The 53,441-nt window shown below is 47.0% G+C and overlaps 1 protein-coding gene across 13 annotated transcripts; it reads right to left on the minus strand.

The window, feature by feature from the left end:
- Positions 1–3,321: 3,321 nt before the first annotated feature.
- ZNF532 (zinc finger protein 532) lies at positions 3,322–45,085 on the minus strand. Of its 13 annotated transcripts, none has more exons than XM_052670029.1 (10): positions 45,005–45,085; positions 43,074–43,183; positions 30,009–32,368; positions 24,475–24,656; positions 21,475–21,651; positions 16,791–16,953; positions 13,181–13,459; positions 6,602–6,714; positions 5,832–5,979; positions 3,322–5,577 (listed from the first exon to the last, which is right to left on the minus strand). In XM_052670029.1, the coding sequence occupies exons 3-10, from the start codon at positions 32,346–32,348 to the stop codon at positions 5,083–5,085; spliced, it is 3,897 nt and encodes a 1,298-aa protein (XP_052525989.1). In that variant the 5' UTR covers positions 32,349–32,368; positions 43,074–43,183; positions 45,005–45,085; the 3' UTR covers positions 3,322–5,082. The 13 variants fall into 13 exon arrangements, with proteins under 13 accessions (XP_052525989.1, XP_052525993.1, XP_052525994.1 ...); XM_052670033.1 differs by lacking the exon at positions 45,005–45,085 and adding an exon at positions 44,594–44,730; XM_052670034.1 differs by lacking the exon at positions 45,005–45,085 and adding an exon at positions 44,484–44,569.
- Between the last annotated feature and the right edge of the window lie 8,356 nt (positions 45,086–53,441).

Genomic DNA, 53,441 nt, shown 5'->3' on the forward strand with positions numbered 1-53,441 from the left:
ACACAACATCTTCAGCCTGCTGTGCCGCCTGATGTTGGGGCAGCTCATGTGCTGACAGCTCTGTGGATGTGTTTCAGGGAATTCTTTCTTTGTGACAATCCTTTTAGTTCTTGGTGTAAGGGAGGAGGAGAGGGATGGATTGGACGGTCTGCACGTCCTGCTTTCAGCAGCTGGTGTCCTCTTTTCCTTCTCATTCCTCCCAAGAACATGAAAAAAAAAAAAAAATCAGAAATAATTGATGAATGTTCAGATGTTTTCAATGCCTGAAACCGCCCAAGAGCAAAGAAGGAGGCAGTAAACATGTTTTCAAGAAGTCAAAGTAAAGATTTCACCCTTTCTGAGTGACAGTCCTTTGGTCGGCCTGAGATGCGCGCATGGGTTTCAGCGATGAGGCAGGGAGAGCACTGAGCTGAAAAGAATGGTCAGCAAGTTGTTAGCAATAAGGGTTGATGTTTCTGTGTTGCTGAGGCCGAGTGCACACGATGTTCCCCGGGTGGGGGATGTGATGGCCTTCTCTATTTCTCTTTCTTTGGATGTGGTGCTCAGGGACACGATGTCCCGTAACAACCCCAAGTGGAGGGTTGTTAGAGCTGGGGTAGGATGGTGAAGGTTGTGGTTGGACGCAGTGATCCTTTAGGTCTCTTCCAACCTGAGCAATTCTGTGATTCTGTTCTTGTTGTCACGTCTAGGAATAGTTGTAACTCTTCTATGCTCCTTTCTCCCTGCTGTAGCTTTTACCTGGGAAAATCAGCATTTCGTGCTGATCATGGCACCTGTTTGCTTTGCTTTTTGTTTCAAGAACTGAAGCCTAAAGCACCGTCCAACAAAACAAAAGATGAAATCAAACCTGCAACGGCGCTCAGAGCCTCGATCAGAGACGATCTGATCGGTGGCAGCTGAGTTCAGCGGAGACGAATTCAGCCTCTGGCCACAGCACGCTGCTGCCTTGGCTTTTATGAGCGTTTGCAAGTGCTTGACATTACAGGCCAGGAACACAGCACGTGTGGGCAGCATCTCGGCCAGGCAAACCATGCGAGGCCGCGTGGAGCTGCGTGATGTAGAGCCCTGCTGCGCACACCAGGAGCTCTGCTCGCTCTGCTCGCAGCGACGGTGCGTAAATGCAATGATGGAGGGGTGTTTTGAGAAAGCGGCTCCTGCAGTCGTGGCCTGATGGCAGCCATCAAGAGCTGCTCTGCATTTTAACTGGGAAGGCAGCAGTCACTTAGAGCAGAAATATTGCGGCGCGCGGCCGTGCTCGGAGGGCACTGCTCGCAGGGCAGCTCTGCTGTCTGATGACAGTCCGTGCGTACAGAACGGGAGAACTGGGGAATATAAACAAGCGGGACGGAGGCTTCTGCCACATCACGTTAGGGGACCCATCTGTGAGGGATACAAGGTTTGGATTGTTTTGCGGATGGTCGCATCGCTGTGCTGAATGCACTCTTTTCCCTTCAAGCCTTAAACTCTGGTGTTGGAGCAGAGAGCTGCAGTGCCTCCTCCAACTTCCAGCCGGAGCCGGGTGCCTGCTCTCCCAGCAGCAGAGGAGCAGAGAAGTGCTTTGGGACGGCCCTGCACTGCCCTGCCTGGTGCTGAGCTGGCAGACCAGCGTGCAGCCTGCAGTGTTGGTCAGATAGCATTAACGAAGCAGTTCAGTACGGTCACCAAGGTTCTCTTCCAACGAGAGGAGGGACCTGCGTGCTGCTCTTGCTGCCCTGTGCTCTGATTTCTCTTCTTGCTGTGTTACCCAACCGGCGTCCTCCTGGGAGACCAGGCGGATAACCTTTCTGCAATAAGCTGATATTCAAACACAAGGACTTCACTCCTGAACTGCCCCAATATTTGAGAAAGGGTTTTACAGTGAAATAGGTTGGTTTTTTTTTTTTCCTGCGTCTCGTTATTGGCCTGGCAGCTGCGCCGCGTATGGCCGGCGTGCTGAGAAAGGTAATGCCAACAGAATGAAAAGGTCGCAGTTATATAAAAATCCTTTCAAAACTAAACAGCCCCGGCACACTGAATTCCCCGTGGATGTTCAGTAGTTGAGAACCGAGAGAGTCAGGATGTTTGGGAGGTTGAATTCTGCATCTGCAAATGTCCGGTGGAAGCCAGGAGCAGTCGGCAGCTGTGCTCAGCCCACGCTGCCCCAGTCCATGGAAGAAGCAGGAGCCCCATGGAGCTCAAGGTGCAAGAAAAACATACAGCATGGACCAGAGAGAGACCACGGAGCCTGCCCAAAGCAGAGCAAAGGTCGGTCTTACTTGTGCTGCACCTCTGAGAAAGGCAAAACCACCGGATGAGCAGAGGCTTTGAGGTCAGGGACTCCCGAAGGCAGAGAAGCTGTCTTTGCGTTTGAGGGGTCCACTAATTTCGCTCTAATTATTTTTTGATTCATATTAACGTTCAGCATCTGCAGCATCCTGCTGCAGAGTCCCTTGTACGAGATGGAGAAGCACCTCGGAAACCTTTGCCCCCCTTTCTCATGAAAGGAGCGGGCATCCCTGTGACAGAATCACAGAATCACCGAGGTTGGAAAAGACCTTCAAGATCACCCAGTCCAACCATCCACCCATCACCAACAGCTCCCACTAAACCACGTCCCTCAACACAAAATCCAAACATTCCTTCAACGCCTCCAGGGTCAGTGACTCCACCAGCTCCCTGGGCAGCCCATTCCACTGCCTGACCACTCTTTCAGAACAGAAGTATTCCTAACGTCCAGCCTAAATCTCCCCTTCCATGCTCCCTCCCACCTTTCACCCTCTGAAATCATCCCTCACCCCTGAAAGCCCTTTTTATCACCCTACATTCCACACACTCCATCATCACGGCTTTACTGACCTTTGCTGTGTCTACCTTGCCCAACCCTTGTCCCATCCAATGACCCCATGCCAAGTTCATCTGCTGCCCACCCAGCCTTTCGTCTGCCCAGCTCTGCTCTGCCAGCTGTGCTGCTGGTGGGGAATCTGAGCTCCCTGAGGCATTTCCTGTGCAGGCACTCGTGGATGTTTTCAGGGGCACAGTTATGCTTTCCGTATGTTTCTGTGTTCCTGTCCTATTGACCTGTTAGCATTAATGGCAACTGAGTGAAAACTTCACAGCACCTGGGGAAGTGGTCTGGTGGTCCACGTTTGGTTGGACTCAGCAGTCTTAATGAGCCTGAATGATTCTGTCACCCTCCAAAGTTCTGTTCATTTTCTGTTCTCACTGCCCCGTGCAACTCCATCTCATCGGCATCCCTGGCACCCACAGCTACGGCTCGCAGCACTCCTTGCAGACGTGGGACCGGGAGGCGGTGAAATAAACCCAAAGTGTTTGTAACGGCTGTGAAAACTTAATTTTTATTATCTGTTCACTGTATACAAAACACCATTCTGCATAGTGATAACTCATTTGTTGTACAGTTGACAGTGCACATCAACAAACAAGTGTCGGAGGTATACACTCAATGAGGAGGGCAGTGGTGGCCGGGGCGATGCTGGGAGGGAGGAGCAGCTCACAACCACTCGTGTACGAGCAATAGGAATGCGACAGGAAGCATCTACCAACCAACCAAATCAGTATGAACGAGGACGAAGAGACAAAGCAAGAGTTCGTGGATCCAATGTACAACTCTGCGATCAAGGAAGGGTTGCGGAGGCGGCTGAGAAGGACCTGTATTTTTTTCCAAACACTTCCATCGTTAAAGTTGCTAAAATTTAATGATAAATAACAGAATCTCACAAATATTTCGGGGCAAAATGCTCCGCATTTATTTACATACGAAATGTGTTTAGTACAGTCGTAATGGACGTAGTGTATAGTAACATCTGACAGCAGCAAGACTTTTAAGGAACTGAACAATTACTACCATATATCATGCAGCTATCTATATGTACAGGATTTGTTTCTTTTTTTCTTTAAAAAGAAAGAAAGAAAGAAAGAAAAAAGTACAAAAAAAAAAAAAAAAAAAGTTTTCTAGGGATACATACGAGGTATAAAATGCAAAAAGAAAATAGAAATATAAACCTCACAGAGAATCACGTAGGAAAGGGACAGCGCGGTGCCTTGGTGCTCCTGGTGAAGGCTCACCAGTGATGCTGGATGCATCTGAAGCTCCGTGAGGCCCCTGCTGAAGGTGAAGTGCCAGTCGTACCCACAGGGGCTGTTTGTGGTGTTTGCTCCTCGACGGCTGCGGTGGAACACGGAGCCCTGGAACATTTGGCATTAGAGCTGGGAAACGCCAACCCCGGCAACAAGGGTTTCCATAACCAGAGATAGAAGGAAAATACTGAATGCTCTGTCATTGTTTCTATCTGTTTAATAAATTACGTGACAGAAAAAAAAAACAACAAAACCTCCAAACATTATCATGATAAACCTACGCCTCTAATTACACCTTACTTGTTTAATCCAGAGCAGCCCAGCCCTTTTATAACTATCAGAGCTTCGACCACAAGCACCTGATGGCTACAAATTACTTCATGATACATATATATATATATATATACTTGTGCAATTACACTTGTCAGAAGTACGTGATCGCCCTGGGGTGTCTGCACCTCAACCAGCACTGCGTTTTACCTGCGCAGAGAGACACTTATTTCGGAGAGAAAGTCTGAAAGCTGCCTGCCACGTGCAGAACCATCCAGAGTCCTGCAGGATGTGGCATATCCCCTTGGCTTCCTTACTTTTTCCCTCCAGGCACTGCCTTTCTGCTGTGCTCCCATCTGCTGAACTTCCTGCCAGAAGCGTTCACGTAAGAAACGGTTCAAGAGACCCCAGGAAACGGACCCAGCATTAAGAACTCTGTTTTAGAGAAACTTACTACAAAAAACAGGAACGAAACAAAAATTTCCACTAGATACCAATACAAACACGTAACAAAGAGTATAAAAGTTATTAGTTTAAATATATACAAACTCTTTTCAACTCAAATACTGCTTCAATGGTTTCGAGGGTACAGACGATGAGGCGAAGGGGGCATCGTTATGCAGAACATATTGCAACAGCCTGAACAGTACTGTTAACACTATTATACCTTGAACCTCCTGTAACAAAAATGCCATCGGGGTTCCGACGTGCGGAGAGATTGCCATGTCCCAGTGCTCACTTTTCAGCCGAGCTCATCCTTTTCGACTTGATGAAGGCCATGCCGTGCGTTCTCATGTGAGTGTTTAAGGCCGCTTCAGTTTCGAAAGTCTTTGCGCACACTTTGCACCTCCTGTCCGACGCCGCGCTGTTGGTCGGCTCGTCCTCGTGGTTGGGTTTGTTCTCCTGCTGGTTATCCTCCCCAGACCCGTTCTGCTTCGATACCGGCTGCGGCTCCTTCAGCTTGTGCACGATGAAGAGGTGCCTGGAGAGAGACACGTGGGACGTGTAGCAGAGCCCACACTCCCTGCACTGGTACGAAGAGCCGTCGGATTTATGCTGAGGAATATGTTCGTGAAACTGGAGGAGATTCTCTGTTGTGAAGCCGCAGACAGCACACTTGTGAACCTTAAAAACATTGATTTTTAGCTTCTTCAGTGGCTGCGTGATGGCGCCTCGTGGAGGCCTGAATTCCAGGACAGGTTCTTCCAATTTACGCTTTGGACTAGGAACCTAAAAAAGAAGTGGTAAATACTATTTTTGTAAGCATGAATACGCAGGGACTGCAGTGGCTCGTCAAACAAGCTCGAGGCTGGGCACTTGGGATAAGCTCACCGTGCTTCTGTGCAACCTGCAGCTTCTCTACAGCTATGAGAGGACTCACAGCAGTGAAAAGCAGAATTTCACGGGATCAAAATATCCCTTTAAAGATCCTGAATGCATCCCCACAAAACCTCAGTGACTGAATGAATCTTCCAAGTGATTACCTTCGCTTCTTCTTTTACTTCCCTTTCTTCCACGTTAGACGACTCAGTCATTTCTTTGACATCAGGGTCTTTGATGCCGTGCATCAACTGAATGTGTTTTTCCAGCATCAGCCGTTTGGTAAAGGTACGTCTGGAGTCTGGGCAGTGCCTGTATGAACACAGAGCAGGCATGCAGAGGTCCAAATGCTGTGCTCAGAAAGCCATGTACTACTCTGAACAAATGTGAGCTAATAAATAAGCACAGACAAGTCCAACCTACCAATGTTAACACTGGGGACAGCACTCTTCCAATCAATTGCACAAGAATTGTCAGAACGGGAGAACAATTAAAAACAAAACCACAAACGTTTGAGCAGCTTGTATTCACAGTGAATGGGAGAAAAGTTCTCTGAATACCCAAAACAGGAGCACTGGGACCCACAACAAAGCATGGCTTAAAAAAAAGCCAGGAGCACATGAGTTTGTTTCTTCTACCTCTATTAATGTAACTAAACTGCACGCTCAATTGAACACTCTGTCAAGTTCTCCCTAACTAAATTTGAGCAAGAAAACAATCACTTTCCATGAAGGATGAATGCTAGCTCCAAAGGAGTCTTAATTCTGCACTCAAGTCCATATTCTTTACCTTCTTGGAGCCAGTCTACGAGACTGAGGTTAGGGTGAGTTAGGCTAACCTCAGTGCCTGAAGAAGAAAAATTCAATTCATAATGTACATTGTTGGTTTATACTCTCTCCCTAGCATCTCTGAAAAACAAAACAGTAGTACTTACGAGCATGTATAGACCTTCCTAATGCCTTTGTGCTTGATACGGTTGTGACGACACAAACTATGGGATGAACTGAATGATTTGTCACACTGGCGACAAGGGTGTTTCTTCATTTGCTTTGAAAGAAGGAAGAAAAACACATTAATTAAAAAAAAGATTAAAAAAAAGCTAGGTGAAAGTCATCTGTGTGCCAAAACCTTCAACCATAGCAAAGAAACGTACTTACCAGTGTCTGACAGTTCTGTCAAGCAAACTACATCCCTTTCAAAGCAGTGTGGCCAGCACACACTGCCAAAGACTGCAAACAGAAACCATATATAGTGGGTGAAGTGAAGGTCTTCCATCGAAGAGGTGCAGGAGGTCAGGGGGCAATTTCTGGATTGGTAAAGGCAGAATGAGCAGAGATTGCTTTCACAGTGAACTCACCCTTCCTTTCCTGCTGCCTGAAAACTTCTGAGGCTGCTGACCAAGAGGGTTTCTGTCACCCACAAGAAGAGGGGTGATAAGGACCAAAGCAAAGCATCGTGAATACTGATGTGCCAACAAGGCTCAGAAAAGTCACAAAAGAAATGTCAGGTGCAGCCTGATGCCAACCTGAGGAACACGAGTGTGGGGAATTCTGCGTGTTTTATATGGCTGTTTGTTACGTGGAAGGAGAGAGAAAAGGAAGGAAGGTAGAAAGGACGGAGCAGTCTCCATCTATGCCATTCCAGCTGAACACAAGTCACCAGAGCACTGGTATCTGAAGGAATAATGTCTCCAAACTGTGAACTACAGAAGCTCCAAGAGCAGACGACACAGACCTATTATGCTTTAGGTCTCATTAGCACATCACAATCTTAGAACTCAATCCTGTTCCTGACCAGCCTGTCTTATCAGGTAGTGCATAGCAAAGATAGGTAGCTGCAGCAAAGAAACTGAAATATTCCTAATCAAATGTCCTGCCTTCTACAATTAAATAGATTTTTCAAGCTCCTATCTGTTATTTTCTACCGTTCTGGTAGTAATGAAGAAATCAACATAACATCTTGAAAGTTAAAACCAAACAGTGACCAAACAGATCTCATTTAAGACTTCCTCAGATTGCTTTTCAACAGTCCAGCTGGGGCCAGAGCCCAGCGCTCAGCATTCTGTACAGTTGCTCCTGCCAGAGTCAGGGTGTGCAGAGTCTGAAGAAGAAATGCACTCCATTGGAATCTCCTGTAAGAAATTCTGGTCACTTGCAGCCAGACTGCAAGCAGTGTATAGTGAGGAAGAGCTCTGCCTGCTGCCCATGTAGAACTGCAGGAACGGACAGCCTCATGCAATCAGTCCAGTTATCTAGAAGAAAAAAAACAACCCATGTTTCCAGATTGCCTTTTCCTGCCCTAGCAGAGATCAGAGCTCTCCTTCAAACTGCAAAAAGCAAATAATGTAATGCCACTCTGCCATGCCAGCCGAAGCCACTGAACAGATGATTTGGATCACGCTTGGAATTGGATCCTGCTTGACTCTCCTAGAGAATCCGTGCAAGATTCATCCCTCACTCCCAAGCATTCAGCACCAAAGGTTTTCGTTTGCAGAAGAACGTTAAAGGTTTGGCTTATTTATTCCCAGCTTCTGAGGAAACAGAATTCTACAGATTCCTACACAGCAGAGAAAGGCCACAATTCACCTGAACATTTTAATGGGATACAAGTCATTCTCTGGTGCCTAATCTAAACTTATAATAAAAAAAATACAATTCTCAATCATAAGTAATATATGGCTCAAATCACACTGAAATGCTGAGATAAGAGATAATGAGAGATAATGAGAGATAAATGGAGATCAGAGACCTTTCTGCTATTAAGGCCAAAATCACAGGGAATGTGGGGGAAGGAAAGAAGAGGATTTCTGAAAGGTCACTGATGCAAATGGGAGGAATCCCATTAGGAAACAAGGTTTGGTTATCCTACTAGGGACAGTCTCTACATAGTGCCCTTAGAGGCACGATGTTCCTCAAAACAGATCGTTTTCTTTTTGTGTTTAAACACCAATTATAAAAATCAACATGTTTTTCTCTGAAAGTGTGCACAGTCATTAACACCAGTGCATTAATCAGCACGTTTTGCAGTGTGCTTACGACTGCAGTGCTCTGGGATGGAGTTGTAAAAGCCTAAAACAAAATGTGAAAGTGCATGATGAAGGAGAGGCAACATCACAACAGTAATTATTGTGCTTTAAGATGGACAGGCTGCTTCCTCAGGTAAGCCAGACCAAACCTATTGCTGAGGAACAGCCATGGGATAAAGGCAGGGCAATATGGGGAATCATCACGTGGTGCGTGCAGGAAAAGCAAATGCTGTGACTGGGATAGCAACTAGAATTTTGGGGGTTTTTATTCACAAACACATGACAGGCAGTCCTGCTAATATGCAGGATATCTTTTTCTTTCGTTTTCTCTTAACCAAAAATCTGAATGCTACATGTGTGGGTTGCTTTGTATATGGGTGTTACACCACTGTCTCGTGAAATTCCTTCGGACGGTGAACAACCACCACAGCTTCTTACAGAGTGACAGCATCCCACTTAAAAACTGCAGAGATGAGCAGGGATAAACAGCCCAACAACGTAGCAATCAGCCATACCGATTTTGGGTACAGCTAAAAAGTGTTTCGTACTTTAGACAGAACAGGTGAAATAAACCAGACGTCAGGTGGACAGCAAGGCCAACAGAGCTGGTGGTGCTGCAGCAACTGCTCAAGCTCTTACAGGCATGCTGGTAGAGCTCTGAAACATTGTCTAGCACAAAGCACAAGGCAGGTCATCAGGCTGCTCCCATTCAGCACTCCAGGAAACAAACTGGTTAATTTAAATGAACCTGGACTCTTGCTAATATGCTAGCATCAAGCAGCAGAAGAGACTAGATATGCCATCAGCTTCCACTGGAATTCAGTGGAACCGAGCTGCAGCTGCATTAACTTAGAAAAAGCTGTCCATACAGAAACCTGAGCAGTGATCTTTAGGATGCAGCTTTCCCCGTGGGACAATGATGCTGTGGTTAGGTGCTGCAGGAGCTGTTGCACAGCATCTTGTCCTCAGCTACAAGAACAAGAGGATATTAAATTAGTTGCACTGCCACTTGGAATTGGTAAAGCAATTCCTGCTTACAAAACATCTGTCCTTTCTTGGAAAGGCACTGTTGGAGAAGTCCTAGGAAGCTACGTGCACCGGGCTGAGATACACCAGATTCAGCTTCAAGGCAGGAGCTGCACAGCTGTGTGAGTGCCACCCTTTGTCCGGGATAATCACTTTTCTTTTTCAGAAACAGCATTTAGGAAGAATCACACCATGGTGGCTACAAACCTTCCAGTATCTGGCTAGCCTTCAGCCAGCTCAGGAAAAGGAGACAGAAAATGTGCATGTGTATACCTGCCACTGCTTCCCAACACTGCCAGCAACCTGCCCAAAGAGGACACGTGTGGCTGTAGCTCTCCTAGGTCTGAGCAATTTAGCCTGAGATCAGCTAAAAGGGGGTTACAGCTCCACATCTTCACTGCAAACTGCAGCAGCAGCAACCAAGAGTTTGAAACGAATTACCTTCAAGTACCTTACACGTCAAGGCGTTCTGTAGTAGCTCACAAACTGCTTAATTAAAGTTTCCAATGTGCACATTCTGCACAGGTAACTCTAGAGCAAATAATACTTACCTAGCATTTCCAAGAAAAGTGGACTACGAATTAATGCCATGATTTGCCAGACCTACTTCACATATGCCTTCATCTTATGCTCATTTCTAGTCTCTAAAATAAAATGCATCTGTAACAAATTACGTTTTGAATACAATCATTTAGAAGCTAAAATCAATGACAGTTTCAAGAGGTCTGGAAGAAGAGTGGCATCTGCTCCTTTATCACCCACCTCTGCAAGTGGTGCCTATTTACTTTAATCTACATCTGCCTCCCATTTACCAAGGAGACATTTAATAGGGATAAAATACAAGTAAACAAATATAAGCAATGAATTGCCCTCCTGGCCAGTGTTTGAGTGCTGTAATTGTCTGGTATTTCATAATAAGGGCTGTTCCTGAGGTTACATGCACATTCTCAATAAACATGAGAGGGAGGAAGATATATATTTGAAGTTATTACCAGAAAGCATTATCAGTGTGGTACTAACCTTATCTTACATGCCTTCTGCCACTTGGATGTGGGTTTCATTACACTGAATGTGATTTTCCAGCTTGTTCTCATGGGGAATGGGGAGTCTGCATCACTGTGCTTTGGTTTTAAGAACTGCATCAGTGTAAAATCTAGGTCCTGCAGATATTTGCTTGCCAGTAAAAGCATTGATGAGTCAATATCTGTACTAACTGGAAAAACAGGATTGATCAGTATTTTACATGCTCCTAGAGGCCCGATTTTAAGAGAAAACTGAGCTGTGACTGTATGAGCACTGGGGGATCAGAAATAAGTCATTCACTCACTGTCACGCTGCAGGGACAGCAGCACACTGCATGCAGTTTCTTTACAAGCAACTTCATAGCAGAAGTGTCACCAACAGACCTGCTGGGCCCGAAACCGAAGCAATTCACACTAATTCCTCCATGACTTCAGTAGATGGAAATGCAAAATTGGGCTTCTAAACATGAGGAGAAAACAAACAGAGCTGTCTGACCTTCATGCCCTCAGGCTGCAAAGGAGAACCAGGTGAAAGAAGATGCAGTTCTGTGAATCAGGGTCATGCTGCCCCAGGCTGCTCCATCACACCAGGCTGATGCTGCCCTGATGCAACTTGGTCCAGGCTCTGTGGACCAGCTTCTCATTCCTACGTGCTCATTTTCCTTCAGCCCTGTGTCTCACTGAAGGAGCAGCTCCTGTTATCTTCCCCTTTTGCACAACCTTTAGCCTTTGAGGTTCCTAGTCTTGCCTCACCTGCACTCTGATTACTGCCTCCTGGCTCCAGCTGGACACAACAGTTTTGGCACTAAAGTAGGCGAGGTAACAGGGAGGCACAGGCAATAAAAACGACCCAAGACTGAAACAAAGGAATGGAGCATTCACTTTCTTCTATTGGCCACGTTTGCCTGACAATAAGCACTTTGCTCTCGCTGCTGTGATACTCATTGCACTCGAGTGACCTCATGCAAAGCACTTCTGCCACCTGCACAACTCATCTCAGGTATTACACAGCTCACACTCAGCTATTATTTCATCCATCTTTATCAGGCTGTAAAAACGTCTGTGAATATCATCTATGTATCTATCTGCCATCAGACACCTCAGCTGGAAGTCATGGAAAGCTTAAGATTAGGACAGGATTGCAAATTGAGTATTTCAAGCTCTTTTATGGAGGAGCCTCCTGCTCACCCTCTCCAGAAAAACGGGTGAGGGAGAATTCTAGTTTGGGAACCTACAGGTCAATGGCTCGTGGAAACAGTAAAAGCATACCTCAAAATCTGAAGAGACTCGACTCTGCTCTTCTGTGCTGAACATCTTCATTCTAATCAACTTCCACAAGTAATTATTTGCCTTTTAAAGCCTCTCTATGACAACGTTCCTCTGCTCAACCCTGAAATACTATTTTTGCTTCTTACCTGACTCAAGAGAGGTAACCCTCTAATTCTGGAAAATACACAGATTTTGCACACTTTTAATTCTGTTTTTATAAGAGCTTTTTAAAGAGACTAATTGAAAGAGACTGTTCAAAAGGACTCGGAGCTGGAATATTTTACATCCTAACTCTATCAATCTCCCTCCACCTATATGGAGAAGAGAGAAGGCTGGGCACTGATCAGGATAATTTTTTAAACTGTGAAGCACAGAAGGAAGGAGGAGTCTTGAGTCAGCTGTGTGTTGTGTTTATCACTGTTCTCTTCCTTTTTAGCTGTGTTTTAAAAGTCAATTCCACAGCTCGCTCCCCTGCAAGCAGCAGCAGAGGAAAACTGTTCAGTTTCACTACTGCCCACCTGTCAGTCGTTTTCATTTAATTGGAAAAGCTCTGGGATGCAGCAAGGACACCCAGCTGTCTTTCTGCTGACCTGAGGACACAGCATTTCCACTTTTCACTTTCAACCAACTTTGAGTACGTTATCACACACCTTGCTGCTTTCAGTACAGATTTCACCTTGTTGACCGAACCCAAGAGTAAGAGCAGAGCAATGACTTCACCTTGCAGTGAGCATACCTTTAAAATGAAATGCACATTGGCACTCGCTGCACCAATAAAGCAAGACTCCAGTCTCTGATTTTAACAGCTAATGAATTTTCAAGACGGGGGGCTGGTGAGGGCACAAAGGAAGAAGTAGGAACCCGGACCAGAGGAGATAACTTGGAAGAAATACGGGAATATCTTTCATTCTTTCCATCCTGATGAAGTTTTGGTAATGGATGAACAAGTCTGCAATTAACCCAGTGTCTGGGTTTTCTCAAAAAGAACTATGCAGCAACTGACAAAAAATGATCAGCAAGAGAGAGACAGATGAAATACACGCACGAACGAAGAATAATAGTGATGGAGCTTAATTACCTGCAAAAGCACAACTGCATTAAAAAGAAAACCAATAACATAACTTGGTATTTTAGGCTTAAATCGTATTCTTGTAATTAAGTATTCATTTACCTTTCCATGTTCTTTCCTCATGTGGGAGATGTAAACGTCTCTCTGAGTGAAGAACCTATCGCAATCCCAACACGTCCAGCCACGGCTGCTGACTTTTTTAGGCTCTCCTTTCTTTAAAGGAGAAGGAGATTTCTTCTCTAATTTTTCTGTTCCGTTGATGGATTTCGTGTCCTCTTTATTGTGGCTGGCTGAGTTCTGATTTGTGGGTTTCGTACTCAGAGGTAAATTTATCCCCAGGTTTGGTGGCCCTTCAACACTTTTCAAAGTTCCGTGCATTGACTACAATAAAATAAAAAGTAAGCAATTAACACGGGCGTGTATAATTGTATTAAAATGCTGAATGCCCTCTGAATCAAAAGCGTTCATCTGCTTTGCCATACTCTTATCACATTCCTCACATAAAAAACAATGACCAAATGAAGGTAAAGTGTAGCTTGAGCAGACACTGGCCAACAAACAGATGCCAGTCACAGCTAAAGAGCAGTTCACCAAAAAGTGAGACTGCGAAGGTTTAGCTGCTGCTGAGCAAGGAGAAAAAAGGGCTCAGTGAATGCATTAAGTTATATTCGGTCTCTTGCTTTACTTACCTAGTGTAGCTAATTAAAATCCTCATTTCAAACTATGTGTCTAAGTAGAGATTTGCAAGAAGGCAGGGTTTTTACTGACAAGTTTCGTTTTAGAGCATTGGCAAATAAGACAAGAAAAGGCAACTCTGGAAAGATCAGGCAGTTTATTATGATACGTTATTATTTTATGCTAAGCCTGTGCTAACTCTGTCTCACTGCATGCTCAGGGCTACACACTGCTAACAGTCCTTGGAACCGATGGTGTGCAGGGCTGGAGGGGACAGCTAAGAAGCTGCTCAGCACCTTGCAGCTCTCGAAGTGACCCTGCCTTCCAGATTCTAGAATCTAGGATTCCATAACTCATTTGTAAGACGGGAAGAACTCTTCCACTTCCTCTCTCCCAGTCTCTGGAGCCAGTGCCACATGGCAGCGCCATCCCTGAGCCTGCAAAGAAGACAACCCCTGGAGGATCAGCTCTGTGCCTGGGTTTCAGACAGGGACGTGGACACAACAGGAGGCAGTCAGCAGTGTTCTGGGCCAAGACACATGACTGCAACCTAGAATGAATGTATTGCTGAGCACATTAGCAAGGGCTCCTTCCCATGCCATTTACATTTCCATTGCCATTTACAGGGCAGCACTCTCATCCCCTCACATACTCATCTGCATTGTAACTCCTTTGGAAGATGTGTCTGGCTACCCTAAACACGCAGGCAACTTCAGAAACAAAAAGCAACTAGCAAGATCTGGGTTCTGAGACTGTAAGAATGCCCATCTGCTCCTCCAGGATCTGCTCCTCCTCAGCTTCAAGTACTGAGCTCTTTTGTAAATAATGTGGCCCTTGGGACTGCTTGCTGGTTCAACTGCAAATGTCAGCCTGACCTGCAGAACATATTCTTCCACTGAGTCGTTGCTTGGAAAAGAAAGCCAGCACTTTTAAAAGCTGAAACATTATTAAAAAGCCAAGTGCACTGAACTGACTGACAGGTGCTGAGAGCAAAAGCAAACTGTGCAGTGAAGAGGTTGCCTGGACTACCCTATTAATTGAGGACATGGAGGATGAGCACGGGGTGGGCAGGGGTGTCCTGCAGCTTCAGGATTTTTGTAATTAAATATTCATTTAACTTCACTCAACAGAAGACTTATCTGGAAATTCCACGCCAGCACATAAGACGTCCGTGCTCAATTTTCCCAATACCTGAAAGTTTAACTTCCTAATTAAAACACACAAACAAAACCAACAAAAGCACTAATGTATAGCATTGAGTCACAGTGGTTTCTGTGATTATCATCAACAGAACTGAGCCTGTTACACCTCCAGTCCAGACCTCTGCTCCCTGCTCTCACCAGCTGTTAGACATTTTCCTCCTATGAGCCACCAGAGGAAAACAAGATACACTTTTTGTCAACAAGACACCTTCTCATCAACAGGAATAATTCTAGATTTGTTGCTTTTTTTTTTTGGTAGTTTTAAACAACCACCCTCAGAGCCTCTTTCTGTCCTTCCCCATTCTATTTTTGTGCATGTGGTCTCTGCCTTGCTGGTTTATGTCCAGCCATGCCAAACCCAGCTGGGCTGAGCTCTGCCCCCGTCCAGCAGCCTTCCCCTCTCTTGTGTTCTTTTTTGCTTTTATCTGTACACTTCCTTTTTTTTTTTCAGTTTCCTCCTTAAGTCCCATTTACCCTTTGTGGCTGCTGTTCCTACTGCTATACACACCTCCTAAACGTGAAAGCATGAGCAACTCTGAATAAAAGCAGTAATACTGTCACTGAATGCCTACATTCTAATGTTCCAGACTCGTTCTCAAAAAGCTCTGGATCATTTATAGTGAAAAGTGTTCATCAGTACAAACTCTGGCATGGAAAACTATAGCCAGAAAAATTATAAGCCCCAAATCCAAAGTAAAAGAGCAACTCTACAGTAAGGTGCTGAGCAGCCCCAGCCCATAAGGATAGCTCCTGGCTCTAACTATGGTCAGATCCTGCCCTAGCACAGTGGTTTAGAGGGATGTATGTGCAGATGTGATGTGCAGATGTGATTTTCTGGCATAGGTCAAAGGCAATTCTTACAGTAAACACAAACTGGTTCAGAGTCAAAGAAAACATACTGCCAGTGTGTGTCTGAACCTTGGGTCAGCCCTTCCCTGTCTCCAACTCAGGTTTAAAACCAGCTTTAAGGACAACTTTCGCTCCAAGACTTCTGATCCTGTTTTCTTCACAACGTCAGTGATTTCTGGGGACTAAAGGTAACATACTTGAAGCTAAAACACAAAGTGATCTTCAGTAGACAAGAAAGATGTTTTACTTTTCACTACTACCAATTTTACTATTTAAACAGTAAAATTTCAGCAGTTAACCAGGCACCAGATCCTGCTAATAAGTTCTAAGAAATTTCAGCACAGCCAGTGTTCAAAATCTACAGCTAACGGGTCAGAGCCAGGGGGCTGCTGGTTCTCTGCAACACGATTCGAAGGATGACAGTAAATCTTCTCCAGTAAATTCATTCATGCAGTTATAGGGATACTGATGAAAAAAATCCACTCCAGGTTTCTTTTCTTTGCCTGAAAGTGCACACGTGTGTCTGTGAGCACACACACATTCTGCATCTATTCAAGAAACACACCACCAGCAAGTTCTGAGCATCACAGACTTGATTTGGTCACGTACTCAGCATTCTCAGCTCCTAGCCACTGGAATAATTCTTCAGTGCTCTAAATAAGGCTCAGGAGTTGCTAGGATTGGACCAGCTTACCTCAACGACCCCACAATGATTTTGATGAGGTACTGAATGCAACATTCCTGCTACATCCAAATCAACATCCGTACTGTAAAGCTCAGTAAGTGGTTACAGTGCAGCTGCTGAAGGTTAGACAAAACGTACCATTTTAGCACTGGTGGTTGTTACTCACAGGTTACTCTCTTGGAACCACTAACATTTCTTCCAGCAGCCTTCTTGGAATTGCGAGCCTTTCAACAGTATTTTCCCAAACGATACACTGCACGACAAACAGTATCTAAGAATAAAACAAGAGATGCCTACACACCTTGATATGATCCATCATAAGCTGTTTCTGTGCATACAGAAGAGAACAGTCTGGACACTTGAAAACAGACACCTTCTGGTTTTCAATGTGCTGATCAAAGTGGCGATAGAGCAAAGGTTGTAGAGTAAACACAGTGTCACACATAGAGCATTTATATATTATTCTAAAAACAGAAGTACAATAAACAGTGTCAGTCATGGTGATGATCTAGCCACAGGAATCATAACGTTAACTTTTTTCTCAGCAGAGACAAGATCTGACACGTGTAAGCAATCATTTCACACTGCCTGAACAAAGGTAAATTGCAACTAATTCAAAACAACCTCCAGAACCCAAAAGAAAGCAGCAGGAGAAAAGGCAGAAAAACAGAAAGAAAGAAAAAAAAAGCACAAAAAACTATTAAGCCAGAAAACAACAGCATATGCCAGTTACATGTGTAACATCAACTTCTGCTTATGATACTCTGAAAGTCAAACATCTTCAGTTCCTGAAGTCATGCAATAAGTGAAGGACAAAGAATATACCTCGTTCAGGTTGCAAAAGCAATTCGTTTTCAGGGAGTCCCTGATACGACCATAACCAATAATGCACTCTGAGATAAACTTATTTTTACCAACGTGTATGGCTTTGAGACTCCTGTGTGCCAGGTCTGGAACCTGTTAATGCTCTGACACAGGAACCTCCCTGGGTGACAGTTCCCTGCTTTGCCATTACAAGCCATTGAGAACCCATCTATAAATGCAATGCACAGACACCACCAAAACTGCAACTTCCTCTCTCAAGGCGTATCAGTTTTTGGTTTTGGAAATGAATGAAAGAAAAGTAACACAGAAACTTGCTACAGATAAGACAGAAACGTAATCCACTGGCCATCCGTAGTGGCACGCCTGAGAAACTGCAGATAAAACAAGGGAAAGCCAGGAGCAGGAGCTTAGTGCAAGGATGGCTGCAGCCTTCCCAGCCCCACCAGCCTGCCACTGATCTCTGTCCTGGAGAGTGACCTTCCATTAAAAAAACACCAAACCTTGTTAGCACACTACATTTTCTCATTACCCACATAAATTACCCAAACTCCTTCCCATTTCCCTCCAAGCAGCTTCCTCCAACAGCACGCTGTCTGAAAGAGCTCTAAAAACCATTCTGCACTGTGCTCTGAGGTGACAAGGACAAGGACATGAAGTCCCACCCGTTCAGTGACTCCGGATATTGGAAACAATGAAAAACATTGCAGTTATTTACATGAACCTGTGAAAAAATTACTTCTGCGCTCTCTCTTCCTTGTGGCCACGTTTTTCTTTCTCTGCTTCTCCCATGTGCTACGAGATCTGCTATTTGTGCTGCATCCCCTCTGTACTGCACTGCTTTCTGCAGCAGAGAGCTGCGCTGCTGGGCACAAATGCTCCTCAGGCATCATTCTGGAACCATATTCCAGTTTGCCACGTTACTGCTGATGTCTACTCCTCAAAATCCTGATTGTTTAGATAAGTCCTGTAGGAAGCCAGAAACAGGGAATGCTCCTTGATGCTAAGAGGTAGGGAGAAAAACAGACTTCTAAAATGCCGTTTCACCTCACACAGCTCCTATCCATACAGATCCCACATATCCTACTGACTGTTTCAACTGAGATCCCAAGAGACCACTCTTGAGAAGCAGACTGATCACTGCCCAGCAGATCAGCTGCCATGGATGCAGGAGGAAAACCCTGCCCAGGCACAGTGCTATTGCAAGCACAGCACAGTGCAGGATGCACTGCTGGAGCTCTAAAAGACAAAGCACTCACTGTGCAGTGGATCCCCTCCCCAGGCTGCTGTACATAGCTGCTGAGCATCCATGCACGCTCTACCCCAGCACAGCAGCTCAAGGTAACTGGAGGCAGTGCTTTTACAGCAGGGGAATACTGCAGTTGTGTAGCAAATCTTCTGGTGAACACGCACAGAGCTGGTACCGACTGCACACACTGCCTAAGTCTGGGATGTCAGACACTTTTCTTCTGTCCCTTAGGAGCTGTCTCTTACAGTGCTGTCTGCATCTCTGCCAGCAGTGTCAGAGCTGACTGCTCACCAGCCTGCAAACACCTGGGCAACTGAGCTGCTGCTGCACAGCCCTGAATGACTGCTGCCTTGAGCCACACAGCACGCACTGACACGGCTGCTGCAAACAGCAGAACGTCCATCTGATGAACAATCTGACATGCCTGTCAACTCATCCCTTTCCCTCGCTAAAAAAAAACAGTACCTGTGGGACCTGTACTGCACTTTGTACCAGGAGTGCAGGATATATTCATGATCTGGCTTCATAAGCAAGAGTTCTTTCAGTATTGAAAAAGAGATCAGCCACGGAGAACGCCTGAATGCTGCTCTCAGTCTACTGAAAAAATAAAACCACGTGCAATCTTTGGCAGCACGTGAAAGCATCTCAGGGGCTACAAGAGAAAGCTGTCAGGGCTGAAAGCTGAAAGCCATTCTGTGCTTTATATTAAATGCTCTATATTAAAATTTCAACCATTTGAGAATCACTGCAGATGGACTTTTTTTTTTTTAATAAATATGGCATATTCATCAAACGTGGATGTATTTCTTCTTACCCAGCACTCAACACTACAGATGAATGGGAATTTGTGCAAGGAATGCTTGATGTCACTTGGCCAAGAGCTATCCTCAGGAGCCAATTAACTTAACAGCTCCCCTTTTCAACTGACAGTGAGCAACACAAATACTTCTAGTTAATCCTGAGGAAAACCACAGGTTGCAATAGGCAAGACAAGACCTTATTAAGGTCAGGCAGTAATCAACACGGGCATCCTGAGCCCAGAGGTGACACTGCACTCCTACAGACATGTAGGAGCATGGAACACCAGACACTGCAGGGACTGCGAAAGCCCGACAGCACCACGATAAAATTGGCTGATTTCAGGACAACACCACTTTCACATGGAAAGGAAACTTAATTCAAAATACTTAATTCACCAGATTTACGAGAAGCAGCTCAAAAGATCTCAGCACAGGTCAGAAAACCTTCAGTGCTTTTCACCTGGGGAATATCTCACTCTGCTGGGGATCTCAGCCCTTTTGTGCTCTCTAATCTGGAAATCAAGAGAACCCCAAACAAGTTTTAGGTTAAGTGCTGGTATTTCAGAGCCTCTCCCTGAAGATATTCCCTCGAGTTAAAACAAGGTGTCACTTGCCACTGGTGCAACTGTCTTAATTTAGTGTCAGATGCAGAAATTTTGCGCTCTTTTGCCAAATAAATAAAAACACCCCCTTCTCATAGGCTAGGAGGAAAAGGAGAATTCCTGTGAAATCCAATTATTACAAGGCACAAGGCACTGTTTCTCCCACCTGCTTTCTATCTCCCTGAGCCTGCTGTTTGTGACAAGGTTCTGCAGTGCTCACAGTGTGCTCTACGTCCCTCAGAGAAACAGGATGGAGTTACACAGCGGGGCATTCACTCTCAGCACAGCACTCGTACCAGAAGAGGCAGGCAGAAGACGGGCTGTGACTGCAAGCACGGAGCTGAGGTCAGTACAGCACAGAGTCTGAATTTCAGGCATGCTGCACCTGCAGCTCCCACCAACTGAAGATGCAACATCTGCACAGCTGAGATCTGATTCTCACTTCCTAATTGTGCCCCTGGCTGCCTTCAGTAAAGCACTCACTGATGCGATGTGCAACCTTCCCAGCTGCAGAACGGAAAGAGTTCAGTCTTAATGCAGAAAAGAAAGCTCACGTGTCACAAAAAGCTTACACAGTACAGCTCTAGGCACGTTTTTATTCTGAACTCTGCACAAGGCACACAGCCAGCAGCTCTCACCTATCAGCTTGGGCTTGACAGACAGGACAGCCATAGCAGAGCTAAAAATCAGTGCTTGCAGCTTGCATGAAGCATTGACAGCTTAAGGAAAGCACTGCCTGGCCAGCAGCTCTGCCTGCCCTGAGGAACCCTTCAGCTCTGCTGCCTGGAGGTAACCCGACTAGCATACACCCCAACCCCTGAGCACTGCTGGCACTGAAGGAACCAACCTTCCGAATCCACCTACAAGACTGCTGTCTGTAAGCATGATAGAAAATAATCTGAACTTTTCAACCAGATGTTGTAAAACCACTACAGAAGTGCTGATGAGCCTTAGCAGTTCTCCTTGGAATTACATTCGCTAAGCTTGTAGTAAAAACGCCTATAACCAGACTAAAAAAACCCAGCATCAGCAACGCACTAGCAGGAGTCTGAATTCTGCAGTTCACAGTGGGATCACAGCATTTTTGGGTTTGAAAAGACCTCACAGCCCTCCAAGCCCTGCCATGGGCTGGCTGCCCACCAGCTCAGGCTGCCCAGGGCCCATCCATGGCCTCGAGCACCTCCAGGGATGGGGCACCCCCCTCTGGGCAGTGCTGGGGTCTCACCACTCCCTGGGTAAAGAACTCATCTCACATCTGATCCAATTCTCCTCTTTTATTGTAATACTTTCCTTAGCGCTGCGCTCAAAGAACAGATATTGCTGCTGTGAATGGAAAGTTAACTTTTGCCAAACTCCTAGCTAAAACCTCATAAAAATATCACAGGAACACCACACATTACCAACGAATGACAAACTGTTGTATGGAACTTAACGCTGTAAGCACAAGACAGAAAGCAATTCCACAAGTTATTAAAATGCAGGCAAGTACAGTAAAAGATTAATTTTGCTTACTTTGGTTCGCCTATCTTGATACCCGGGTGTTGTGTATAGGCATGGGAATGTGTGCTGGGAGCAGATTTAAATGCCATGGGACAGATAGGACATTTGTAAAAGACTTCACAATGAGAACCTTGAATGTGAGACTTGAGTGCCGCCACATCAGAGTACACAACATTGCAATGCACGCAGCTGCAAAAAGAGTGGAGAAGAGTCAGTTCAGCCTAGCAAAAAGCAGTACTGCAAGACACCGAATCAACGCTGGTTTTCAAGCAAGTGGGAGAGGTAAGCATATATCCATAACCAGATACAACTACGTCATTCTGTCAATTCAGGAGTATAAACAACAGAGCAGGAATCAACATAAGCAGAGATCTGCGTATCGAGAAAAAAGTTTCCCAAATTTAACTCTGTAGGTCTGAGAGATGTGAATTCAGAACATTTCATAGGATTACAACAGGACAGACAGAAGGGTGAACAGAGAAGCATCCGCTGATTGTAAAAAGAAAGCTTAAAACCTCTGTGAATCTGTAAAGTTTTTACAAAAGGCATTTATTTTTTTTTTCACATGCAGTGGATTGTGCAGGGTTCACCTCTACCACCAAAATGGAAAACCAGGCAGCAAAACACGTGGACCATTCCCCTTGTTAAGATTTGACGAAGACACAACTGTAATGATTTTCTGAACCGATAATTAAATCAACGCTTGGATTTAATTAAAAAAAAAAAGGAGTAAATTTAAATTCAGGGCAACTGAACTGAATCTCAACAATCACAACAACGCATCAGATTGGAACTCCGGAAGTATTTTTCAAAAACATACTTTTGCACTGCCGAAAATTTGTGACCTTCCCGCATCTATTCTAAAATAAAACGATTAAAAAATGGGATTAAAATGAGCACATGAGCATTCCCACACACAGCGGCCCCTTTCAGTTTCATGCACCTTGTGGACAAAGTGGTACCCAGTACGTCCAAGGGCATGCTGCAATAAACAGAGACAACACCATCCCTCAAACCACCCCGTTTCTTACTGATCAGTACTTTGCAGCTAGAGTTTTACAATTTAAACCTAGAAGACTGCCAAAACAATAATTTTTGCACCCACCAGGCAGTATGATTTTTGTGTAAACATGACCTAACTTTCCAACAGTTTTGATGTTAGCCATAAAGCAGGAAATAGCAAAAAAAACTGCTCTCAATACTTTTCTTTTCAAATGCCCCACCTTTAAATGCTATGAAATATCATCCTTTCCCTTGGAAGCACTCGATACACTTTCCTAATACTACTAGTTCAGTTTGCATCCACTTGGGCTCCAATTCCTGGGCATTTAATAAAGAGCTTTCCCAGTCTGCCAGCTCTGCTCTGTCCTTCGTGACCCTCTCCTTTAAGCAAGTCCCCACTGCCTGCTGCAGTGCCCTCAGCAGTGCTGGGTCCCATCTCATCCCCCTCTGCCCCACTGTCTGCCTGTTTTTCTACAGTGATGTGAAGTTGTAAACAGTCCTCAGCATCTGCTGTTGTACAGTAGAGTAGCTCCTAAGGCCCAAACCTTCCTTTCCTGGAATGCTGGGTCACCTTCATTCTCAGCATGCAAGGATGCAATTCAGCTTAAGGCTGAGATGTTCAGCTGCTTCACAGCTCCTATGGAAATGCAGGACAGGCTGTGTTTCCCCAGTGAAAGGCCCTGGCAGCAGGGAGCACAGCAAGGAAGGCATTATGCTCTCCTGGATACTGCTTCTCCTTGCCTGGACAGTTTTGGTTTGCTGTCCTCAAATAAAGAAATTCTGACTTAGTGTGACATGAAATGTTACTGGCAAATCTTGACAAGTTCAGTTACGTTGTCACGATTCACCATGAAGGACTCTGAGATTTCCTGGTGCTGCTGGTGCAGGCCAGCAATCCCTCAAGGTGATGCCAAGAGACAGGCGAGGGGAAAGAGCAGAAGAGTGGAAGAGGCAGATGTAAGAAATATGTAATAAAAAAGACTGCTGTGCTTGGGAGACCAGAGCAAAGCAAACCAAAGAAACATGAGCTGAGAGCTGTGTCAGGGCCACGGGTTTGGACTGAGAACGGACAGCAGCTGGCCTGATGCAAGCAAAGTGCTTCCCTCCTGGGTGGAAGATGTCCCAGCAAAGGAGCTGGGTTCCACGAGGAGCAGAGGCTGCCTGCCCAGTGGGATGCTACTCGCCCTTCTGTGGTCCAACAGCATGCAATGGGGGATGCCTGAGGACTGCGGGCTGCTCCATCCCTCGCTGTGCTGCCTGCCAGCCAGCCAGCAGCCTTCCCGGATTTCCCCACTGTAGCTTTCAGTAGCTTTCCCCAGCTCTCAAGGCCTTTGAAACTCAGCACTTCCACGAAACACCTCTGGTCCCTGTTCACTCTGTGAGTTGCCGTTACAGGAAAACAAAAGAACAGAAGGAAAACTGCAGAGTAATGGTGAGGAACCAGAAGAGCCAGGCTGCTGGGGTGAGAAACATCATCTGCAAGTGGTGTAAAGCGGAGTGATCTTCCCTTCCCACAGCAAATGGATTAAAAAGGACTTGACAAAGCTGCTCTAGCTATGCTACCAGGCAGGTGCAGGATGCCCGCCCACGGCCTGACAATAAATTCTGGTAGAAAATAAGAAAATGATTATTCTATCAGAAAGAACAGTCTGAAATTCAATGTTCTGGGGAAAAAAAAAAAATCAAGAAGCCCGTTATGAACATGAAATTAAGAAAATACATCTGAATTTTCTAGGCCTTAGAAACTGTGAAGCCCTGAATCTGACATATTATGGCTGGATGAGATTAGCTAATATTCTGATTTAATAACATACAAGAGCGGATGCTCAAAACAAACTGTGTTTTAATGCACTATTTACTCAAAAAATTGTACTACTAATAGAATTGTTGCCATGACAACCTTAAGCCCAAGAAGCTCTATCCTACAAACACGGCTCATGAAAATGGGAAATTACTTTTGAAAGCATAAATTACATATAAATTGACAACGAAAATAATCATAATACTGACCGAAAACCAACTCTTCGAGTATAATGCAGGCAGTTCTTAGTGACATGAGTCTGGAAGTGGACAGATCTGCAGATTGCTCCACATTCAGGACACGTGTATGGAGATTTATGCTGATGAATTCTCTGGTGTGATGCAAAACTGCACTGGTTAGGAAGCAGCATCTGGCAGATATTGCATGTCTTCTAAACGATAAACCAAAACAGATGAAACAAAAGGTTGGGTTCAGCTATACACAATTTCTCGTGTCAAACACTGTAATATAAATAAAAGGTTAAATGTTACGACTGTGACGTGAGCCAGAAGAAGCAGGCAAGGTCAAAATTCAGACTGTAATGACCAACCTTGCAGGGCTGAGGTGGTCCCTCCTGGCACCACATATACTGACATTCTGGCACAACAAAGCTCCTTCATTCATCACTGAGCATAGAAGATGTATTGTAGTTTACTTACATTTAATTCAGGTGCCTCACAAGGTTACTTTACTAGTGCAAGGGGCCCCAAGTGAAGCTTGGGAAACGAATCTAATGGTTTTAACCACAGAAATTAAAAAGCAAACAAATAAACTAACAAACAAACACAAGAAAACACAGAGAAAAAACCAACAACCCACCACCAAGTACATTATCCTCATTTTCTTTGACCCCTGCTCCCAGTGAGTTCTACTGGGAATATCCTCAATGCCAATAAATGGGGTACTGTCAATCAGAAAGACTGTAGTTAATTTCAAAATGCATTTCTGAGGCTGAACTCCAGCATCTGCACTGTAAAATATCAAACTATCATGCATCTAAAAGTACAGGTATTTAACAAAGTCACAAAGTCTCTGAAGGGCCATCTTTCTAAGTGCAGGCCTTACTCCCTATATGACATCTTTTCTTGCATTTTGTCACACAGAAATAACTTTAAAAGATCTTCAGCAAGTGTGTAGACCATTTGCCAAGCCAGAAAAACTGGAATTCTTTGCTTTGTGCCACTCGTGGGGTTAAACACAAACCATGCAGTGGAGCTGTCAGCAGGATTCATTCCTGCTCACAGCTGCTTTCCATCCCTGGAGGGCACAAGGAACAGAACCAGCAGCACTATGGGTTCCACCTGCACCTCTGCATCTCTAAGCAGTGCCTGACAGTCTGTATGGAGCTTAACCTTCATCACGAACACTGCTCCACTGACTCCAACAGAAATACCAGCACCAGCCTTCGCAGGCAATGATTTTAACCTCATTTCCTAAGGCCTCGCTCTGTAAAGCGCTTAATATTTCTTAAGACTTCAAATAATTTCTTGTGATTTTAAATAACTTCTTACTAATTTAAACATTCCTTATGTCTTGGGAATTATGAATTTCACCAGTGACTTAGGAAGATTTAAAAGCAAAACCAAGACTCTTACATGACGTGGAGAGTTTTGAACACGGGATTTGCCATGTCCCCATACAGTCATGCCACCCATACAGTCTTGCAGATGCATGTGTGTATTTTGCAAGATTACAGACAGAACAAGATCTCCTGAGTTGTATTAAAAACGATTTGCTAATCTACGGATAAATAAATCTTCAAATGATCAAGAAAATCCTTCTCCTCACGTTAAAACAATTACTTCCTGGGGCTTCACCAAGTCACACCCTCCTTCCAATTTGGGCCCTCCTTCAAATCTGTTAAAGATGGTCAGAGCACACAGCAGCAGAATCAAAGCTGCAGCTGTAGAAGGAATCACACTGTGCTACAAACAAGTTTCGTGGAGTTCTGCCTTATTAGCATTGGCAACAAAAAAAAGTCACCTGCTCTCATTTAATCAACAAGACAGATCCGAACTGCAATGACTAAAGCACACCTGTACCATTATTTTTTCTTCCAAATACAACCCTGTTTAACCCTAAAGTAATTTCTTAATCGCTTTACATACTGACAATGCTACTGATATTCTAAGCACGAGCACGAGAGTGTTTTTGTACTGGAACCTGCAAACTTTTTTTCTTTTCATCTAAATGCCTTTTTGAAGCTGCACACAAATGGTTGTAAATTATTTTTTAAACATTAATTTTAGGGAGAAACGTTAACACGGAATATCTGGAGGTCACACGCTCTAAAGCAGCCGTGTTCTTTTGCATGGTTCACTCTAATGTGTGTCTGAACAGTCTCCATCCACAGCTCTCAAGCGTCCTGACAAAAGAAAGATGGCAAAATGCAGAACCTTGAAGCAGAACACGTTAACCAAAGGAAATCTACTACCCTCCAAATGCAGGTTGGATATCAGCACTGCTATCAGCCTAAGGAATTAGCAGATATCCTTGCACAAAGCTTTGTCTGAGATGGATCACCTGCAGCCATTACAGTGCTATCACTCTGATTAGAACCTCCATGAAACAGGAGGGTTGAAACTGCCCTCAAACACAAACAGACATCCACTGAAATGCCAGTGTTTGTCCTCAGTGAGCAGTGCATGGTCTGAGCCACTCACCCTTGCTTCTGACACTGCTCAGAACTGCCATGGGATGCCAACTTTGTCTTCAGCTCAGGCTCACAGGTGGCCAAAGCCAAACTAACTTTGGCTCACTGTGTGTCTGCTGCATTTACTAAGATCCAGCACCATTCCTAAAAGGCACCTTTTGTCATATAGGCATTCATAAGCAGCAGTGCAATGTTGGGCAACAAAGCAAAGTTTCTTACATAAAAGATTCTCATAGTCCTTCCAAAACACTACAGAAAGAAACCTGGATGCTACACTATTTCACAGCCATACAACACTCCTGAACAAGGTTATCCCAGATTCTGATTCTGCAACAAGCAGTCTGCAAGATCCATCTGCCATGTGAGTAATTCAGACCAACACAAAATGCCAGCAATGCTTTTTGCTGGGGCTGCTGGTTTGACAGTTTGAAAAGTACACGTTTTTAATTGAAACTGATTACAGTACAAGAATCTGCTGTGAAATTCTGAAATTCACTTTTGCTTACCATTTTATTCTGGGCTTAAGGTGGCATTAAATTCCAGTTCTCACTGCAACCCATACCAAAATAAAAGTTTCTGAAAACCATCACGTGCCTGCCTTTGAAATCAAAGCTTCAGGAAAAAAAAAAAAGAGGAGTGAGAAGAAAAAAAACTGTGGAGTTGGAAAATAAAGATAGACAAGAACTGTGAGTTCTTGAAGACAAATGAGCAACACAGCATCCACCAGAACAACACGCTCACAGCTGAAGATAAGAGGAGCATTAACATGAATTAGACCAGGCTTGCTGCCTTGCTGCCTCAGTAAGCTGGTGAGGGCTTCACTCAGCCATCACTGAGTGGCCTCATTCCTTTCAACAGGATTACTAGCAGAAGTGAGGGATTACAGAAAGAGAACGTTACAGGGAAGATTTTTTAACTGCAAAGGATGTTTTACTATTTGTTAATTCAGAACTGAGCATTCTACCTTTGTAACAAGAGATGAAAAGGAAGTAACAGCTCCTTCCTACTTAGACTCGGGTTAACACACAAAACTGTGTGCAATTTCCATTTCAAGAGCAGGTGGGCACTCAGAACTCATCAATGGGCTGCAAAATCCAATTAATTTTATCTTCCTTCCTCCCCAGGTAAAAATACTTCATCTAGCTTTCCTGTTTTCCTGTTCTATTTCCCAAAATAATCACTGTTTCACAACAAAAACTCAGTGCCAAGCATGTAGAGAAATGAGGACGTTTCTTTTTCAAGCCTTTAGAGGGGTAACAATTTTTATAATAAACCTATATAAAGACTTTCTTTAGCAAACACTGCTCTTGCAGAGATGCATGTGCTAGCTGATGAGGGGATGAAAAGGCAAGAAAGCAGGAGGCACTGCTCTCATTAAAGCAACTCTTCAGCTGGATGGCTTCCACGATGCATCTGTACAGCTGCACCACACAGCTCGCAACAAGACACAGCTTAGAAAACGTGATGAAAACTGCTGATGGATGCACCAAAAGGACTAAGAAAAATATTTAATTCATTTTTTTAAGAAGATAGTTCGACAAACTCTCAGAACTATGTTTATTAACAGCGTTCTTTTAAAATGGAATGACAAGAAAAGTGCTTTTTTTTCTTCTGAGATCTGGAAATGCACGTCCTACCACGCAGTAATTAAGGCCTCATGCATGCCTCAGACCTCGTAAGACAGTGAGTTTCCAGCAGGAGATACCAACTGGTGGGCAGTTCTATCTCCTGTACCTCCATGAGCTTCCTCTGTTCCTCTGCAGCAATGGGGCAAAAAAAAAAAAACACACTGGGAAGAGGCAGCAGGAAAGGCCAAAGGTGTTTCTACAAAAATGCATCCCTGTACCAAAACAGGCCCCACAGAAAGTACAGAACTGTTTATTATTCAAACTTTGCTGCTCTTTTTTCCATTCTGTTCTTGCCTCGTCCTCCCAACCTATTTCCACTGCATTTGTCAGTCTCATACATTCGGTTTGTTAAGCTTACAGGCTGCCTTAATTCCTTGTTTTCACAGTGCCACGCGCTGCAGGTGCGTGTTTCCCAAGGTCTGCTGGATCTCACCACAAAACAGATGAAACTGAAGGACTGATCACGGAAAATAAGATCAACATGCATGGGCAGAAGAGCTACCTTCCTAACTGAAGGACTCAAACCCCTATCCTGCACGCTGCTGTGAGATTCCAAGAACATTCCTGGCTCGATTGGTCTGAGCAGGGAATAGAGCCTTTCAGGTCCTTGCCAACGTGCAGCAACAAGCTGCTGCATCAAGATTAACTGAATGCTTTGAAATAAACCAGAATTCCTTTTAACTGGCACACCGTCACTTAATTAATGATGGGAATTCTTACAGGGTTATAAAATACACTGCACACTGATCCACGCTTTTATTGAATGATGTGCTTCCTTCAGATCAGACCACATATAAACCATTTTGAAATTCTTTGCTAATTTAAGTTTAACTCAGTAGTAAGAGAAAGTGGAAGCCAAAAGAAGTGAATAAATGGCCACACAGCAAGAAATGCATGCTAGTGAACACCACTTTCTGGTTAAAAAAGACCTGAAGACAGCAGCACGCATATCCTTCCAGCAGAATCAATGTGCCATTTATTAGTTGTTTGCCCCTGTAGGTAACAGGAATGCCAAACTCACTTCTAGAGCTATGCGAAAATAATAACAACCAAAGACAAATCAGGAATGAATCACTTAAAAATTACTACTCAGATTAAATAGGTGTGCTGCTAATGAGGGTGCCAATTAAGTGGATTCCACAGGACAATCTCATTTCAAAGCACAGCAATAATCATTAAAAGAATCTTAGAGACCATTAAGTACTCAGCTGCAACAAAGCTTATGCTAAATTTTAGTGAAAATATACACCGGATTAGACTTCAGGGCCTAAAAAAACTCTAAGATAAACTCTTAGTTCAAAATGTTGACATTCACTATAGAAGTGCTTGCAAGTTTTCTGTTTTAGTTTATGCTTTTAATCACGGAGGTTGAGACCATTAACATCTAAACGAAAGAAAAACATTTCCAAAGCCTCCTAGGCTTATAGGCGAAACATTGGAATTGAAACATATGATACTCTACTTGTCCACTTGTGTCTGCAGCCTGCTGGAAATGTGTGGCAAGAGATGTCTCATCTTGGAAAACTTCACTGCACTCCAAACACTTTAGACCATGCCTACAGAGTTTGGATGGGTCTTCGTCCAGTGGCATGGCTGGGACGATGGGGGTACTTGCTGGGGCTGATATGACTGTTCCCGTTATGCCAGACTGTATCTTTGTTACAGTGTGTGAGCCAGCTCCCACTGGGCTTTGAAGCACGGGTGCAGCAGTATTGCTCGAAGGAGATGCTATCATTTGATCTGCTGGGACTGGTTTCAAAATCAGGTGCGAACACTGCATTACAACTCCTTTTTCCTTGTGTCCACGAGCATGGGAAAGAAGACTGCATTTGTTGTAGAAAACTAAGTTCTTTGTGCAATGATTACACGTCACTTCAATTCGCACGCTCCTCCTGTCGTAATGCTGGGTCAGGCTCTTCTCAAGAGCAAAGGAGTCCCCGCACTCCAAACACTTGTAACCTCGTGTGGGCAACGTTATTCCAGCACTGGCAGGAGGACTGAGGTTGGGGATGTAAACCGGGACAGGGTTGACACTGCTCAGCACCTTGTTGAACGCTTCCACTACAGAACTCTGTAGAGATGACACCACTTGGACTCGAGACACCTTCTTAGAAGGCTGTGAGGCTGCTGCAGAAATTATTGCCTGCTTTATTTGCTGCTGAGGTTTCGTTAGCACTTGTCGGAGCTCAGAGGTGGTCTGAGCACCCTGAGGCAGGAGGTTAAGGTTGGCAAGATGGACCGTCTTTGGCACAAGTTTAGCACTCGCAAGGCTTGATGCTGGCACCACAACAGTCTGCTGCTGTATGGCATTGGCAGCTTTTATAATGGCGCTACTGGCACTCTGCACAGAAGCAGCAGATATTACAGTGGCTTTCACGGTAGTATTGTTAGCAAGCTTCAAATTAATAACTTGTGAACCTGCTGTTTTCACTGCTGAAACTGGCAGGAAGGCAGTAGCCACAGGTTTGATAGTGACCTGCTTTGGTGCGAGTTCTGCAGATGGAACTGCATTGGTAACGACCGCGGACTGGAGAGGAGCTCTAGGAGGAGAGGAAAGAACAGCAGCAGAAGTTGGTGAGGACAGGAGGGACGTCATGGAAGTTACCATAGAAGCAGTCTGCTCCGTTTTTTTACTCGAGTCCAAATCAACTTCTGGCAACACTCGAGTAACAGTTCTCTTGATCTCCCCGGAGGAAGTCTTGATGGTTTTTATGCGAACCTTAGGAATTGCTGGTGTGGACCCTGCAGGAGAAGACGGAGACCCTTTGCTACTGTTTTCACTTGACACACTTCTGGGACTATCAGGCGGTTTAAGAGATGGCTTTTTAGCACCATCAATAAGACTCTGAGGCTCAGGTGATTTCTCAGTAGTCCGGGGACTTTCACTCATATCTTTTGGTAAAGGAGAAGACTCCCCGGAATTGGATTGTAAATCCTTACTGCTATCTGTAGCTGCCTTTTTAGCACTCAGTGCTGCAATCGCAGCAATGCACGAAGAAAGCTTTGCTGATGACTTTGCTTTGGACTGCGAAATGCTGGCAAAATTTGTTTCACTTTTTTCAGCACTCAGTTTTCCATCAAGTACTCTGTTGTCAAGAAGCTTCTCAGAACTGTCTTTCAGCAGTTTGTCCTCTGCTTTGCGAGCTTTGAAAGGCTCATAAATACTTAAATTCACAGAGTTTGTCTCTGTGTCCCGCTTAGAAACTTTATTTTTATCTATACTGCTTGACACTGAGATACTAGATTTAATCAAATTCTCTCCCCCAAGTGCCTTTAGTTTGTCATATTCCTGCTGAGATACAGAACCTGTCAAGATATTTGTTCTGAAACTTGCACGCATCTCTTCTTTGTCTGGAGGGTCATCTACCTCAATTTTTTCATCATCATCAAATTCTTCAGCACTCGAAATTGGACTGAACTGGTTAAAAGCCGAATCCTTCAGTGTTGTCTCAGAAGCTGACCCATCGTCTTTGAATGGCTTCCCTTCGTCTTTACTGTAGCTATCAAGAGCTGAGGATGTTAGGAAGCCGTTATGCAAGCCATTGCCTGTGGAATGGTGGCCATCCTTGTCTACTCCTTCAGAAGAATCAATAGTACGCACATTTTTCACAATGACGCTCACACCGACATCAGACGATGAAGGCGTGTGAGAATCTTCATCTGTGTGTGCATTTTGTTTTATCTGGCTTTCATGGTCATCGTGTCCAGATTCAATAGCTGCTTTTGGGTCAACCATGTCTGGGATGTCAAAGGCTGCAAGAAGATCGTCAAAGTCTGGGGTCTTCATATCACCCATGGTCATCTATTTGATTGGAGGCAAATCTGCAAAACAAGCAGAAAGTCCTCATCTCTCAGTACTTTAATCTCTGACAGCATGCTCTAACACAAAAAGCACACATTCTCACATGCCATGCAAAAAAGGTGCTGTTTCACTTCTCAAGTGGTATTTTCAGAAATTATGTATTAAAAGCAGTACCCCAGTGCAGTGTACAATGTACAGCTGAATTACAACGCCAGGAGTTCACGTTACGATGCCATCAAGTTCATACACTGCACACTAGTAATTTCATTCTAGGGACATACCTTCTCTTCAAGTGACTTTATTCCTGACTGTTCTTCTTGCACTTTCTGCTACCCTGTCCCACCCATGCCATGAACACAGCAAGATATTACTTTCAGAAAAATCATGAGTTATTTGAATATCCCCCTAAGTCTAGATCTTCCTTGGTATTTGCACTATCAACCTCATGAGCCTTCTCGAAGACAGCAGAGCAAATGTGTTTCTACTAGCAGTTTAAGAATACTGCATTGTTTTCTGTGCATTAAACCACTTCATCTGAGTTATGGAATATTTGTTCCCCAATGCCCACAAGCTGTTTTTTCAGCAGCTCCAACGAAGGACCTACTGTAGTTGTACTTATTCTACGGGTGTCTCACCTGCTTCAAAGACCTGGTACTCTACAACCTCCAATGCGATTTACTGCAGTCATTCACCATTTTCCCCACTGTGGGTTTCCTACTGCATTACCTGAATGTCTCTTGATGCAACCTGGACGAACTACATGTGGCTCTATATTCACCTAACCACTCTGCAAAAGCACTTCACGCTAATTCCATTCTCCCTCTTCAGTTTTCTTTCTAAGCTGAACAACACCAGATCTTTAGTTTTATTTCTTTCCCTCACAGATAATTTCCAGATCCCATTCTTTCCATTCACTGCTAACCTCTCATACAATTTTTTTTTCTTCTTGTTCCAAAATGCAGAAGATAACTCAGAACTGAAACCTTATAAACGCTGCATAAAAAGGAAAAGCAATACTTTTGAGTATACTTTCACATTGTAAATCCCACTATGGTACTTGCTTTTCCACACACTTCAAGAATATGCAAAGTTGTGCAAAATGAATCACTTGTACAGATCTAAGAAATCACTTATGGAAAGCACAAACAATTTCCCATTTTATTTTAGAACAGTGCACAGGTATAATCTGTGCTGTTATGGCAGAGCTGATTTTGGCTGTTCAGTACTGACCGTGCAAAATTCAGCATTCAATCTGAAATGGTATTCAACCAAACCAGTGTTACTGTCAGAGAGCACCCAGTTAGGAAGCTTCCTACCTGCCCTCCTGCCTTAGTATCAGCACTGAAAGGCAGAAGAACATCCTTTCAATACAGCTCAATATGCTGCCTGCAGTATTGACTAGCACAGGCCATCAAAGAGCTACTGGGTGATTAAACAACAGCAGTGCCTCCAAGTTTTCAACTTAGCTCAGCTATGTGAGAAGTTACTACATTACACCCCATGGCAAATGGTCTGTTGGAACAGAATGGCCAGGGTTGGAAGGGAGCTCAAGGATCACGAAGCTCCAACCCCCTGCCACACGCAGGGCCACCAACCTCCACATTTCACAGCAGCCTAGGCTGCCCAGGGCCCCATCCAACCTGGCCTTGAACACCTCCAGGGATGGACGGGGCATCACAGCCTCTCTGGGCAGCTGTTCCAGCACCTCACCACTCTCACAGCAAAGAACTTCCCCCTGACATCCAGCCCCAGTGTTCCCTCCCTTAACTTCAAACCATTTCCCCCTCTCCTGCTGTTATCTCCCATTTCCAAGAGTTGATTCCCTTCCTATTTGTAGGCTCCCTTTAGGTACTGAAAGCTGCCATGAGGTCACCCCGCAGCCTTCTTTTCTCCATGCTGAACAAGCCCAGCTCCCTCAGCCTGTCCTCGTAGGGGAGGTGCTCCAGTCCCCTGATATCTCTGTGGCTCCTCTGGACCCTCTCCATCAGCTCCCTGTCCTTCTTGTACTGGGGGCTCCAGACCTGGAGACAGCACTGCAGATGGGGCCTCACAGGAGCAGAGCAGAGGGGGACAATCACCTCCCTGTCCCTGCTGGCCACCCCTCTGCTGATGGAGCACAGGATGCCATTTGCTTTCCATGCTGAAACACACCTGCAGACAGAAATGCATCCTACAAGTTCAGCGCATCATCTCTTCCTCCTCATGGTTTATCTTGAGATATTTTATAGAGAGAAACTACCTGCTGGCTGCCGAATTCAGCTGCAACAAGATCAAGAACCACTAATCACAAGGCAGATGCTACGGTTAAAAGCACATTTTTATGGCTATCGTTATCAAGATGGACAGTACTCTGTTCTGCAGTCAAATGTGGCTTATTTGGAGAGCATAATTTCTCCACATGAGAAAAACCTGTGAAATTTATCTACTCATCAAAGCTGGCCAACTGGAAGCTATTACAGACTCTGAGAAAGGCAATCAGGGAAAATTCGTCAAGGAAAAGAACACCGCAATACACGCTGCCACTTCATTTGCTGCTTTAAATAAATATAGCATCATTTACATGGTCTGTTTAATGGTTATGCTGCCTTGCTAAGTTCTTTTAATTACAACAAATTCTATGGAGATTAACTCATTATTTGAATTTTAGGAAATATGACTATAGTATTGCAATTAATGAATTCACCTTCCTTAATTAACTCAGAATTTCTTTCTTCCTGGAAATAGAGCTCATTATTAAGATTTCACTACATTTGTAAATCAGACAGTTATACACTGTATTTATCAGACGTAAGATTGCTTCATTACGCTGGTAATCCAGGCATTATTATTTAATTTTAAAATTCAACCCTCCACCTATTTGACAGCAAGTTTCTGGCCCTCATCCATTTAAAGCCGGTAACTGGGATAAAACCAACAGACAGATCTGAGGAAAGCAGTCAGCACAGCTCAGCCCTCGTCCAGCATCACCAAAAGCTAACTCACAGCATTCAGTGCACAACGCACCAGCAGCCACCTTCTTCTACCAAAGATTTTGGTGATCATATTTATCCACTGTGCTGGAGCCTGGACTTCGGTCCAGCCTCTGCCCAGAGGATTTCAGAGTCATGTGAGAGGCATGCAATGACAAAGGCAGCCACCTAATAACTACAGCATGTCACCAGCACAATGAGAGACAGTCAGTACGGCTGTGGTGTAGACACGACTGGATTTTTAATTCACTTCTGGACCTGTGTTAACAAGAAAAGAAAAAATACTGCAGGAAATTCAAAGGGTATGAAATGAGAACCGACAGAAACCAAAAGAAAGGCGGCCCAGAGTTCAGCAATGCAGACAAGAGCAGAAGGCCACTGAGAACCACCAGACTGACTTCTATCCCTTGTCTCCAACCGGATGCATAACTTGTGCATAGATGAAGCACAAATTAAGAAAACACACTGAATGCACCGTCATGAACCTAATCTGAAATACAAATGTCTAAAGTGTTCTTATATCTGCTCCTGCTATGTTTTACTTAGCATGCAAACCATCAGAGCTGTGGTAACAACACACACAGAGGAGCAATGCTGAGCTAAAGCTGATACCTAGACTGATTAAAAAAAGACAGTGGTATTTATGCAATGTTTCATTTTGTCTGAGTCACGACTTTAATGCTCTGGTTACAATTTCCTCGGTCACAAGGTATTAATCTTTTTGTTGTTTACAAACAATAAGAATCACATACACACACAATATTAACATTACAAAGAAAGTCCTTGTAAGAACTGCATGGAAAAGGTTCTTGAGTCCAAAGCCAGAACACACAAACAAAGCCTCAACTGACAGTTTTTCATGGTTCAATACACCGCAGCGCTCTCTCACCATGCATCCATCCATGGATGGCTTCTCTGCTAAACACACTGGTGCAAAACTTCCTCCAATCACATATGCTGCAGTCATTAACATTTAGCAGCAGCAATGCGAAGTAAAGGCAACTGTACTGAATCAGGTTATCTTTAAGAGCAGAACTACACAGCAGAGAAGAGACACGTTTGTTCTTTACTAAGATACTTCCTTAAGGTTAATTCCAAAATGGAAAAGTATCCCAGAAGAACGCAGAGGTCTTCAGCTTTAAGCTGAGACCTTAAACATATCCAAAGAGCACAGTGCCCGAAGCTGCAGGTATCTCCCAGGTACACACAGATCAACTCCTGCGCTCTCCCGGAGTACACAGAACAGAGAACAGAGTGCTTTCTTCTACATGGGACACCTGAACTGCTGCTGCCTTCACAGAGAACCTCTCCCATTCTGCAAGCCTCTAAAGCAATCCAAATCAAACAAGAAAAAAGACCTGGTGAGTCTGGTGAGCTGTAACCTTCACATTTTATTTCTCTCTTACTTGCTATTCTGGACTATCGGTGTAACTTCCAGTGTACGAAGCTAGTTTTCATCACAACTGTCAGGGTTCCAAAGCCACACTGCTCCCTTTTTCACCCAAACACCTTTCCCCAGCTTTTTCTCTTACAGACAAAGCTCTGCCTTCTACCCAAGACTGAAACCAACCGAGGCCTTGGCTGCCGCACAAGTTGCAGACCTGCTCCTGCTGTGCCCAACACGAAGCCTGACAGCGCTGCAAACAGAACGCGAGGCAAGGCCTTGACTGCCTTGGGAACTGTGATTTTCCAGGAACTGGAATGTCTTTGAGAACTGCTTTCTCTGAGAAGTGCTGAGAGTAAAACCCAACACGGATATACAAGCCAGTTAAAAAAAACAACAAATCCCATTGGGAGGCTGCCGTCAAAATTATCAGTTTTAGTGGTAATGACTTTCAAGTGCTCCTCACAAATGCAACTCTCCAGAATTAAACAAAGAAACGGTCCAAAATGTGTGTAACCAAGCATTCCTCAGACCTGACAAACAAAAGACACTGCAATTAACAACCTGAAGGACCCCCACCTCCTCAAACACCGCTGTCTGGAACACACACTTTTTCATTTTTAATTTTCTAAGTAATAGAACAGCAAAATTCACTTCAAAACACTGGACTGACAACTTGAAGTGTATACTATACATATATACATATATGAAATACACTGGACAGATTATAACTCAAATTAAGCATCCCTAATTTTGGAGGTACCGATACGGAGCTGGTTCTCAGATGGGTGGCTCTGCCCAAAGTGCCGTCTGACATCCAGACGATGGCGGTCTCACTTTGTGATGCTCCTTTTACTGCCTGCCTCTCGACTGTCAGTTGGTATCTACCAAGAGAACGCCGTGGAAAAAACTTCTGTCACTTCTGTCAAAAGATACGAGTTACGTTATACAATAAAACAAGAACAAAAAAAGCTATTGGAAAATTCAAGCATTACCTTCCAGATTATTCAGTGATTGAAGCGAATACGGCTGACAGGAATTGTACAACAGAGAGCCGCAGTGCTGTGAGGAACAACGCTTCCATTTTTTGATGGTGCATGACTGGACTTCTGCTAAGACCACCAGTGAGACCAAAGACCTAAAGATCACAGGCGCTGGGGCAGGCAACAATATCCCTACTTTGTGGCTTCTGTTCATCTCCTTGGGGGTAAAGCCCATGCCTTTGCATGCATCAGCACGTTACTGACACGCAGGGTTTGAATTAACTGCTGGAGGAGAAATCAAGACGATTTTCTGTTCAAAGCAAGTTGCTGTGACTGCATACGTTTTTCTTTCTTTTATCTCCTGGATAAGGACTTCCATGAGCAGCAGAAGAACACAGCCCAGGTGTCAGCCAAGGAAGGCACCGCTTCTCTGCAGCTGATCTGACAACACATTCCTGGGAAGCGTTCACTGGGCAATTATGTCAAAACAAGAACCCGCCCGTGAGAACTCTCACGGTACAAGACAGTAAGCAAGCAGGAGAGGAATGTGATGAGAAACAGTTACATTCCTGCAAGCACGCTCGGCCTTCACATCCCAGCTGGTAAGATGCAAAACCCAAAGATGCTCTCAAAGGTTTTCAAAGGCATATTCCAGAAAAAGGGGAGAGCATATGCAAAGGAGAGTGCATGCACCTGGGAGCTCCTGCTACAGACTGAAGAGACCATTCCAAAGCACAGCTTTCTTACAGCGATGCTTTGTGCAGGTGTGAGGAAGGCTCAGATCCCTGACGGCATGAACAGCAACCGGAGAAACACCAGAGCTTAGAAGCAAACAGTGCTTCTGAAGGATGGTAGGCAGTTTTGCTTTACTGCAAGGCATTTTTGCCAGGCCCTGTATCTGAGCTGGTTCCAGGTGCCACATTCCATGCACAGCAAACCGGCCTACCTTTCCCCTCTGCCAAGGGAGAAAAATGCACACAGAAGAAAACATTTGTTCCCACTTTCTAAGTATGGTGGATCCTTGGGCTGTAGGACAGCTGCAGATGGGGCACATTGTTCTCCACAAGAAGGCCAAGCCGCCTACAAGCTGCTGCTGAAATTCAAAGGTGCTTTTTGGTGTCAACAGCCAGATGAGCAGAACCAGCATGAAAACACACATTTGTTATTTCTCTATTGTTATGCCAAGAGATTTCATCATGTAGAGAAGACTTAAGTGATTCAATAGGAGTTACAGCAATATCTCCTAAGCCGAGGCACATGTCAGCCTGACACACAGCCTGTAAGCAGCTCATCAGTTACGCAACATACAAGAGCAATGATGACGAACCAACATTTTCTATTATTTACTCTGAAAGCTAAGGAGAGACAAAAGCAACATGCTAGCTCAACCAGCAAAACTCTGTCAGGAAATGAGAACCACATCTCAAATCACGACTCAGTGTGGTCTGAAATACTCAGCAGACAAGTAGGATGTGCAAGGGGCCACTCAAACCACAATCAGCAGTGCTGATCGTATTCACACACAGTGCAGGCCTTCTGCCTTATCGAGGTTCCCACGACTTGTTACTGCCGCAGAAATCAGATTCTTGCTTCCAGAAATGTGACTTTCCTTACAGGCAGCTGCTGGCAGGCAGCTCTTAAGTTTTTTATGGATCTTTTTGAAATATTGGTGTGTTTTCCAGTCAGAATTTGTATCAAGCACTGTGCTATTTCAACATTATACAGAGGAGTCCCCTTAACTAAAACAGAATCACATTTGCCTCCACTTACAAACTTTAACAAGCCAGAGAAATCTGAATTTGTATTTCTGGGTTTCCAGGAGAACCTCCTACCAATTTTATCCCTCCCTCCTCTTCAAAAAAGCCTTAGGAAGGAAAGCATTACCAGAACATTTCAAACGCTAAAATCTCTAGGTTTTTTGCCACTCAATGCAGTAATGTTGCTATCAATTGTTCCAAAAGGATTTCAAGATTTATTCTTCACTAGCTTAGAAAACAGCCATTTCACTGAATCAAAACCAAGGTTGAACCGCATCATCTCCGCTCAAAGCAAAGTCAACCCTAGCAGGATGCTTGGGACACCATCCAGTCGGGTTTTGAGCATCCCTAAGGAGGGAGACTCCAAAGCCTCTCAGGGCAACAGGCTCAAGTGCCTGACCACTTCAACAGAGAGAAGTTTAAAACCAGTCATTAGCATTCAGACCTACCTATACTCACTTACAGTTACAGCACCTGAATGCTGCTCAGAGTGCTCCGTCAAACGGACGCTCATTGAGACACTGCCCACAAACCTTGCACCCGGAGCACAGTCCCAGCTCCTACCACCATCAGGTAGAACACTATGGAACTGTGATTTAGAAGGCGAGCTGCTCATCCCTTGTGAAATGCAACCACCCAAGCATGTGCGTCCACTGGCCAAAGACACAACTTTGCTACGGCAGAATCAGTGAATGAAGTTTTTGCTTTTTCAGCTAAAGTTACTTCTACCAACTTAGACAAATGTAGATTTCACCGCACGGTGACAAAAACATACAGACAAAAGCAGGTGGCACAACTGGATACGTATAGTTTCTCTTTGAGAGACTAAAACTAGCTACATGCAGTCAGGTCCTACACAAAACAGATGTGAAAAATGTCCATGCTCCCCTCCATTTCTACCCCCAAGCCCAAGAACAGCTGCAAGCATGTCGTTTCAAGCAGAGCCCAGCACTGGCTACAGAAGCCTTGCTTAGCAACAACAGAGCCAGTTCAGGCTTCAAGTTTACAAACCTCAGGCATAACCTGTAAACATAAGCTGTGTAACAGGAGAAACGCTCATTCAATTTTTTTTCTTTTTAAAGGAAATTGTGAAATTTGAAGAGTAGACAGAAAATGCGTCCACAGCAGGCAGCACCAGTTCACATCTGACCGCGTGTCTTTTCACGGGAGCTGAGCAACAAAGTTGCTTTAAACAAACCTGGATGTCTGGAGGAGGAAAAACCATTGAAAATGAACCTTTCTCTGCCATTAATACAATACACCAAGCCAAAATGTGGGCCTTGTAGCTTCCTGAATTTCTTATAAAAGATGACTTAACGAAAAGCTGCTAAGCCCCCACACTGTTCTTTTGCATGCTATTCTACCATAGTTTGATTCTGTACCGAGCCAGTACTGCAACATCAGTAATTTGGATAACAGCACGACTCTGCTCCAGACAGCCTCCGTGAGAGCCCCAGGCCAGGCACGGCCTGCAGGGGCAACGCTAGCAATGGGCAGGCCTGTGAAAGGCAAAGCATTTTAAGCATACAAACCCAGCAATCTGTGCGCATGCCTGTATTCTATTTCCCGTTATTATTTTGAAGAAGAATAAAAATTAGTTGATTAATTGAAAGGAGACTTGGTAAATCACTTCCCTCCACCCTCAGGATCCGACACCCAAGGCAAGCCTCAATGGAAGATGAGCTCACGATTGCTCAGAGAGAGGATCAACCCCCACGCATTCAGCAGCATTTTCTGCAGGGAAGCTGGCCTGCGTGCAAAAGTACCCAGTGAAAAGCACGAACAAATCTTCCAATTCTTAAAAAAAAAAACAACAAAAAAAGCCCCCAAACCCACCAACTCACCAAGAACGCTGCAGGCTCCCGCATCTGTTCAGGTTTCTTATGTTGCAGCCCACAAAAAAGCCCTGCAAATTCAAAACTTCCTTTGCTAAAAATGAAAATTCCCCGCACAGAGCTGGTTCAAAAACCCAAATGAAACAGATGTGCTGATTTTCGCGGCCATTCAAGTACATTAAACCTTGAAGCACCTCACTATTCTGGTTGAGAGAAAAAAAAACACCCGAAAGGTGCTCTCACATTGTTACACACATTTTTGCTGGCCCTAGGAAAAGAGCATGCATTAACAGTAGTGATGGGCACAGTTCCTATCAAGCCATGAGAACTTCTCACGCTTGTGAAGCGTAATTTTGCTACGGATGCCCGATGAAATACAGAACCTCTGCATCCAAATCACAGAAAAGATGCAAAGAGACCAGCATAGTGACGTTAGGCGTTTTGCTACCTACTGCCCTATTGATTCTGAGAAACAATACACTGCAGCTGCATTAAAACCCACGGAAACACAATCCCAAGCGCAACACTGGCATGCTGTTTTCACTTTCCTACAATTAATACCTAAGTACCTTATGTAACCTGCTGCAGTCGGAAGTAAAAAGGCTCCCTTGTACATGTCACACTGATGCGATGCAGGCGCCCTGTCTACCATCAGCCACCATAAAACTTACCCGAATCCCACAGTCTTTCAGGGCTTTCAAGACTGCCTACTTCACTCTGCTGAGCGCAGAGGGGAGGACCCTCATCTCACGCCAGAACAGAACGTTTTCACCATTTTGCCTCCATATTTATCTAGATTGCAGATTACCAAACCAGCTAACACAGCCAAGACTGGCCAGGTTTTGTTTTTGAAAAATCACACCGCGTAAGATTCTAGAGTTGCTGATTTCCTGTTAAAGGAAGTAACAGTTCTGGCAAAAGAATCCCCAGGGCAAAACGTTCAGTGTTCCAATGTGCAAGCTCTAACAGCCTTTGTTCTTCCCTTTGCTACAGTCATTACTGCTTCCTTGCCTCTCCCTCTCTCCCTCTGACTCCTCCAGCTTTCTCTACAAGATGCGAATGCCAGCTCACATCTAAGAACACATGTATTTTTCAGATGAGAAAAAAAAAAAGAATCCCATCCACTACCCACTGCTCTGAGTTAAAAGTGGCCATCGCTCAGGAGCCGAATCACCGCTCGTCTGCTTTCCTATTCTTATTTCATTACTGCACAAAATTATAATTCATGCAAATAATAATCCACTGGAGCTCCATCAGACCTCTGAAACGCATCTCTCCTCTTGGCTGCGGCACAATTCTCCCCGGGTTACAGCAGCCTAAGCAACACCATCCTTATTCTGCACGTTTTCCTACGTAGGATACATTAAGCACAGGTTTAAGACAGAAGACCTGAATTCAGAAACAAACGTCGGGTTACTCACATACGGCCAAACAAGCCACCTTTGCCCAACCAGACAGCAAATTCTGGACGGTCACTGCTGTCACACAGCTCCAACAGTTCGCTGCCATGTGGTCCGCAATTTACGATTGCCACTCAGAGGCCTATCCTTTATCGCAGCATTGCGAAAAAGCGTGCATCCGGGTGTGAGATATCGAAACGGCCGTGTTCAGAGCAGGTATCAGCACGCCTTTACAAACAATAGCCTTAATCCTATTAAACCTGGAGGTTCATAGCAATTCTTCACCAACACGCTTAGGCGCCGCCGTCGCTCTCGCTAACGTGCCAAGCGTGCCGCCAGGAGCCGGGTTTGCCTTCCACGCACGCACGCCACTGTCACACTCACACACTCGCCTCACCTTTGTGAACCTTGACCTCTGGGAGGCTTTTCTGCCAGCGCTCAGTTACTGCTTCAGATGGATCACCTCTGCGAATACGAAAGGGTTAAAGGCAGCCCCAGTCAATAGGCCTACAAGGAGGAAAAGAAAAAAGGAGAAATGAGTACGCCTTGCAGCATCTTTGCAATGCTTCACACACGATTCCACAACAACATCGCTTCCTTTTGGCCTTTCAGACCCCCTCCCCAACATCCCCTCCAGAAGAAAACCACACGACAGTGCCCTGCAAATAACACGGCATGCAAAGCAGCATTCTTCAGTCGCAAGCACGGCTACAATTACAAATCATTCCATCCGTTTTATTCGGTTCAGTTTTAAAACAGACTGCACAACCAGTGTCCCACCCTTGCAAAGCAAAACTATTTTAACAAGGGCCGTAAATCTCAAGCTCTCGCCCCTTCCTTAAGCATAAAAAAAGGCAGAAAAAGCCCGAGCCGTCTCAGCCACTGCAAATATGTACATTTACAGACAGAACCCTTTAGGACTACATAGCCACATACCAGTGCTGTGTGTCTAAGTGTGCATTCACATACTGTTTGGGGACGGTATCTTTCTGCAAGCTCCTCTGCTTTTGGCTGCCATGGAGGGAGGAAGCTATCCCACTGTAGCAGCTCACTGACTGCATTGTGTTCGGGAGCCGATCTGCCTCAAACCAGTTCCAGCCGGTTCTGGTCACCCTACATAAAAGCTACGGCAACCCCGCCGGAGCTGCCAACGCGTCCCCGTCAGGCGCGGAGCTCCGCTCGCCTTCGCGGGGCCGCCGAGCCCCGACCCCGTCCGGCCGCCCCTCGCTCCGTGCCCCCCGCCTCCCCGCCGCCCTCCCCCCACTTACCTCCCACCACCTGGCCGAAAGCCGTCCGCGTGCCCGGCCGCGGCTAACAAAGGCAGGGCGATGGGCAGGCTCGCGGGACGTCTGCGGCAGGCTCGGCCGCAGCGCGGCCCCACGGCCGCACCCGGGGCGGCCGCGTCCCCCCCGCCCTCGCGCCCTGCGCCCCCACACCTGGGGCCGCTCGGCGGCATCTTCCCTCCCTCCGCCCGGCGCCGGTGGCAGGGATCACCCACGCACGCACCTCCCTCCCCTCGAGAGCTCCATTTCCGCAGCGGACAGATGCCCGCGGAGCGGCTCCCCGGCCCCTCCGAGCCGCAGGGCTGCCGTGACGGCCTTTTTTTTTTTTCTTTTCTTTTCTTTTTTTTCCCTTTTGCCGCTCGGCTTTCCTCGAGGCGCCCGGCGGCCCCGCGAAGCCGGGAGGCCGCGGCCCACCCCGACAAGATGGCGGCCGCCCCGGCGCTGCGTGCGGCCCTCGGGGCCGCGGCCGGCGGCGGAGCCGCGCCGTCCCACGCGGCAGCGGCGGCTCCGCCGCGGCTACTCACCCCGGGCTCCGCGCAACGACCGCCATCGCTACGCGCCCGGCCCCGTCTCCGCGCGAGCCTCGCTCCGTCTTCCGGCCGGCCGCCAACCCGGCGATGCCGCCGAGCCGCACCTGTAACTAAGAGCCGAGGCCGGGCGCGACCCGCGCCGCCTTCCCCTCCGGGAGCGCCGAGGGCCGGCGCTTTCCCCGCGTCCCTCATCCCCACCCCGCGCTGGGGAACGCAGCCACGTTCTTCCGCCGCCTCGGCCCCGGGCACGCGGACCGCACGACGACCCCTCCCCGCGCACCTTCCCCCCCTCCGCCGCCCCAGCCGGGCCCCGCTCGCCCCTCTGCCCTCCGGAGCGTCGGACGGGGTCGCGGCCTCGCGGCGGCGGTGCCAATGGGGGTTGGGGGGGGGAGGTGGGATGCGGGCGGCCGACGGAGCCGCGCGGTGCGGAGCGGGCTGAGCTCCGCCGGGCCGGGAAGAGGAGGAGGAGGAGGTGACCCCGACCGCATGCGACCTCCGCCCCCCCGCGCACACACCTGCTGCGGCCCGGGCCCGGCGGGGCTTAGGGGGGCACGGCCGCGGTCAGCGCCGCCCGCCCGCCGCCGGGCCCGGCCGGGAGACGGCAGAACATAATGGCAGCGGCTCTGCGGGAGGCGGAGGGGGGGCAGGCGGAGAGGGGGGCGCAGCGGCTCGCACGGGTTGGGGGAGAAGCTCCGCGCGATTCCCTGCGGAGCAGCTCCGGGAGCCGGCCGGGGGCGGGGAGGGCAGCGCGGCCCCAGCGCTCCGCGGGCGGCGGGGATCGGGGAGCGCCGGGCGGGTCGCGGCCTCGACGACGGAGCCGGCGGCCTTACCCGGCCCGGCCGCGCGCCGCGTTCCGCCCCGCAGCGCTCAGAGCCGCGGGCGGCGCTGGCGGCACCGCGCGGTTACCGTTCCCCGAGCCGGGGCCGCTGTGCTGCGCCGCAAGGCGGGCGGGGAGCTGCGGCTGCTCGCTGCGTGACCCCGGCCTGCGGGGTCATTTCAAACGGGTTTTGTCATTTGCATCCCGCAACCGGAAGCCCCGCACTCAGCAGAACGCTGCTTTCATTTACTGGGTACGAGGCAGCTGTACCGAGTTCGGGCTTTGACAGCGGCCTGCACTCAATTGCAGCCTCTGCAGTAGCAAATGCACAGCGCCGGGTGATTTCATTGCAGCCCTTCAGTACCTAAAGGGAGCCTACAAACAGCAGGGGGGAATCAACTCTTGGAAAGGGGAGATAACTGCAGGACAAGGGGAAATGGTTTGAAGTTGAGGGAGGGAAGATTGAGGCTGGATGTCAGGGGAAGTTCTTTGCTATGAGAGTGGTGAGGTGCTGGAACAGCTGCCCAGAGAGGCTGTGATGCCCCGTCCATCCCTGGAGGTGTTCAAGGCCAGGTTGGATGGGGCCCTGGGCAGCCTGGGCTGCTGTGAAATGTGGAGGTTGGTGGCCCTGCGTGTGGCAGGGGGTTGGAGCTTCGTGATCCTTGAGCTCCCTTCCAACCCAGGCCATTCTGTGATTCTGTGATTCTGTGTTCCATTAAGGGCAAATGGATCTGCATTCTGTGCTGACAACCAGGAAGGGCCTCTGACCCGCACCACTCAGGGTTCATCCTGCAGCTGCCCCCTGCAACACCCGAATTTTCCCTCATTAACCAGGAAATTGGGTGGGAAGCTGCAGTCTTTTTCCCTGCGCCGGGTGCGTCAGGTTTGCTGGCATAGCAGTGTGTGTAGCTGCTGCTTCTGCTGCTTTTGCATCACAGCTTACACGTGGCATAGAGGTCCCTGTGCCTTTCGGGCAGGCTGTTTCTTCCTGACCATATGTTTCTGGCATCCCCACGGGGAAAAAAACAGCTGGTCACCGCAAGCGTTTAACTCTCAAATAGTAAAGTTAAGAGGATTGGAAGTACTGCTTGTGAGTGGAACTGGGCAGACCGCCCTTCTGCAGCAGCTTTTTCCTTCAGACACACAAAACAGCAGAGCGCTGCATTGCAGCTGTCCCCACAGCGCCGCTGCAGCTCGATGATGAGGGCTCGGATGATCTCGGCACGTTCCATCCCCGGATCCCTTTGGGGGCAGCTGCTGTGTGTGGGTCGCTGCAGTGAGCCCGTGGGTCAGCCGTGGGTCTGTGCAGGACGGCCCCAGGCAGGCTTGGTTCCTACACCTGCCAAACTTGTGCCTCAGAGATCCCACCTGCACGTTTCCTTCCCCTCGTCCCAACCCCACGGCTGTGGCTGCGGGCAATGGGAGCACAGAGCAGCACTGCTGTTGTGTTCTGCCCCTGTGGGTGTGCAGCGGGGCGCAAACCCCCTTTGCCACCCCCGTAGATGTGCTGCTACACCACCCTTAGAACCTGTGGTAGAAGGAATTACCACTTCCTGACATCATTCTATTTTGGATGCTGCAGCGAATGCTGATGGCTTCTTAATTATTTAACTCCGTAAGGATGTTAGGGCTCTGGAAATCCACGGCTGCAAAACATGCCATGTTGTTTCTGCTTTCTGTATCGGAATCAGCTATATCAAATGCAAACAGAGCTTTCATTCATCACAGCTCTGCTGGGTCAGAAGATGATTTCACACAATCAGACATCAATTTGCGTTTCATTCTTTGTGTTGGAATAAATGGTGCCTTTTTCTTGCACTCTCCCAGTTTTGTTTGTTGTTTTATTCACTAACACCTCCCTCCTGACTGTGAAACACCCTTACTTTATCCAAGAAGGGTAGCATATCAATTCTGTACTTTCAACCCTACCTTTATTTGTGTTCTAACAGTCCTATAGCTTCTGGCAGAAACTGAAAACCATCCATCACTTCAGCTGCTTTCAGTAGGCTTTTCATCTTAAAATTTCCTGTGCTGTGCTCCTGACAAGAGCGCAGCAGAAGCCTGCATTCTCCTTCTATGCAGCACGTTTGTTTTTCCTTCTGCCAGTGTTAGGAATGCAGTGGCACTTTTTCTTTAAGCGCTGTATTGAAACATTAAATATTAGAAAAACAAACGCCACATCTGAACTTGGCTTTTTCAGAAGCTTATATTGCTATTCTTTACATATTTTCTTCTCACAATAGTTCAGTTTCCTTTATTAATGCATGTCCCATTTCTTGGACTGAAAACTCAAGGGTTGCTTTTAGAAAAATGAGATTTGTTAAAAAGAAACTCATAGGAGATAAGAAGGAAGACTTTTGAAGGGAGAAAACTGTAGCCGCGCTGTCAGCTGTGTTATTTAACGTCGGAGTTAAGTTAAAGGTATTGGCACGGCAGTAGAGCTCATGAGAGCCGAGGAGGGGCTGAGCTGAGGGGCTCGGGCTGTGCCAGGAGCTGCCCTGCTCTGCCCTTGTCCCACCGCCCCGCAGCTCCTGGTGCAGCCATGGGTTGGGATGCGGCTGTGCTGCTCAGCTTTGTGCTCTGCCCACCTCCGGGCTATTCCTTCGTTCTGCACAGAGGCATTTCAGATGAAGGAAACGGCGTTCAGCACCCGCATCGGCCCTGTAGAACGCTGATCCAGTCATGGTGAAGGGAGCAGGGCAGCCTTGGGCCCAGGTTTTCCCTTCTACCCAAACCCAAAGCTCCACCTGCGTCACCAGCTAATTACACACCAGGACCGCGTGTAAATGACAGAAAGCAAGGCGAATGGATTCTCTGTGAGCACCTGTTAGTGTGGTCCTTTCTGCCTGCTACACCTTCCAGCGCTGGGACAGGAACCCCTCCGTCAGCGTTCTCCTCAGGCATCGACCACCTGCCTGATTAACATCCGTATAACGAAGCTCATCAGCGGAGGACATTGAAGAATGTCTGTTTTGTTCCCTCCACGCACCATATGTACGGGGCTTTCACTTCCCTTCTCCTGATATTCATTCAAGTGCGCGAGGATTATTTCTGAATTATTCATCGTACCGTATCTGCTTAGGCTGTGGCTGTGCAGGCTCCCGCTCTTAATGAATGAGCCATTAGCCCTTTGCAGATGGTTCTATCAGCACTGTGTGCTCACCTGCACGCGCCCGGAGGATGCAGCTCGCTGCGACCGCAGCTGAGCGCCTGCGCTGCTCCATGCCCTCCTCAGGCAGTGCTTTTACTCTGCCCTTTCTGAGCTTCTCTCAAGGCTGAAATTCCCCACGCTGGCCAAGAAGGAGAGAGAGCGTTTTTGCAGTGCTGAAGTTTTGTTTTAAACAAAACACAGCGTGTGACAGCAGGGCAGCCTGCAGCCGTGGCCTGGAGGCGGCTTAGGGAACGCTGCAGGCTTGCAGAGTGACACTGCGGGATGGCATTAACATCTCCGTGGGTTTCTTGCACTGCCAGCAGTGAGCATGCCGTGCTGCACAGCTCCTCGGCTCTGGCAGTGCCCGCTGTGCTGGCCGTGGCCGCCCTGGCATTGCTATAGGCGATGGGAGGGAAGAAGAGAGGAGGTTCTGTGCCTGGTGAGCTTCCTGCTCCCCGCAGCACCCAACCACAAGCAGTGTGCAGCGCTTCTGCGGTGGGGGAGCGTGCCTACCTCCGTAACATCCCCCAGTGCTTCCACGCACCAGGGCACCCACGCCGCTCGCTTTATCGTCCTGCTGAGCCCCAGATGGGCTTCCCTGCTTTGTGCGGAGGGGCCCTGCTGCGTTAGGCACAAAGGAACAGGCGGGCGCAGTTATCTCTGCTGGGACCCCAGGTGACGGCGCGGCCCCCGTGAGACGCCGTGGGGCCATCAGCGCAGCAGGACGGCCGATACGGCTGCCGGGACATCCGTCGCTGTCACTGGGGACAATGCTCAGTCCGACCACACCTGCCACGGCCCTGACAGCATTGTGCTTAATGTCAGCCTGTGCAGGGAGATTAGGAGCGCGCCGTGGGCCTGCATGCATTGTCCGCAGGGCTCAGCCGCCACTGCAGGTCCGCAGCAGCTTTGTCCTCTCTGCTTTCAGAAGAGCCCGTGCTGCTGCGGTTCGCCAGCACTGTCTCCTCGCCCTCAAGGGGTATCCACGTGGGACCTGGCCCCTAAAAGCACCTCGAAGATTGGGTAGCTTATACGTAAAGTGATCGTGATGGCTTCCTCCGTGACAAGAAATGCCATCTGATCCTTCTGAGCTGCTGTGCTATGTTCTTGAACAATCTTACCCGCAGCGTTTCTACATCCATGGAAGATACAGCAGTCAGCTGCACTGCTGAGCTGGAGAGGGTAGCTCCGTGTGCAGGCAGCCTCATGCAGTGCAGGCAGCCTGGCTCAGGAATTGGGGGACGGCAGTGGGATCGAGGATGGCATGGGCACATTAAGAGCAAAGCCAAGGAGGATGGAGCAGTACGACACTTCTGCCTTGGCCTGCTGAAAGCCATGTGCATCCACCCCCAGCATGGGATGTGGCGAAGCGGCAGGAGCTGGTTGCAGAAAGTCTCATTTACTTGAGACAGGATTCAAACTTGTTCTTCTGTTCGTATCACTCCCCTCCCTCAAATATGCCAAGGCAAGCTGAGCTGTCTTAGCAGGCAGGTGGATCGCAAGACAAGGAAAGGATTGCCCCAGCAGCAGGAGACAGGGCAAAAGGATCAGAATGAGAATGGAGGCAGAGCGAGAGCAACCCATCTCTGAGCATCTCACACCCGTGTTAGGGGACACAAGCAGCAGAGCAGCTGTGCCACGTGCTGGGCCATGTCGTGTCCTCCGCACCAGGGAGAGGGGCCCGAAGCTCACAGCAGAGTGGGGCTGAAGGCACCCGTGTGGGGCCAGCAGTGCCATGGGGCCCAGGGCACAGCCTGCAGGGCCCTCATCCTTCTGGAAGAGAAAATACCCTCACGACCTGTCTGTTCACCAAAGGTGGGTGGAAATGGTTCTGTTGGTGAGTTACTGAGTTGTGATGACAGCAGAGCAGCAAACAGCAAAACCCGATTTGAGCCCTCCGTGGTCAGACCAACAGGTTCACATGCCTCGGTGTAATCTCTGCAAGCACAGAAATTGGTTGGACCCCTGCTGAAAGCCTTTCTGCACCACCCTTCTGTGGGAACAATACAAACAATTACACAGGCTCGGTGTGCAAGAAATGGCTTGGCTTCAGATAAGGCAAAAATTTACATTTTGCACCAGATGCATACAAATAATAATCCCAGCAGCAAAGTCAACTGCTCAGAGCTCTCCAAAAATGACCGTCTTACATAAATAAAACCAATTCCAGTTTGTGATACGCTGGAATTCTAATTACCCTCTCTGTGCCTTCCATCTACTATAGCTCAGACACCTTCAGATCTTGCAGACAGATGGAGTTTAACGGGAAGTATGACATTGACAGATGCCACTACCTGGCTATCTTTGTTCAGTCTGGGAATAAATTGCGGAGTAAGGTATGAAAACATGTTTTCTTATAGGGCCACCATCTGCTAACTTGAGAAGTTGCTGCTGCTGATGACTCAGTAGCATTTGTATTTGCAAAAGACTACTAATGCGATTCTTGAAATAGCTGTTGTGCATTAACTTCACTGCAACAACTGACTGGCACCGAGATATCTGCGGCAAGAAAACACTGCAGAGAGAAAAGCTCACGAGTCTAAAAGAAGAATTACTTGAAGCAGAATTAATTGAGGAAGGGCAGTTGCTTCTCTTGGCAATCTCCAGGAACGCAATCGGATTTTTTCTCCTTTCCTGCGGCATTCTGTTCAGAAAGGAAAACATTTGTTTCTCGACAGCGCTTTGCAGTTTTGGAAGCAGCCTTCACCGAACAAAACAAAAGTTTAATGAAGGTGTTTGGTTATCTGTGTGAAGAGGAGGAGGAGGAGGAGGAGGAGGGCTGCCTGCTGCTGCCGTGAGGTGCAGGGCAGCTGCTTGTGGCGGACGCACAGCACCAATGCGCCCCAGGGCACTCACAGCACTGCTGTGAGTTGTAAATGTGATGTCAGCGTCCTTCTGTTAGTGTCCCTTCAAAGGAGGATGGGAGAGAACAGTTTGCATGTCAGTGCTGCACGCCTTCTCGCTGGCAATGGCCCCTGAGAGCCCCGAGTTTAATTTCAGTGGGTACTCACAGTGAGAGGCTGGTACCTTTAACATCACCCAGCAATTCTGGTTCCTGCCGAGCAGTATGGGACAAAACCAATTCAGCCTTTGCAGTCTTCCTGCAGGCTGCCACGCCTGAGCCCTTCCGCACAGCAATCTGGCAGCTTTTCCTCTCCTTCAGCTGTTGAGAACCGCAGCCCTGCTCTCCTCAGCCTGTACAGCAGCAATCTCCCCAGGAGAGGCAGCACAGCACCATCTGTGCGCAGGTTGCTGCTGACAGAGAAGTTCGGAGCAGCTTTTTTCTAGACAGCATCGCCGACAACAGCGAAGGGAAGCAGCACCGCCCTCCTGATTGCAGCCAGCACACCGACAGCACACAGCAGAGTGCGGCCCTGATCGTAGAATCATAGCATCATGGAATCACAAGGTTGGAAACGACCCGCAAGATCACCTGGTCCAACTGCCCTCCCATCACCATTGCCACCACAAGCACTAAGCCACATCTCCAGCTCCTCATCCAGGCGCCTCTTGAACGCTGCCGGGAACGGCGACTCCACCACCTCCCTGTGCAGCCATTGCAGTGCCTGACCACCATCTGAGAGAAAAAGTTATGTCTAACCTAAACTTCCTCTGGTACAACCTGTGGCCATTTCCTTGGGTCCTGTTTGTTGCCGGGGAGAAGAGGTCAAACCCCTCCTCATCTCAGCCTCCCTTCAGGAGGTTGCAGAGTGCAATGAGTTCTGCCCTGAGCCTCCTCTTCTCCACACTGAACAATCCCAGCTCCCTCAGCTGCTCCTCATCAGCCCTGTGCTCCAGACCCCTCGCCATTTTGCTGCCCTTCTCTGCACACGCTCCAGGGCCTCAGCATCTTTCCTGCACTGACGAGCCCAAAACTGAACACAGCACTCGAGGTGCGGCCTCACCAGAGCTGAGTACAGGGGATGCTCACCTCCCTGCTCCTGCTGGCCACATCATTTCTAATGCAGGCCAGGATGCCGTTGGCCCTCTTGGCCACCTGGGCACACTGTGGGCTCCTGTTCAGCCGAGCACCAACCAACACCCCAGGTCCCTTTCCTCTTTGCACTCACAGCCACTCATCCCCAAGCCCATAGCGCTGCATGGGGTTGTTGTGCCCAAATGCAAGACCTTACACCTGGCCTTGTTGAACCTCATCCCGTTCACCTCAGCCCAGCGATCCAGCTTATCCAGATCCCTCTGCAGGGCCTCCCTGCCCTCAGGCAGATCCACACCACCTTCCAGCTTGGTGTCATCCGCAAACTTACTGAGGGTGCACTCAGTGCCCTCATCTAGGTCATCAATAAAGACATTAAACAAGATGGGCCCCAGTGCCGAGCCCTGAGGGACGCCACTCGTAACAGGTCGCCAGCTGGACTGAGCTCCATCAACCACTGCCTGCTGGGCACGGCCCTCAGCCAGTTCCTTACCCAAAAAATGTATACCTGTCCACGCCACTCAGGGAAGCACACCCACCATCACCCTGCTCTGTGCGGTGCACAGACAGGAGCACTGAGTTCAGCTGTGAAGCACACTGCCACCAGCCAGCACGGGGGCTGTGCTGGACCATGAGCTCTCATCCCAAAGCCACAGTTCCCAACCTGAGCTGCACAGCTCTCTGTCTGCTTTTCAGGACAAAGAAAGATTTATTTTTTTTTTACTGTCAGAAATCTTCGCTCCTCCTACAACAGCCACATCTCCCCTGGAAGATTTGGGGAGCAATTAATCGCCCTGGAGCGTTTGGCTGGCAGTGCATGCAGAGTGCAGGGGGACAACCAGAAATACTGGTTCACGTTTCTTAGACACAAGCAGGACCACCTCATGTTCCTGAAGGCATCGGGACACTGCGGCAGCAATCCCAGCAGAACAGGGCACACCATAGCACTCCGTACCAGCACAGTGCAGTGACTGCTCCTTTCTCATAATGCTGCCATACCAGAGTTTGTGCAACAAAGCACAACCCGGTGCTATGGATTCAGAAACACAG

The sequence above is a fragment of the Tympanuchus pallidicinctus genome, unplaced genomic scaffold (genome assembly GCF_026119805.1).
Source record: "Tympanuchus pallidicinctus isolate F22 unplaced genomic scaffold, pur_lepc_1.0 scaffold9, whole genome shotgun sequence".
NCBI classification, from domain to species: Eukaryota; Metazoa; Chordata; class Aves; order Galliformes; family Phasianidae; genus Tympanuchus; species Tympanuchus pallidicinctus.

Excerpts from the sequence above, each read along its gene's own strand:
- ZNF532 (XM_052670029.1), bottom strand. The coding sequence starts at position 32,348 with ATGACCATGGGTGATATGAAGACCCCAGACTTTGACGATCTTCTTGCA. Across the intron at positions 21,652-24,474 it reads ACTCGAAGAGTTGGTTTTCG|CTGCGTGCATTGCAATGTTG; the intron begins GTCAGTATTATG and ends CTCTTTTTGCAG. Across the intron at positions 13,460-16,790 it reads TTATGATGGATCATATCAAG|TCAATGCACGGAACTTTGAA; the intron begins GTGTGTAGGCAT and ends ATTTTATTGTAG.